Consider the following 67,526-nt stretch of genomic DNA (forward strand, 5'->3'; position numbering starts at 1 on the left):
CTGTTACTACTGGCATTTGCTGAAAGCCTTCATGCTTAACCCCATGTCTGACAAGCTTTAACTGCCTTCTGTTCTCCTTCCTTTCCTCAGTGCCAAACAAGAAGGTTCTTGTTCTGCACAAGGTATAGATATGAGAAGAGCCAGCAGTGCTTCATTAGATGCAAGTAGATACACAGGGATTGCATTTCCAGAAATCATCTTGTCTTGATGTCAAAGCAGGTCATCACAGAGAACAGAGAAACTATACCCTCAGGAGCAGATGACTTTGGTCTGGTTTTCACTGAGATGCACATCATGGGCAGCGGGAATTTTGCTGTCCATGACTGAAAGGAGAGAAAAGGAGATTGCAGTTCCCCAGAGACTTGCTTTTGGATAGTCAAATGGCATGCATGTATCAGCCTTTCAATAGTCCAAGCTGGGTCAGGAGGAGTTCATTCCCAAGAGAGATCGATCTGCACTCAGCTTCACGAACTGCAGTCTGGCAAAAAGATGGACAAACGCCACAGGAATCTGAAAGATGTATTATTAGGATGTGTGTAGCTCATATTTCATTCTTCCAAATGTCTAGATACATTAATGAAACCCATGTTTCATTGTTTCACAGAATTTTAAGACCAAAGGGACCATTAGATCATCTGGTTTGACCTGGGTAACACAGGCCAGAGAATTTCATCCACAGAGACAAATAATGTGTGTTTGATTAAGTTCAGTTAACACAACGTTTCACCAAAACAATAGAAATGGATGCACTTTCATAATCCATATTTTTAGGAAAGATCTTACAATTTACGTTTTCCCTTTGGGAATAGGAGCTCAGCTTTTATTGTTCTGTTAAATGGCAACGTTGCCCACAGCAGTGGCCTGGCCACGCTCCCACCGAGGGGGGGAATGGGGAGCGGAAGCCACAGCCACATCACAGAGGACCGAGCACCATCGTAAGCCATGCCAGTGAGGCTGGAGCCATCTGAGACCCCCCTCCCTGGTCTGTCAAGTGTGTGGGGCTGGCAGGGTCTGACTGCAACACAACTTGATCTGTGAAGCGAACCCAAGTAGAGAGATCCTCTATCCTTCCCCCCAAATCATCTCAAATGAGCGGTGCTAAGACTGAACACAAGCTGAGGATGCTTCTGCAAGCTGCCCTTTTTTTGTTATTATTGTTAGCAGAAACGTGGTGGAAGATACTCAGACATTCTGGCCAGGAGCAGAGAAAGCAGCTTTGAAATAAAATATCACTATTATGGCTGCATATTTCAACTGGCACCAGATGAAGACTGTTGCAATGAGCACTGCACAAGGAATTGCTGGAAGACACCGTGAACAAATGGCAGGAGAAGACTGACTAGTGGTGAGAAAACCAAAATATCTTTAGAACCACTGGAAATTATTAAAGTTCTGACAGCATTCCTCATGGCATCCCTCTCCTCTCTCAGAAAGAAATACTGTGGAAGTGATCAGCATTTTTTCTCACTGAAATTTTGGCCAAAAAAGAGCTGTCTTTTGCATCCCACAAAAGAATATCCCACATTCTTACTTCCTTTTCCCAAATTATTGAGTGACGAAACGGAAGCACAAAGAGACTTTCCCAAGGTCACAAAGGAAGCCTAAGGAAGAGACCAGGAACCAAAATCTAAATTTCTGAGTCTCAGTCCATCATTACAATCAGCAGAGAAAATTATGATAACCTCTTTTATTTGCTGTATGATATTCCATGAACATTCCTCAGCCTAAATGATGTATGTTTCAGACAGGGCTTAATGATGAAGTTAGGAGGAGCTGCAGCTATTTATGAAAGTATACCCACTGCTGCTGATGTTTGTTCAGTACCTTAAACTGTTTAAATGAGAGGAGAAATGAGTGTTCCCTGCCTCTTTGCATTCTTCTGATGAAGCATATGCAAACAGGTCATGAAAAGTGAGGTATCTGTGAACATTATTTCTTGTAGGGCTTTCAATTTCCTCACTAGTGCGGCTTGTATGAATGGAGCCTTTTGGTACTGGAGTTGATCAAGGTTTTCATAAGTGGAAAACACTGACTCTACTGTCTCCTTTTCTCCTTTCCTTTTTTCATCTTGTGGTCCACATTACTCACGGGCTGCAACCGATTCCCAAGAAAGCCACAATCAGTGGATTCTCCCTCTGTCTGTAAAAACAAGGCTGGATCAGACCTGCCATGAGGTCATCGTTAGCAGCCCGTTTTTGGCTGGAACCAAGCTGTGAAGCCAATTCACACACTCACAGACACCCCTCACAAGGTCTGCATGCCAGAGCACCAACAGTGCTCCCACGGTCACTGCCCACGAATTGGGTAGCCAGACCCAGTTGGCAAGGCAAGACTTCTTTGGCCACCCTGCTATCTGCCACACCAGTGGGACTCAGTGGGGATGATGCTTTTAAAACAACATGGGGAATAAAATAGCGAGAGCACAGCAGAGGACTAATTAGTGGCAGGCAGTGGAGTGGCACAGTGGTATCACGGGGGGTCAGCACCTCTCGTGGTGCTGAGCTGCTCAGATGTGGCAGAGACGGGGCTACGGGAAAGGCTCCTCAGACAACTGTGGGCAAAATGCCATCTCAGCCCAGGATTATCTGGTTTCCAGTCTGAAACGGCGTGACCTCAGCTCCGTTCCCTGCAGACTTAACCCAGCAATGCTAATTTAGCACCAGCATCCTGGCTGGCAAAGTCAGCAGGGAGGCCACAAACCAAAACTCCTCCTCCTCCTGTTGGTGCTCCTCAGTGGAGATCTGAGTCACCAGGAGGGCTGGGAAACGGGTGGAGAAAGCAGGGAAAGGTGTCACTGGAAACAATCATCGTTTGTGCTACCTGCCCCTGGATACAGTGAGGTTTTGTTCTTCCACCAGCTTGCACCAACATGGGAGTCTCTCCCTCACAAAGCACATGTCTCTCCTTTGCCAAACAGTAGACTGAAGAAATTTGTTCTTCCCGCCAGAAGCGCCTTGAAAGGTGGCAGGTTTTAGCTGTTCATAATCACATCAGAAGGGGAAATTAATTTTAAGCTATCACAAAAGGTGACAGAGTTGTCTTGCTTATGAACTGCTGCTGACTCTGTGTGTACTGATCTGTCGAGAAGAAAAGAGCCAGAAGCCTTTATTGGCTTCACTGTGCCTAGAGAAAGTGTCTGCCCTCTTCCAGAAGATAAGTTCAGCCTTGTTTATTTTCATTTTAGCTCTTCAGAAAGCTCCATTATATGCTGTACCAGACAATATCACTGTGCCTTTAAAAAGGAGAGGAAGCGTGGTCCTGGCAAACATAACCGGAGCAATAAAGTATAAATCTTTGTAATTGTTGTGGAGACAGAAAGCAAAACAAACTGTACTTAAGTACATTGTAAGAAAATGTCAGAGATTGGAGGGAATGGTCATTAGCATACGAAATCATTTATCTCCCATGAGTGAGGGAGTTGGATGGAGACCAACACATTTAATTTTCAGTATTTTTCCTTTTGGGATTTCTTGGAATGTCAAAACTACTATTTTTTTTCCTCAAGAAAAGAAGATTGACTTCAAGGCTGATGTTCAGGGACCACAGAAACAAGTTGAACGCAGTGTCAGCTCCTCGAGTCACTCCTTGCACACATGTGTAGCCAAGTGCCCTACTACGGATGCAGATGTCCACATGCCCAAAGCTCTTGTGCAGATGCCCCATCTGCAGCATTAGACTGCATGTAATGTTCATGGATGCTGCCTGGTATTGATATCCAGCTCCCGAAAGGGCTTGCAGACTGCCTCCTGTACCATCACCCCCCATGAGGGTGTCTCCAGGATGTTAAATTTGCTGAAATTAAGATTACATTTTCCTGTAGGTCTGCAATTCCCATGGTCACTGCATAAAACCATCCCAAGAGGAACAGGATCCTTTTAGCACTACCTCACAACACCCACTGTCTATCTGATCACATTGGCCCCTTCTCTTCTGGGAAGCTTGCCTGAAAATCACTTTCACAGACAGCCACTCCTTCGCCATGTCTCTGTGTCACCCCACCAACATCATATCAATTTACTTACTTAAAAGCTAAATTATGGAGGAATAATTTAGCTACTGGGAATAACATGATGTGAAGTATCTCCACCCAGCTGGCATCAGGTGATGAGCGAGGTGTTCTCCCTCTGTGGTCCCTCTCCCAGGAGAGTCAAGGGACAGGGATGGGTTGAAGCTGATGGAGAGCCCCACGCCGCTGAGCTTGGTTACACAGCTGCCGAGCTGAAATGCATGAAGTTATTTGAGACAGTTATGGAAACATTTGGGTACCCTGAACTTCTCCCTGCTGAATTCTTGTCCCAGATGGGAAGAAAATGAAGTTCAGATCTTCTGGGATTAATATAATCAGAGAATCTGAGAGGGAAACTTGTGAGTCCTTTTCCTCCTTTCTTTGATGAGGGAGGTGTCTCCAAGGTTAATGAACTGCATCCCTCACAGTAGGCAAAGTGATATCACATATGTTTCAGAGCACAGCAAGCTTGGAGGTACCACGGAAAAGGTTTATTCTTTTAATTATAGAACAGGAAAATCGTGTTTCAGCTCCCTAGTAAGACTGCTTCTAGCCAGAAAGCACTGAACAGTACTGAATGCAAATGTCTTGGCTGCTTTTTTTTCTTTAATAAGGTGGTCAAAAGGTCTAAGGGGAAGCAGGGATTTTGGAAGTATGCACAAAGTCAACAGTGCAGTTAGCAATGGGATAGTAAGATTTCACAGCTCTGCTTTGATCAGTATTTCAGAAAAGTGAAGCCATAGTACAGAACGTCCTCTGAACTGCAACCAAGGCACGCTTTGTCTTTTATCTCAAATATCAGCTAAGAAAATTAAAATGATATGAAAATGCTGAACTCATTACATTTTATTCGTGGTTTTACAAAACTGCATCAGTAAGGCATATGGTTTCTTAATGAAGGTAAAAATTTCTGGGACACTCTAAATGCTTTTAGGGTCTATATGTGAGCCAAAGAAGTCATCATCTCCCCAAAATGCTTTACATTTTAAAGCTGGAGTCACTTTTTAACTGTCCTTGAGTTTTTGGAGTGTACTGGTGGTTTCACTTTCTTTTCAGAAGACAATTTGAGAGCCCTAGCAATTAAAAAGCCATGTAGGGAGTGATTAATTTTGCCTTTCAACCTAATTAGCTCTTTTCTCCTCCCTCTCACTTTCTTTATTCCTTCTTCATTACTTTTCTTCAATGTAAAAGTCCTTAAGATGTTTGCTTGAACTAATATGCAAGCAAAAGAAAAATGCCCATCCGTAACTTGAAACAGATGCAGCTTCAATAACCAAAGCTTGGATTGTACCTGGAGGTTGTGATGTGGGCTTCTCTTCAGAAAATACTTACAGATGGATTTGGTGATGTCTGTGGCTTTGGCGATTTCAGTAGATTTTGATCAAGCCTGTAAGTGTATAATAGACATCCATTTTCTTCCAGAACACCAAAATGAAGTCCACAACCTGCATTTTCACAGCTAGGTGGAGAAAGCCCTTGGTGAAAGAGAACCTGAGCAGGAGAACCAAGCATGTTGTTAATAGCTTTTGCTAACAATTTTGTACCTATTATCTTCATTCTAAAGCACTCTCTTCCTCTAGAAAGAGTCAATACTAATAAATTAATAAACAGAGCTTTAAAATGTTCTTTGCTTTCCCTTTATTCTTCTTGATGTGTGATTTCAGACAACAAAAATCCCTGCCAAGCATCTTCTTGTCAAAATACCTACAGAACAAGCAGCACACAGTCAAGTGAGAAGCCCTATCCTCATCTTGCATGAGAGGACTTCAGCCTGCACCACGGCACTGATCCTGAGCCAAACCTTTCCAATATAACAGGAGATTGGACAGAGATGGAGGTCAAGGTCTATTTGTGTAATTATCCCATATCTGTTGTCCTTAGCAAAACCACAGGACCTTGCTGAAACAGCCTTAGCCAGGATGCTTCTAGCCTATGGGGGTAACACCACAGAGCAGAGTTGCATGAAATTTTGTTTTCTTTAAAGCAAGCAGTCTTCTAAATCTTTTCTGAATCTCAGTTTTCCCACTCAGCTGTACAAGAGCATTCAGTGCCTCTTACATGGCACAAAAGTGCTGACTTAGCAAAGCCATAATGATGCAAAAGTTTAACAATAAGCTGAAATCTTTTCAATTTCAGTGACATTCCCCTGGTTACAGTTAGGTATATGCTTAGAGTCTTTACTGTGACATAGCCTAAGTATAGAAAATAAAGTCAGTAATAAGAGTTTTTTTCCTTTGGCCTCTGTGATCTTTGTGTCTTCACAATGTGGTGACAGACAACTTTTTCCCCAGTAGCATCATGCTGGTAAGTATTTGTTCAAGTCTTGTCTCAGGAGGGATAGACCTTACTGCAAAAGCTGAAATGGTGACAAACAGATTATAGCAAATGGAGAACCTCTGTTATCAATTTCCTTGGAGACATGGAGAGGTGGTTGGCCAAGGGAAAAACAAGCTCATGAAAGTGCTCAACATGGGAAATACCATTTACGGTCATGTAGGAAATCAAACAGCACTGGGACTACACAGATCTCTCATGATCTCCCAACCTTTCAACCATTACTAGACATTACTATACATTGATATAGGTACATTTTTAACTGAGAACTGGAAAACATCATTTTTCCATAAACTTCCTGTGCTTTTTAACTCTGGTAGGTGCCGCACTCTCAGCAGATAAGCTATCAACAGGATCAGTGATCACTAGAGAACCATGTAATTTATCCAAATGCTAATAAAATTGTACATTGTTGTGCTCCTCCCTGGTGTAAATCCAGGTGTTGGTTTCCTGTTCAAAGTCTAGGTTTTTTCTCTACTCCAAAATAACTCTTGAAAATTTACTTCACTGTAGTCAGATTTGGTAGAGGAAAAATAAATAAAAGGAGAGAAAGAAAGGAAAAAGGAGAGGAGTAAAAATTCCCATACAACAAAAACTCCATGACAGCAGAATCCAGATAAACAAATCATTTAAAAAACACCCTTCTTCATTTTAGTTGGGTGCCATTGCTTTTCTGGCTTGGCTAAATTAGCTGAGAGCGAGAGTCTCCGTGCAGTCCCATCCCTGTTCCAGTCCATACAAACAGAGGAAGTGGTTTCCTGGGAACAAAACCCACATGAAAGTTTTGCTGATGGTGCTTTACTTCCTGTCATTTCCTCCTCTTTTCACATTTCACACGTAAACCCTCCAGCAGGACAGAGCACCTGGTGCCCGGGTCAGATTTATTATCTCATCTGAAAGAAGAAGTGCACAACCCATCATCCATGCTGAGCAAACCAAACCTCACCATGGCTCAGTCCAATGCCTCCTAAAATGGCAGAGAATCATCACAGATTTGTTTGGATGGGCTCCATCACAGCACTTACTGGTGGGACATGAAAAGCTAAAAGGACTTTCTCCCTTCCATTAGCTCTGGTAATATCTTGGTCATGATGCCATGTCCATGTGTTCCTCAGGTCACATAGATGCTGTGTCTAACCCTATTTAAAGTGATGCTATTGCCATGGTTACCTTCCTTTAAGAATTATAAGGTGACTATCTCAAGTTCAGAGTGGTTGGATTTAAGAACACTTTTAGAGCAATCAAATATCTACAGTATTCAGGTCATTTCTGTGGTCTCACGTGCCTGTGAGCAAGGATCATACAGGTCTGAAGGATGATGTTAAATTACCAATCTCCTGACCTACACAATTCTTGCTGTGTAATAAAGTATATTTAAGGCTGTGGAAGGATAAAAGCCTAGTTGCTTCCAGAAGCACATTTTCCAAGTCATGACAAAGGTTAAAAGACTTTAATGGGTTAAAGCATCCTCCTCTGGGGTCCAGAATATTGGCTGGATTGTGTCTTGATTGTGGCACAAAACACACAGAGCAGCCTGGTTTTTGAGGAATAGTGCTGAAGCACATGCTGTTTAAAGAGTCACAAGACATTTAATCAAACGATGAAGATACTGTGATAAGATTGGACAAAGTAGTTGGGGAGCTCACAGTCAAGAAGGTCAGGTTTCCAAATCAAAGCCATAATGCCCCTCATTATAAAAATGAGATATTTTATTGTTTTGTTAGTCACTTCCTATTAAAATGTTGAAAGTGTACATTTTGCAGAACCAAGAAGCATGACAGAAGGAAAAGTACTCTGATGAACACCTCAAATGTTAATAAACTACAGGTCTTACAGTGGTTTATGTCTTGAAAATTAAGCCTTTAACATGTGTTTGAAGATTCCAACTTCAGCTGTTTCAGTTAATTGGAAAGCTTAAAAAATGCAGCTTAATTAATTCAGTGCTTGTTTACGTTAAACTGTCAAGGAGTTAAGTAACAAAAAAGTGTGATTTGAGGAACATCTGATTGCGGTCCATGTGGAATTCCATATGTCAGAGAAGCTGGAAAGCATTTTATTGAAGCATTGTCTAGAACGTGAATTAATTTTGCCCTGCTTCATAAAAGACTTCTTAGTAGGGTTGACAAAGGATTTATCATCATTATTGCTCTGGCCTGGATCATGATTATAAATGATGCATGTGTGTGTTTTGTTTATAAAGTTCCCAGTTTGCAATTAAAACAACCTGTAATTGGCTCTTTCCCTGCTTTCTCGTCAGCGGCTGATCTGAAAATCCACCATTTGTTTTCAAAAGTAATACCTGTCAAACATCTCCTCTGCTTTACAGTGCCAGGAAAATTGAAAAACAAGAAATGTTTGAAAGATTTTAAGAGAAGGGGACTGGTACCAAGCTGGTAGAGAATAACGACGCTTCAGATTTGTTAGAACAAAAGCTGCAACCACTTTTCTGTGTGTAGCTGTTTCATTACTCGAGAGCCAATTCAAACACCCTTAATTGTGTCAAGCACTAGGAGTTTGTTTGATTTTAATGAAATCACTTCTGAGGTTCCTGAACTTGTTTTTACTCTAAATTATCACTGTAAGTGCTTGCATGATCCTCATCGCTGGTGTGGATGTCACATGCATCAAAGGGATGTGTTAAATTACCAGGATGTTATGTACTTCTCCAAGGGGGTGTTTGCAGTCAAGGAACAGAAGTAGCATCATGGGTTTTACCTGGCCAATATGTTTTGGTTGATGAATATTGAGTAATTAGGAAGCATCAGGTAAAAAAAATAACAGAAGCAGGTGATCATAATCTGCTGTCCTGGCATGGTGTCCTAAGGGAACTACAGAACACCAGCAGACAAAAAGGCAGCCTGGATGTTCATAAATCAGGTGGATTCTGGATGCAATGGGAGGAGTAAGATGAGTCCCAAATATGCCTTGGGTCTTACTGGGGTCACCAGCCCTAGCAGAAATTTGTCATTCATACAGCTGGAAATGAAATGTCTCGACTCAAGACCACACATGACCTCTGCAGCACTTGTTTTTGGATGTGCAGATGATCCTTCAAGCCATAATGATTTTTCTCTAATAATAAACATAGACTAAGGTAACTGAGTCTGGGAACCTCAAGCTCTTCATCTTTCCGCCTCTTCATCCCTATTGCCTGGAAGGTTTCCTTTACATGACTAACAGTTTAGGAAGAGCCTGAGTGAAGAACTGGCTGTTTTCAGACAGATCAGATCAATGCCTTTGGCTTTACAACATTGCTGCTGTTATAAAACAGCTCACCTTGTAAACAAGGCAAATACTGGTCAAAGAGGATATTCTGAGCCTATTGAAATACTGATGCCAAAAGAAGGGATCAGAGCAGAGATAAAAATCAAGTTTTATCATGTTTACCCTAAAGTAGCATTTTGAATATCAAATAGCCCATTTAAAGTCATCTTTTCATTTTCTTGACAGTGTATGATAGCTTTAAGTCTTTCAAATCTGTTTTTTCTTCTTTGATACCATCTCTAGGTTTGCTAGAAGCACAGCCATCCTGGACTCCATGACTGCTGCAAGAACAAATGATTCCACAAGCTGCCCAGGGAGGGTGTGGAGGCTCCTTCTCTGGAGGTCTTCAAAACCTACCTGGACACGTTCCTGTGTGACCTGAGCTAGGTGGGACCTGCTTTGGCAGGGGGGTTGGACTGGATGATATCTAAAGGTCCCTTCCAACCCCCACCATTCTGTGATTCTATGACTGTATGATTTTATGATTCTGAAGACATTGCCAGGCGTACCAGCTTACTTGTGTCACTTGTGGTTTGAACAAACCCATGGTCCAGTCTATTGGAAATGCTCCCTAAAACGCTGTTGCAAACGCCAGTGGTATTGGATACACCCAAAGTCAATAGATGGTCCATTAAACATAAACTGCCTATGCAAAAGCTTTTTCCCTTCCCAGTAAATCAAGCTCCCATTTTCCATTCACAAAATTTGTGTGCCTGAGTGTTGGTTTTGAAGTTGACTGTGTTGGATGGCGTTCAAACATCAGGACATTTTTATCACAGGTTTAGGGTTGGGGTTTTTTTTATTCATATGAAAGTTAAAAGCCTAATGGGATCACTGCACAGAGACACGATAGTTCCAGGAGAGGAAGTCATAGGCGATAAAAAGAAGGGTGTTCCATTTCAAAGCCTTCTCCTAGAAAGTCTCAGAAAGCCATGAATAGAAAACACTTAGGCTAATGCTGCCAGCCTGCATTATGGATATCAAATAAATGTCTTTAGAAAAGAAGTTTCTTTTTTTAGCTCTTGGGGGAAATTAAAATAACATACTTGCAGAGGAGAATATGCAATCTGAGGGAATGCTTTGTTGATGTTTAATACAACACAGGGAAGGTATTTTTGAATTCTCTGAAGCAAATCAAGCTGGATACATTTCAGTGCCCTCGACTGACCATTGCAATGAGCCTTGTTCTGGGCCGTATTCTGAGCTTGGTTTGGTTAATTCCACTGATTAGCATCACCAGGGCTTCAGGCAACATTCAGACATCAACTAAACCCCTTTAATAATCTGAAATGTGTCTCATTTCTTCTCAATCCTTCCCTTTCCTGTCCGATGTGACGTTTTCTCAACTATTTTTCCTTATAGCTGGGTTCCCAATTTTTCCCTGGGGACAACGTTGCATCGATCTCCCTGCAAACACTTTGTGTCAGTCCTCTGTCCCATTTCAGTACATAGCCTATTTTCAAGAGGACAAATTTTCTGTGTAAAGAAGAGATTTTTTTACATATTGTGAAAGTGATAAGTAATAGCTACTTATATGTGTAATGCAAGGTTTGTGGAAGCTTTAGCCAGCTGCTGGAACCCATGGAAACATAAAATGGATCTCTCAGTGTTGTTTTTGCTTGATGACCCAAGCAGAAATGCTTGGACCATCTGAACATGAAACAAGCCCTCCACTTTCACTGGAAGCATCCCACAAGGGAGATCCATTTCTGCATTCAGCTCAGCAGAAGTTTCGCAAACCTTGGCTGAAACTGTGATGCCAGCTGGCAGAGAAGCTTAGCAACTGCACCAATTTCTTTTACTTTTTTGCATTTCTCTCTCTTTTTCCTTTCTCAGACTTGTTTGTGAGCAAGTCTGGCTTAGCCAGCCCTGTGTTTGCACACAGGCAAAACCCTACCTGCAGATTTTCCTCTCTGAGCAGTGCAGACACACAGGGAGCTCCGTTGTGCTGGGTTATCGTTGTGCAGCATCAACCACTGTGGGCATCACAAGGCAAAAAGGAGGCAAAAGACAGACATGACTGTGTCCCAGAAAGCAGGATTTGTCCCTCATTACCACAGGGTGTGGCAGGACACTCATTTCAATGCATCCCATGTACATAGCAAAATCTATTCCCAAACTCTAACCTGCAGCTGAATTCAAGTGTGCACAATGGCTTTTCTTCAGCATTTTTTTCTGCTAACAATATTTGGCCAGTATTTATTGGAGTGTTTGAAGAGGGACTTTTATTCATGTGAATATAGGTATTCATCATGTAAATGAATGTATTTATTCTGTAAAGGCTCACCCTGTCTCTGCTACACTCATGCAGTTACTTGATAGGAATGTGACAAGAGGAAATTGAATATAAAGTCTACTGGACAGCCAATAAATCAGGCTTATATCTCTCTCTCTACCTCAGACAGGAAGGAACCCAGCTATTTTTAAATCTAGGGTCCATACAGCTAGCCAGAGCTGTTTCTTTTAAGAAAAAAAAAAAAAGAGAAAACCCAAAAAGAAGCAAAAAATATAACAGAAAAATTACGAAGAATTTAAATGCCCAGTAACTCCTTAGACTTGCTTACCCAGCCCTGTGCCCATCCCCAACAAGGGCATTGCCTCCCCTTCCCTGAGGCGCACAACAGGCTCACAATACAGCCAAATCCCAGTCATGGACCCAGTGTCAAATCCAACATAAGGCAAATTCATCAGCCCAAACCAAGTGATGGATAAAAAAATACAGCGATAAAAATAATTCTCAGACCATTGCCAACACTGTGAGCCCTGTGCACGATTCCAGAGCCATCCTGTCCAGATGTGACAAATCTTCTCTGCCAAGTAGGCTGTGGCACAGGTCTTTTAAAGTCAAATGTCTTCAGCTTGGAGTGTTTTGAGTCAGCAGAGCTGGTTACACACATATGACCTCGCCAGGGCTGCCGGGTAGGAGTGATTCGTTCCAAGCAATCCCCCAGTGTGAATCTTTGCTGATTAACATTTTCATTTGTCTTCCTTTAACAAGCAAGTTACTGCTGATGAGGAGAGGAGGGATTCTTAAGTTTCTTAGAACTAAATTAACTATTCCTACTCAATTTGCTCTGGCTGGACTTACATTATATTGCCCTCAAGGCTGTTAATTTGAAAAATGCTCTTGGATAAATTTTTTTCCCCAATTATTCTCTCTTTTTTTAGTGTTCCTGATAGAGATCCAAGTGTTAATAAGGAGTTAAGTTACATTTCTTGGTAAGGTTTCTTAATTGCCAGTGCTGGCTGAAACCTGAACAGTTCAGAGATTCTGATGATTATGTCAGCCTGAATATTATTACACCGAAATCCCTTCAGGATAACTGTAGCTTTTGTTGTATCCATTGCATCATTTTCCTAGTGTTGTTCAAACCCAGTACTATAATAATTTTGTGGATTGGAAGGAAATTCACTGTGTCCATAATGCTATGCCTCTGGAGTAGGCATACGAAAGGTTTTGTCTTACAAAAGCTTTTTGGTGGTGTTTGCTCCACCACCTGGATGAAGCTTTGCAATGTTTTGAAGGAAATGTTAACTCACACAGCTCAAATATTTTAGGATGGAATGGGAGAAGTTCTTGTATCTGTGAGCTCAGAGATAAGGGCTCCAGAAGGGTTAAAATCCCCATTTGGTCCAGGGACACATGATTTGTGAAGGCTGTTCTGGTCTGGTGGAGATGCTCACGTTAGTGTTGGCCCCTCTAGGAGGGAGATGGGCACCTGGAGTGAGTCCAGCCAAAAATAGATACTGAAATATCTCTGCACAGATACAGAAGATATGGGCCCTTGAAGGCCAAGTAGTGATTTAAAGTAGCAAGTCAATAAGCTGAGGGATACATGGTGTTACCCATTTCCCAACCTCTCCCAGGGTCCCTGTCCCCATATAGCTTTCAAAGCAAGCAGCTAGAGTGGGACACATCCCCAGAGACAGAGAAATGCTCATCCCAAGGCAAGGCATGGAAATCAGCCAGGACACTGGGTCAGCCTGTCTGCACAAGGTCTGTGGTGCCTCAGCAGTGTACCTGCCACTCCCATTAGTGCTCATTCAAAAAAACATGCCATTTCTACACATGCACCTAAAAAAATGCCTCGAGACACACCATCCATTACTCTGAGTCATGGAGCAGCTTTGGAGGCCATTTGTTCAGTTTGAAAAATCACATCTCTGAAGGTACAATATTAGCTTTAAGCTGCAGCTATCACTGTCTCATATATCAGCTCATTAAGAACACAGCTCGAATCATTGGGGCCGATGCAGATGATAAGAGACATCAAGTAGCAGCCCATGACAGGAGGAGCACGAGAGCCCTGACCAGGCTGATTGGACTCAGCTGTCCTTTCCTCCCCATCCCTGGCTCCATAAGGAATTCATAACCATGTCTTATTTTCATGGTTGCTTTTAGATGACTCTCACCCAAGTCACAGAGAGATCTCTTGTTTGCTTTTATTCTCTTTTCAGGAAATGCATCATTTTCTTCCTCACTGCCTGTTAAAATTGGTGTCCTCTGCAAATTTGAGTCCTTGCTCCACCAAGGAAATGTGTTTCTTGTTTTCCTGGTGTCAGTTTCTCAGAAGTAATTTCTGTATAAACTTTCCACCCTTCTTCTCCTGCTGTTTTCTGTCTTGTGTTCAAAAAGCCTTAAAACATAACCATTTTCTTTTTGCTTCTATGGCACAGCAATCTTTGTAGCAAACATAAGCAAGTCCAAGATGCAAAACTAATCTGCTGCTGTTGGCTGTGTATTTCCCTCATGTTGGATAGTCACTGGGAATAAGCAAAGGATTCCTTCAACTCACAAAGTCTGATTGGATGCCTGAGAGGAGTATACACACTAAAAAGAAAACAATGGATGTCATTAGAAATTCTCTTGTATTCTGTATTTACATGTACTTGGTTATTTGCACTGTTCCCTATACTTAGGAGGAATGGCACAAATCCTACACTCAGCAGAAGCCTTACAGGTGTCAAACATGGGCAGGGTGAATAAGATAGTTAAGGGTCTCTGGAACTTTACTTCTGTGATATTTACTGTTGTTTCTCATGACTCCTCTCTGAGAGTAAAAATACTTGCTGTTGTTTCAAAAGCACAAGAGCAGGGATGATTTTGTCATTCAGATTAATGAAATCGAGCTTTCAGCTTTGGTTCCTAAACTCCAGTACCGATCTCTCTCGTGGCTTTAGAGTCTTTCCATCTCCTTATCCTCCCTTTTCCACTCCAACAATAAACTTTCCCTGCAGGGAAAGAAGAGAATTGTTTGCTTTCTGGTTATTCAACACATTTACTGTTTCATCCCCCTGCACACGGGCTCTGAGACGTTCAGGTGATGCTGTCACGCCAACGTCACGTCTGTGAGATGCAGCTTTCTTTTGAGAGTGTGAACAGGTTCCTGCAAGGTGAAAAGTTCAGATCAGAAATATTTCCATGCTCAGCCTAACCTTCCTGCCATCCAAACTGATTGCCAGACTCCTATTGATGTAAGTGAAAGCAGAATCAGCACCCACATAATGGCAAGCTTTGTTTTTTTCGTGGTTTATTGTTATCATCTGTGACTTCTGTGTTACTGAGACTTTATTCACTCTGTCTCCTGGATATCTCTCTCTCTCTTTCCATATTCATTTTTCAATTCTTTGCACTGTTCCTGGTTGGGTGCATGAGATCATGGACCTGGCAGTGTTGTTTTTGGACAGACTCTTAACTTATCAGATGGGATCAGAATATTCCATCTACTTGACAAAGCTGCATGGCTGGTGAATTCTGCAGTTCCTAGGAGCTCAGTTACTAAGAAGTGTGTTTGTTTACTGATCTGAGCATCTGTTTGGTGAGAAAATGCTGTGACCAGCTCCATGTCCCCAGAGCTGGTCTGGGCAACAATGGGCTTGCCTGCACTGAGCACCCCAGGAAGCAACTCCAACACACTGGATTGGGAGCCCGGGAAGTGGGGAAGGAAAGCAGCCAACGCTGAGAGCTAATGTTTTGTGGTAGCAACTGCAGGGTGATGTTTTTCTGTCATCTGCTTTGCTGTTCCCAAATGCTGTGAACTACAGCTGGTCAGAAAAACAAGGGGAAAGGGTGGGTTTTTTTTTTCCCTTTCTTCCCCATTTGGTCAGAATTTGAAATGTTGAGAAATCTGCTGACTCTGAGAGTTGTGCTTTATCTGCTGCTGTTCACAAGGAATTGGGGAAAAAATGGGAAAATCTCATATAAACCTGGGACTTCTTAAAATAAGAATCTTCTAAAGAACAAGAACCAAATTATTTCCCCTTCCCTTTGTCTTAAAAAAGATCATGACCCTCCAATTTGGTCTGCATTTCAGCTTCCAGTGCAGCTCTTTGAAGGATAATAGAGCCTATAGCGAGTGATAATCTAATTTATTAGCACTGGGGCTGAGAAAACAGGGAAGAGATAAAGGGAAATGCAGGAGAAGATAGAAACCACCAAAAATATCATCTTGTGACTGAACTTCCCAAATCCTTTCACTGATGAGCACACTGTTCAGCACACTTCTGGCAGCAGGTCCCACCTCAATGGCTAAGCTTCCCCTGGGCTTGCAAGCCCACATTTAAATGCCGCAAGCTCTCTTGGGATCCTGACCTGTCATACGGGATCCACAGCTGGGAAGGATGCTCCAGGCAGATAGACAGCCTTTGATGCACAAATAGACCCCAAATTTCCACATCTTAACAGGTAAAAATGGCAAGAGCTGATGTCAGTGATTGAACCTACAAATTTTATTCCAGTTAGCAAGAGAAACCTTTATCAGGTGAGAAGGTTTTGCAGTATTTCTAAAGACATATAAGGTTTGAATTCAGCAGACATTCAGAAGCAAAGCTGATTTGCTGGGAACAATGTGCCTAGGGATGAGCACAGCAGTGTGCTTAAGCACATGCCTTCACCCAGCACCTCCAACTGGCATCACACCAAAAGGATTCAATATTCAAAGCATGCCTTTGTTTTTCTTTGGTTTTTTCTCTTTCAATTTCTGCCCTTCTAAGTCCCAACCAAGATGAGAAGAGCCCAGAGCACCGTCAGAGAAGACTGTTCACTCCTCATCAGGGAAAGGGAGAGAACAAAATCTGAGCATACTTTCAAACCAGATAAACCAGTTTCAAATATTTATCTTCTGTGATGCACCCATTTCATTTTTACTAAATGAATAGCTCATTCTTTCTTCCCAATCCACTTGCCAGAAAGAAGATTGATTAAATAAAAGAGAGCATCCCCAGAGCCAGTATCTAGCTAACAGATGAACTATCATCAATGGGAAGAAGGCAGAGGATGATTTCTAGCAGTCAGAGCCTTTCCACAGCGATGAAGAGGCAGAAAAAAACATGGAAAGGTTAAAATAGGGTTGCCTTATTTAGGAAAAGATCTCATGAAGTGGTGGATGAAGAGAATTTGACTTGATAATCCAAATTCTTCTTCTCTGTGAATTGTGTGAAATCCCTCCCTATAATTTTCAGCACAATTTCACCTTTTGTAGAAAAGCTTAACACTTTCTCCTAAAGCAAAGGTAGATGTCAGAGCTTGCAAAGATGTGAATCCTACCACATCTGGGTGCACAATCAGGGATCCCGTGATCTAAGTGTAAAAACCAAGGTGTGCCCTAATTAAGAGTTTATGACTGTATCAGTTGCTCTGCTGCTGAGGGAGCCTCTCTCTGCAGAGGAAAGTGAGACTACAAAACTACTGGGGCAGACATTATTGGTATTCCATGAGATAGCAGCATGGTGAATTCATGACCAATCTCTGACTTCTTCTTTAGGGAGAGGTTTCTCAAGTGGAAGCAAAGGATTTATAATCTTCAATAACTTCTTCTATTAAGGCAGGGAGGAGAAGAGGTGGTCACTGATCATTCAGCTGCTAGTGGGACCTGCAGAGTCCTCTGCCCAAGCTTCAATCACTCAAAAGAAGTATGGTAAACAGACTACAGAGATTTACTCTCTTAACTAACTCAGTGTGAGCAAGAGTGGCATTATCTCCAAGTGTGAGATCAGAGAGGCACAAAAGTACATTAATTCTACGACAGCAACCCTCTGTGGGGTGGTTGAAGGGGAAGGGAGATGCAAGAGACGTGGCTCTTATGCACTGAAACACCCAACGAGAGGAATTCCATCCCACAAGTGCAGAGCACTAGTGAGACCTGACTGCTGCAGGTTCAAGAAAACAGAGGCCAAATGCAAAGCTGATTTATTTGCAGTAGATCAGCCTGGATCCAGCCAGTTCCAGCCTGAGGACAGATGTGCAGGCTCTGTTTTACCCCCTGTCACCAAGAGAGGGATCCTTTCGCCTGTCCCTGGAGGCTCGCCTGACATTTCTTCTAAAAATTAAGAAAACAAAGCCGTGTGGGTTGAGTGAAAGTGCAATTACACAACACTTTGAAGTGCCTGGCTAATCCTCTTGCTCCCCCAGGACAAGAGGCACAGGTTTGCAGAGTGACAGCCACATCACTTCACCCAAATGTTGACACTGGCTCACAGCAAAGGTGGTGGAGGAACTGCTGCCTCACAACAATGCCATGCACGTGGACAGAAAATGGCCCAAAATCCCTGTCCAGATAGATAGCCCTTCATTTCTACCATGAGCACAGGAGGAGGAGATATCCCAGCAGAGATGATAACCTCAGTGAATGCAGAAGCAGCCACTGGGGTGATAATTATGGTGTTAATTATGAAACAAATCTAACCTCCTGGGGATGAAACCAAAAGCAACTATGGTAGGAGTGTGGTCTCTATTCTATATTAGGATACCTCAGTACAGTTCCAGGGATGCTCTGCAGAAGAAATAAGACCATGTGGACCCTGTCCCGCCTGTCTTCTTCCTGACCCTGACATAGCTCTGAAAGGAGATGTGTTTTGCCTCCTGCCTTCCCAGCACCTCCCTCTTGGAGCCAAGGGCTGCCCCAGCTGCAAAGAGAGCAGGAGGCCACAGGGCTCATAGAGGGACTCAGGATAGACATTTCCATCCTGCCTCCAGCAGGTTGGCAGAGCTGTTTGCCTCGATATATTTACACAGAATTTAATGCTCTTGATGTCAGTGTGGAGATGTGTTAATAACTCAATTAAACTGTTCATTCAGCTATGTCAAATCCAATGGCTTAAGGAGGGCTTGTGTGGCTTGCTTTATAATTCTCCTACAGCACGCAAAAGTGATGTCCCTGTGGCTGGCACCTGGCCCCAGCTTATCTCCAGCGCCAGCTCGTGTAATAGTAGGCAGTGAAGTGTTAATATCTGAAGTTGTCTTGTATGAACACCACCTGCACTAGCTGGCTGCTTCCTCCCCATCGTGAGGATGGAGGCAAAGGCACAAAAATGCGTGAGGCCACGCTTGAAACTTGGCAGAAGGTGCTCAGGAGCAGGTTGTAGCCTTCTGAGGTGTGAAGAGTCAATGTAAGACCTTGGCACGTGGACTGCAAAGGGGAGTGATGAAATGCCTACAGTGAAAAGGCTGCATTGAGGGCAGGACAAGTCAGCAGCTGCCCACTGGAAGGGTGCAGTGCAGAGTGCATGTGGCACCTACCACACCAGTCTTGTCTACGTGCAGGCAGCAGGATGAGGCTCAGGTCTGCCTGAACATGCCCATACAGGGCTGACACAATTGAGTCTCTACTTTCCCACCCAGCAAAGGAAGGCAGGACTGTTTTCCTGCCCCACTCAGTTGCTCAAGAGGCTTCAGGCACTCCTGGCTGTGAAGGGATCACAAGTCTATGGTACTGCTTTTCAGAGGTGTTTACCAGAAAATACCAGCTGTTAATGCCCATCTATCATTACCCTTGGCTGTCATCCTCTGCATGTGAAGTGGATGTGGAAGTGAGGAGCCCGTGAAGCACGGCACGTATGCAGGTATGTATGTGTCCATATATATCCATATAAGCAATAGATCTAAGCCTGCATATCAGTGTATGAATCACACTGATGATGGGGTTTGCATTTCCTTCAGACTGAGATGATTCCTTTCCCTATCAAACAAAATCTGAGCATCCTCACCGCTGTTCCCTCAACTATGAATTTAATACAAACTCTTCCTGAAGGAAAGAAATTGAAAACTCTTGTTATATGGTCCCACTAGAAGAAAACATCTCCCTTGCAGTCAGTTCTCAATGTGTGCTTAACTGTGGGTATGTTTAATGCCAGCTGATGTCCACAAAGCTGAAAAACACATCAATAAAGCTGAAGTTAGCCTCAACAATTCACTTCAGGGCTGTTCTGAACAGGGACCGACTGCTTATTTAAGCACATGCTTAGATACTTCCTTGCATCTAAGCCTATATTAGTGGAAAAGTCATCGTTCCCTACTAGATTTTTATATGTCTGTGACTTTAGGGTAGTTTTAGTATTCTCAGTAGATTGCTCCTTTGGATGGATTCCTCCACTCATCATTAATATTTGGCGTCAACTGTCTTTCTTTCTCATCCATTCCCAGAGACAAAGAAAAATTTTCCCTTCTTTCCACGGATGTATTTATGCTCCCCATGGAAATTCTTCTCTGTGATATATGAACTATTTTCAGAGAAGTTTAGCAAAGCCTAAATCACAAAGGGGAAGCAAACCTCCCCGGCTTGAGTTCGTGAGGGGAAAAGTTGGGATTGCAGTGACCTGTAGTGTGAATTTTTTTCCCCGAGTTTAATTGTTATTTCCATTCAAATCCCTTATATCCTTTAGCTATAAATAAGACTCCTGAATAATCCTTAATTTTTGTCCCCACATCTTCCTCCCATAAAACTAGGAGGGAATATTTAGGATCTGTCAAGATGACAAAATGCCCTTTATGGTGGCCGAATGAAAGAAAGAATATAACTTTGGGAGAAAGCAACATGCTTTTCTTCAGCGTAGGATTTCCTCCACAGAGACATCATCACAGACTGTCAGAAGCTGGGCAACTCTCCAAAGGTTAGAGACGGGGCCAAAACTTATAATTTCTGCTTTACAGAGGGGCCATTTCTTTCTCTGTGATTTTAAATCCCGTCTCACCGCAGCTGTGAAATCCAGAGCTTGCAGATTGCAGCTAGCACAAGATGTTAGCTCGCCAGCCTGGGATGTTTCACATCTAGAGTTGTACAGGCTATTTCTAGTAACTAGAAATGAGTTTTTAAACATGAATGCCAGGACAGACATAGCCTGATCATTCCAGATGACTTACAACCTCTGCAACCGCCATGGGAAAGCTCAGCTCCACCACCCTTCACCTCCCTCCCTCTGCTGTGAGACACAGGGACCTCTCCACAGAGTGTCCACACCAAACCCTCTTCCCTGAATAACCTCCCCTCACCCTCTCCTCACAGGGCTGAGTGTGGTCTGCTCGATCGGGTACATACCTCCACGCCAAGGGAGCTGAGTCACTTAATTGTTGCTGGTGTTGTGTGCAACCCAAGACACAGGACCCTTTGTGTGAGAGCTGTGTGGAGACACAGGAAGACGTGTGGTCTCAAATATTTCATATGTGAAGCTTCCGTGGTCCATAAGGTCACCCTCTGGATTGGACACCCACTTGGGGCTCAACTCCTACGCCTGCCACCATGTCTAAGCCAGAGAGAGCTGATGGAGAGCAGCCAGGCTCTTCTCAGGCCACCCAGGAGAGATGCACCACTTGCAGGACCCAAACACTTCTCTTGCTAGCTAAGGATGGGGCTAGAATTCAGCTGCCCTTGACAAAGGTGGGGTGACTTCACCTTCAATACCAGGGCAAGACACTCCCTTGAGAGCAGACACAATCCTTGCTGTTTAAAACACCACATCCATATGTCTGTGTCACATACCCAGGGCTGCAGAGATCTGTATGGGACTCTGTGCAGCTGTGACCTCGGTTTTGCATCCAAGCACTCGTCTATCAATGCAATGCAATCCAGTGACAGTTGAGCCTGGAAAAGGTCTGTGCAGCCCAGCCTGGCTCTCCAGCACTTTCTCTTTGGGCCAAAACAGAGCTGCTGATCTTATCCTCACTGGGGCAAAGTGAGTCAGGATTTATGGATTCACAGATGCTGCTCTAAGCATGACATGCACACATAAAAGAACACACAGGAACCCCTAGTTCACCAGCTCACAGATCCTTCCCAGCCTAAGATCAGAGGAGATGGATTTTCCCTTAGACACCATTACTGTGATAGAGTTTGGGAAGCAAATGCACACCCCTGGCACTGATCCAACCGAGTAAGTGTGGGATAGGTTTTCCTTCAAGAATTTCAACTCATTCATGTACTTTCTTAATGATCCAAAGTCTTCAAGGAGTTGACTTTAAGCTTTAGCTCCTTTTCAGTATTTGTCATGTATGTCAAAGTCTATTCTCCTTGTTTCCTCTGTAGCTTAACACTCTCAAGGATCTGAAAGATATTTTTTACCCTGTTACTTTAATACTGGAAGAAAATATCAGTTTTAAAGTAAGCAGCAAGAATATACAAGGGTAAGAGCAGAGGAAGCATATCTTGTTTGGATACTTGTTAATGTCTTAGAATGAAGAAATCTTAAGGAGTGACTGGAAAAGTCAATTATTCCTCATTATGACTGGATAGACAAGCACGTTTTGGTGCAGAACTGATTCCTTAAAGACACTTCAATAGCCAGAAAAGAGTTATTTTTTTTCTTTCTGGACTAGGGCAGGTTGGTTATCTCATGCACATCATCCACATGCACCAGTGCATCCAGTTATATCATGTATGGAAGGTGGAGGTTAAATGGGCCACTTCTGGGATGGAAGCAAAGCAGAGTCCAGGGGAACCAGAAGTCACATCTCAGACAGCATGTGCAGCATTCACATCAGTCTGATGTACCAAGAAACTTGGACTCACTGCAACACGACTGATTTGCAACTACTCGTGGGCACTGACCACTTGTCCAGGCTGCTGAGCTCTTGGAAAACCTGAACAATTGTCCTGCATCAGGTGGGACAGAAAGGGAATGGAAGCCTCCCACCATCCAGGAACCTCTCTCACAACCTGTATACACCTTTGAAAACTCAAGAAAATGGCAACAGGTCTTCAGTATTTGCTGAGACACTAGAGTGGAGGATGACTAGTCCTGTCTTGATTAAAGACTTGACAAAAGCCTTTGATAGAGCAAGGCTGATAGACCAAACCAACAAAGTCCTGTTAGATACCTGCCCAGGCAAAGCCCGTGTATTGCAAATTAAGCACCCAGTGAAGCTTGCCTGAGCACTGAGACAGGGAGAGACGGAGTCTCACTCCTCTTGGCCCTTGACCCCAAGGAAGTCAGCTCAGCAAGAGCTGCTGTGGCCAGGAGACCAGTCCTGCATCTGCAATGGCAGGAGAGCACCTCCAACACCAGGTCTTGGTCTTTTCCTGTCAATTAGTCTGAGTAGTTGCTTGCTTTGCATTAAGTCTGGGATTCTGCAGTTTGCATACACCCTGCAAATACCTGATCTCTGAATTCTACAAGACACCTCCAATTAAAATGCATGGGTTTCTCTCTGCCAGAGGCTCTAGTTTGGGGCTGGTTTTTTTTTTCCCAGCAACATAAATCATATGTGGATATGAAAAGAATTACTTCATGACTTGAAAGGGCTGAATCACATCTCAGTCTGGTCTTGGGCTGTCTCTGTTTAGCCACAAGCTTTATCAACCAAAGTTATTTTCACATGCTTTGCTATGTGATTGCATTTCACACTCTAAACACAATTATTTTCTTAATTTTATGTAAACTACAGTTACAGGGTTTTTTCCACTTCATTTTGCTGACAGCTGACCTGCTGCTTCCTATTGATGTTCAAGCCATAAGTAAAATATCTCTGAAATAAGCTATGACAATAATCAAAGGTCAATCAAAGGTTTCAGGAGACTCATCATGCTGCAAAGGAGTTCAAAGCAGCTAGGTGCTGGTTTAAACTTTAACTTATTCTGTTACAATTTACTCTCATTAAATCCAGAGTCATCTGGCTTAATTTGGTTTGCCAGGAACTTACTTTAGGATAATTTGGAGTAGGATCACAATCAGCAGGCTTCCCCCCCTCCTCACCTTCCACCCTGTTGTAGGACAGAGGATAATAATAAAGGACTTATTTTTCTCCATGAAAGTGTATTCAATTTCCACTATGCCCATCCAAAACAAATAATCAGGAGATTTCCCCATGTTTATAGTGGGGCTTTCTACTGACTTTCCCTGCAAAGCACTTTAGGAGAAATCAATGAAAAGTACTGCATAAGAAGTGGATCTCTTTACTGTTATTGTTACTTGGAATTTATGTAGTACCTAATCTGAAACCAGACACAAAAATCAAGGGTTTCTCTTTCACAACAAAGCAATTGTATTTAACAGTAGGTATAGTTAAATTTGAATAAACCCAGTTTTTATACAGAGACATTTCCTGTTTGTTAATATTCATTGTGGCCACAGTGCTTAGACCAATTCCAAATATAAACTATAGCAATGTATAAAAACTATTCCCCTTGGCATAACTGTGTCAACATGACTGATTTGGCTCCCATGCTTTTTCGAACAGCTGTAGCCATGTCAGTGCAAAACTGGAGAGATGATCCTCAATTTGGAGCAGAGTGAAGATGGGCAAAAGTGAAGGTAATGTTTTCATATCCCATGGGGAAAGACATTTCTTTGGCCCATTATTTGATGAGACTTTGCAAATTTCTTGCTCTAGCACATCTGCTTGGGGAAGGAATTGCTGGGCTGGAAGGAGGTACTGTGAAGTCACATCACTAGTGGTCCATTTGGGAGCCCTTGCTCTAAAATCTCAGTAAAAGAAAAATAGCAATACCTTACCTTCACTGCAGCAGAACTCCAAAACAAACAGCTTGTAAAGAAAATAAAAGCAGCCTTTTGGACAAATGTAGAGAGGCTGCTGTTTAGCAAAGGTTGCATTTGCCAAAGAAGGTAACAGCTGGTCTAGAAGGGGGCAACATGCTGCAGGTGGATTTGACCTGCCTTTAGCTTTTAAAGCACAGACCTCATCCAGCTCCTCCCTATATAATCAAAGGGTGATTTCACCCCTGAAGCTTGTGCCTCAGGTGATTAAAGTTCAGCCATCTGAAGATGCTTTGTGTCCCTGCAGATTCTAGGGATAATTCTGTTGACCCATTCAGACCAAGTGTTGAACTGTTAAATGATTGGGACTGATTCTCATGAATCCCACGCCAAGTGTCCTGCTCTGATTTGCACCAGCAACAATGGAGATGTAAAATGATCTTTGGGAAATGGTATCCTAAGCTCTGTGCTTCAGTGTTTGAGCATGCAATGATTTTTATGTGATGCATAACAGGAGCTTGATGTCCATATTGCCTTTAGGAGTCAGATCCTTGTGATGGAAAGGAATGACTCTGCTGAGCTCAAAAGAAAACCAGTTTGATGATGCTGTTATCATGGAACAGATGATCACAGTCCCTGCTCCTGCAAAGACTTCCAGGAAGACCTCACTCATGTGAAGCTCTTAGTGAGACAGGAGCAAAACATAAAAGAGAGCTTGTTTTTCAGACTATGGTTAATTGCTATGATATAAACGAAATGTCTTGAGATCTGATGTAGCTCCAAACAGTCTTACTAGAAGAGGCCTGATTTGTTCTGTGAGGAGCAATGCTGGCACAGGCAGTGGGTGCTGGTACAGGAAAGCCCAGCACTACACACCTCATATATTTAGGTTTCTGCAGGGCTGTGACCATCAAAGGTAATTCTGTGCAGCTCAAGTGTAGAGAGGAAGGTACAACAAGAAATGCCTACTCAGCATCTCGCTCTGTTGGTTTCTGTTGTGCTGATGGATGGAGGTACGAGCAGCCGAGACAAGTGGAAGGACAACGCCAGCTCTTGCAAGAGATGAAGAGCTCCTTATGCGCTGTGAGATCACAAATCCATCACATGAAGCCTAATGAGGGGGCTGAGCCAGTACAAATACAACTGTTTAACAGTTTACTTTAACCATCCAATGAGAATGAAACAACTTAAAAGGATTCACGTTGCCAACAGTCTTTTTTTCCCCCCTTCTTCCCCTTCTTGCTTGGTATTTGTTAGAAATCAGGATTTTCCTTAACTAAATGTCTTGTGGTCTCCTTAGCTTTGTTTCTTAACAGGGTTGTCTTTATGTTAGTTTTCTTTGGCTTCCCAATAGAAGAGTAACAGATTTCTTTTGAAGTTTTTATTGATGAATGAGCTCCTATAAATAACTCTCTGTGGCAGCAGCTTGATCTCAGAGTTTACTCTGGAATAATAGTAGCAATGGGAATGGAGGAAATTTATGGCAGCATGACATGAAATAGTTTAATGGGCTTCATACTGTTTAACTTAATCTTTACAGATGTAAAAACAGAAATACAATTATTTTAACAACTATTATTACATATTGCTTTTCTAATGAAAACAGCGACTTAGTAGGCAATTGAAGATAGGTAGTGAAGGATTAAGGAGTCTATCTCACTGCAGATTCAGGAATAGATGTGCTGGGCCAGTGTATTTGCAAACCTTCATCAGAAGAGCCAAGGGAGGTGCCTGGGAAGGATGAGTCTGCAGGTGGGACTTGGCACTTGCATGTAACATGAAGTTGTGGCCCTTTAGATCAGGATGTAGATGCTTGAAGCTGCCTCAAAACAATGGAAGCAGTGGAGATCTGTCTCTGGAAAAGAGGGGAAAAAAAAGCCCCTCAGTGTTTTCTTCCATGCCCTCTTATTTGACCTGTCTGCTTGGTGAGCAGCTGATCCCAATCCCCCCAAAATCCATTAGTATCTTTGGTGACACTGGATGATACTCACACTCCTTTGGTCTTGTAGCTCCATGAGTGGTACAGCTGTAACCTTCTCACTTTAGGAGTAGAAACAGGTTCTAAGACTCATACCAACCAAAGCCCAGAAATGACAGAGGGAGATGATGAAAGCTGAGTGTAAATTCCAGGCTCCAATCCTCTGATACCGAGCCAATAAAACAGAATTCAACTGCTTATGATGGCAAGTCTGCTCATCTTCACTTGTTCCTCTAAGACAACATCACTTAAGATACAGGTGGCCCAGATGTGCCACTTTTACTTGCATAAACTCGGGAAGGTGATGCTGGAAAAAAGGGAAGAGCTTAGAATTATGTCTTGTGTCTAAATTCTCAGGCAGCAGGCAGGCTGGCGTTTAACACAGCTGAGGGTCCAGCCACAGAACTTGAGCAACCAATGTACAAGGAATGGGTGCAACATCCAGCACTGTAATTACTAGGAAGAGGTACAGGGCCTAATTCAAACATAAGATTTCCTTTGCAGGGGTCTGAAGGTGGATTGTAGCTAACCTCAGCTCCATTGCACTTCGCAAGGAGCTTGAGTAAATATTGCAGCGTGTGGATGCTCTGCGTAATCTCCACAACAATAGCTGACAGCTATTGTTTCCTCCTTGAGGGAGGTTATTTGAAATGAAATCACAATGAAAACGATCAGCTTTGTGTGTTTTCAGCTGTCTGTTTCATGGGAAACGTGCATGATTCACAATCCTTCCCAATCCACCCCAAATCGTCCGTGCAAGGAAAAACAACAACAGACTCGCAAATTCTTCCTCCGTTTCCAAAAATGTGGGAAAGTCTCTTTAATTCCTGCATGCATTCCTGATTCGCAATGTGCTCTCTAAAAATGTCTCTCAGATTTAGGCTAACCAAGCTCATGCTAAATTTAGCAACTAGATTTTAAATAAACATTCTTTACGCTTTACTGCGCTGGCTTTGAAGCTGCCTTAAAACAAATCGCGTCCGCAGGAACACGAGCCGTGCTTTGCTTTGGACTAAGTGAACATCTGAGTAAGTAAGAATGTATTATTCAGTAGAAAGCAAAAAAGGAGATTTAAGAGATCTAATCCAGACAATTTAGGAAAGATTCCTATGAGGAATACTGAATCAGACCCGTGTTTACTTCAGGAAAAGCCCGTTCTGTTCTTCTTGACCACATGAAACTTTCTACTGGTGTCTTATTAGACACTGCATGCTACAAGCCCCCAGTGAAATCAGCTGTGACTTAGCATGCATTGTGTTTGAGGAATCTCTCCCATTTTAAAGCACTTAATGATTTGTCTGGATAAAGCACTAAAAATATACTGTGGGGAGCAATTATGCAGTGTCCAGACTGATGGATTGCATAACCTCATAGACCTTTTCCATCTGTAACTTCTCTGATTCTGTGATCTTGTCTTCTCGTTCTTTCACTTAAAATCAAATATGTGATCTGTTTAATATCCAAAATGCTGTCTCCTGGGAGAGCTCATTTCTGGATGTGCAGGGCTATGAATCAAGTTATGCAGGAGATGCTTCTGTCCCTCTCATTTGGGAATTGGCTGCTCTTCACAACAGGCTTAGGAGCAGTTAGCAGGGGTTTGGTGTGAAAAGGGATGCTGTCTCCACTATGTGTCTTGCTTGTAAAGGATGTAAAGAGAATTAACTATTAAAGGGAGATGGGGGGGAAAAAATAGAAGTGGTCACAAAGTCCCTCAGGGTTGTGTCACCTTGAAATCAGACATGGACAGCCAAGCACTTGGAGTGATGAGTCCTGAAAGTGGCTTCTGCTCACATGTAAGTACTGGATTATCTTTTATATATACTATGGGACCAACTTTAAGAGAACACAAACTGAGCATATTTAAAGACTGGAAGCTCCATTTATGAGAAATTAAATTCCTGCATTATTTTAATATGTCAGATTTTCAGTTCCGCCTCATAAGAACCTGCATTTGGAGCAAAGCTGCTCCAGGAACAGAACAACTTCATTGTGAGCTCCTTCCACTGTGGGCTCTTCCCTGCTCCTATGAGTTAAAATTGGCTGCAGACCTCAGAGACATAGAACCTTGCTCAGTTGGGAGAGGTCATTCCTCTCCAGTGGAATGGAAAGGCACATATATATGGCCCACACAAGAAGTGTGCTGTTTGTACTGCATCCTGGGCTATTTTCTACACTTCTTCACAGTATTTCAGTCTTGTGTTTATAGCCAACCCCAAGAGGTTGGGAAAGCCAGGAGGGGGAAGATTCCAGGGATGAGTTAAATAGTGGCTGGCAGTTTTGTGTTTGGCAGCTGCTTCTTTGGGTTGTGAAACAGGTGTGAAACCCTTGACATTATTTGCAGCCTGTCAAGTCCTTGATATTAGTGTGACACAGTCTTACACTGCGCAGCACCAAAATTCACACGATGTAGAGAGGATTAAAGGACGCTCAGCTCCATCCAAATGGCAGGTACTGGTGTATTGAGATCTACACTCACTTCTCTGCAACGAAGCACTGTTGTTTTTATTGCACCATTACTTCTTCTCCTCTCTATATAAACAGATGACGTGCATAAGCCATGTGTGGTTAGTCATTCTGCATGTTGGCAATAAGATCCTTTTTCTCAGCGTTCATCCCCTACAAGTTACACCAATGGCCTGATCCCAATTAATTCCAAATTGCCACTCATGACTATTCACTCAGTTCTGAGTTCATCTGAGTTAGTGTCATTTTTGTGCAGAACATATTCAGTTTACTAATTTTACTCTCTCGAGTGAAATCAAAATCAAGCCCAGCTTTTAAATACCACAGCTGTACTTGGGCTGTACTTGGTCTCACTCCACTACAGCAAAACAGAAATAAAATCAAATGTCACCATGAGCAAAGCTTCACAGAAAGTAAATTCCCATTGCACAGAAAAAAAGAACATGAATCTCCAAAAAACGTGCCTGTGATAAAAATAGACATTGTGTAAAGACCAAACTGCAACTCCAATGTAAAACTTACTCCTTCAGATCATTTTTTTTACCATGGCTTGCTGCTAAAATCTGTCCTTGCAGAAAGGCTCCTGAGGTGGAGGGTGTACATCTATATAAGTAGGAAAGGAATGAAAGTCCTGTCTGCAGGGTCCAAAAAGATACTTTGGGAGGTGCAACAAGAGGTGAGAGGTGCTAAAATTGGGGGGGGGGGGGGGGGGGGGGCACAGCTGGAGTACCAAGTTAGGAGAAAGAGAAGCAGAGAAGCCTGAAGACAAGTTAAAACTGCTTTGGGAGGTGAGGATTGAGTGGATTTTCTGTGTGAGGCTGTCCTCACATTCCATGCATTCAGAAGGAAGCACATGCCCTCGCTGACAGCATCTGCTTGCCAGCACCTGCAGGACACATGCAGACCCCAGCGGACAGGGAAGCTGCTCAGCACTGGCCCTTGCCCCACACATCTCACCTGAGCCTGATGGGAACATCCACAGCTCCTTCAGCAGAGAGGTTTTAAAGCAGCAAAAAGGGGGATTTTTTTTCCCAGGAATAACCCTCCCTGTGACTGGGAGCATCAATAACCACTTTCCAGGAGTAAAAAGCCTTTTGTGGACCAGGCTGGAGGGAGACCAAGGCTGTAGGATCCTCACCTGTGGGAAGCAGCTGTAGAGCTTGCTGTAGACCCAGATTTGCTCAGAGACAGTCTTAACCTCCTATTTCACACATGTGCCCATGTCCCAGCACATGCAAGCAGCTGGCAGGGGAGAGATGATTTAAGTTCTCTGCTGGGCAAGAACTAAACTGGATATTCTCCCTACCCCTGCAGCTTCCTGTGGGTGATGTTACCACATAGACTCTGAGAAGTCCATGAATGTCAGTACCAAGCCTCAAACAGAAACCTCCTGGCAAGGTGGCTGCTTATTTAACTAGCTGTAATACCTGTCTCTGACTGCAAGGGATGTAGGATTTCACACAGAGAACCCACTCAGCACTTGCCTAGCCTTGTAAATGGTGGTGGGAACACATTGGGCTTTGACTGGGCAGTGACACCTTCACTTTTACAAGTGGGAGGTTTCTTTATTCATTGCCATAGCTTTAAAGAGTGGGCTCAGTAGGTGTTCAAACAGCAATTGTCAGAAATAGGAAGCATAGAAGGGATTTGATTTAAATAGAGTCTACCTTTAAAATCTATATAAAAAGCCCCATCTCCTTCTTATTTCCCTTTTTTCACAGTGAGAAGCTGTAGCTCTGCCTACCCAGCATCTTTCTTTTAGGAAGTTCAATGTCAGTTCCCATCTTTTGGAGGATTTTCGTACTTTCCCACCTGAGAGCTCTTTGCTTTGGGTTGCAGTGAGCTTCCCCAGCTCCTGCCCCAAATGTCAAGGCAGTTTGATGTCATTCATCCTCTGCAAAAGCTGAATCACAACTCACCTGAGAAAGCCAGATTTCCAACAATCAGGTGCTACTTTAAAGACAGGCTTTGCTAGTGAGATGGGGTGGGATGAGGGGAGAAAAGAGGAAACAATCATTTGCAGACCCATTATCTCAGTCACGAGGAAGAGCTAATTTTTCATGCCCCTGTTTTTAGCCTTTCCCACCTTTCTGCTCCTCCTGGCAGCAGAGTTCATCTTGCCATCACCCCTCAGCAGGCCCAGCTCCTTGGCTCTCTGGCTGCTCCAGCCAAGGGATGTTTTACAACACACCAGCCAGAGTCCTGGACAAAATACTTTTATTGGATATGAGTTTGGTTTCATAATGAAAATTGAGAATATAGAATCTTTTCCAAAAGGGCATTGATCCACTAATATACAAAAAGCCTCTATGGCAAAAAAAAAAAAAACAGATTAAGAAATATTCCTGATGGCTTAGAGTATGTCTGAGTTCTTTCTTCTTTAATTAGATTAAGAAACATAACTGATGTCTCTTCTTTTTCCAGGTTGTTGTCTGAGTTGTTAACACAGCTACTTCAAAAATGCCAAGACCAGCTCCACAATCCTGTTTCAGTCTCTTTGTTTTTCGGTCAGAAGCAACTGGTCACAGCAAAACATGGAAACTGGCTGCATCTTCATCTTCATCACCTGTTTGCTTGTACATCCCCCTCTTTCTGATCACGTCAGTGAGACAGGAATGCTATGATAATACTTAAGAAGCATGAGTGCTAGGCAGGAAACCAGCTTGTGTTATATATGGTGCTGAGTCAAAGCAAGCAGGACTGTGCAGAATGAGCCTGGATTGCTTGATCTGCCCTTATTTCAGCTCCAGTTACTGTCTTTTACCCTGGGCTGGTAAGGCAATAGCAGGAATTACCATGTGCAAGCACCCGTAGGTATTAATAGCAAGACAAAACTCAGCCTCCTCCCCTAGAGGTGGAAGGGGTGGAGTTGGTTTCAAAAGGGGAAAAGGCAAAAAAGAAGAAAACCGGAGACCCGACGGGCTTGGCAGAAAGCAGGTCTGCAAAACCTGAGGGATGCAAAGACTAAAGGTGCAGAGCAAATCATTGGAGGTCTGGAGGCCGGCGTGGGCGCCCCCCTTCCCCCCTCTGCCAGCCTCAGGACCTTCAGCACCCACGGGATAAGAAAACCATGTTACCTTTAAAAGTCGATCTGGCGGGGGAGGCAATGGCTAAAGAGAGCTCCGCAGCAAAACCATGCCTTGAAAATGCCCTGAAATCCTGAGTTACCTTTAACATCACTTTGGGGTTCTTTTGGTCTCACCCGCTTGGTGAGGTCTGAGTCCGGTCTCTCCCTCCCAGCGCGCTCCCGGGGGGCGGGGGCTGGGGCTATAATTATGGGGCAACTACTGGAAATTAAACACCGCCTCAGAGAAGTGGAGAGGAAAACAGGAGAGGAAGGGGATGCCGATGTGGTAGAGCCTCCCGTGCACCTGGGAGTCGAGCATGAGGGAGGCGTTGAGGGCCGTTCCGAAGCCGCCGCTGGCGACCAGGGAGCCGCCGAGGCAACCGACGGGACTTTCCCGGGCCGCCTTAGGGGCTGCCCCGGGGGGCGGCTGTCTCAGCCCTTGGGCGAGGATGCTGTCGATGCTGAAGCTGCGGCCCCTCGGGCCGCTCTTGTGCGGCGGGGCGGCGGCGGCGGGGGGCGGCCGGGGCGCGGCAGAGGTCGAGGCACGGACGCAGCGGGACGGACCTCCGGGGGCAGCCGCTTCTCCCCCGGCCGGCCTGCAGACCCCGTCGTCGCCTGAGTCCGCTACCCAGCTCCCCTTGGCCCTCTTGGGCTCGTCGGGGCAAGCGACCGGCCCCGGCTGCTCCCCGTCTGTCGGGGCGGCGCTGCCCTTCGCCTCCGATGGCCCCGGGGCTTTGGGCTTCCTCTTTCTCCGGCGGTAGTTGCCGTTCTCGAACATGTCCAGGCAGCGGGGATCCAGGGTCCAGTAGCTGCCCTTGCCAGGTCGTCCCTTCTCCCGCGGCACCTTGACGAAACAGTCGTTGAGGGAGAGGTTGTGTCGAATGCTGTTCTGCCAGCCCTGCTTGTTGTCGTGATAGAAAGGGAAGCGGTCCATGATGAACTGGTAGATGCCGCTGAGGGTCACCTTCTGCTCCGGAGCTTCTTTGATGGCCATGGCGATGAGAGCGATGTAGCTGTAGGGGGGCTTCTGCGGGGGGTCCTGCCTGGAGATGGCAGCGCTGGGGGCGAAGCTCAGGGCAGCCGGGAGGTACACCATGGAGGGGCTGCCCATGGCGGAGAGGTGGCTGCTGTAGAGGTGGCTCATCGCCGACGACCTCCTAGCTCCGGGTCTTCACCCTAGAAGCCCAGGGAAGGAACGGGGAAGGGCAGGAACCCGGGACGAGTCCACCGGGTTGCTATTTGTGCGAGCTCAGCTCCCAAGCCCTGCCTGAAGGAGCTCGTTCTGCCTCTGTCCCTGCTTCATAGCTCTTAAAAAAAAAGGGGGGGGAAGGAAAAAAAAGTTAAATAATTGTTGTAAGTTTGCTATTATATGTTGACTTAGCACTGGAAAATAAATTGTCTCTGATAAACAGTCGTTTGTGTTCTCAGCCCACCCACATTAATTAAAATTTCATTGCTACAAAACTCCAAGCTCTCTCCACGTGTCTTGCTGGTACCAGCCAATGGTCTCCGGGTTATTCCTTCATTTGTTTATAGAATTAGTCTGTTGATAAGTCTGCCCACCCAAGACGAATCAAGCTGTGTTTATTTGGAAAAATTTCCGGGCACCCAATATATAAACGCACTGATCTGATGTTTGAAATATCACGTCCACCCTTTGACGCTGTAAGCACACACAGCAGAGCAGGATGTACACTGCTGGAGCTCGGGGAGGAGCGGGCAAGGGTCCCCGCAGCAAAACCGGGGCATTAAACCACCCAAAAAGGGTTTAAAGAAAAAATAAGGAACGGAAGAAAACGGGATGGAGGAGAGAAGGCAGCGCTGCGACGGGACGGACGGAGAAAGGGCTGTCTGGAGTCCCGAGGAAGAGGGGGGGCTCAGGTGTGACTGGGGTCCCCGGACGGAGCCTGCACCTCCCGTACGAAGACCCGGCTCTGAGCAGCGGCCGAGAGCAGCCCCGGTGTCCCCCCCCATCACCGGCCCATCCCACATCGCGTCGGGCCACCCGGGAGCAGGCGGAGGGGAGCCCCGGGCTCGGCCCCGGGCAGGCAGGGCTGCGCCGGGGGGGAACGCCGGGGGCTGCAGCGAGCTTCATAAAAGGGGAATTTGGCAGGCACGGGGAGGAGGGTCAGTATTTGTGAATGCGGGCCTGTTGCTTTATATTATGTACTTTCCTGTTTATAACAAGGAGGGGGATTATAACAACTTTACAAGTGCACACAGCTGGCCGGTGCTTACATTAGGAATTTGTGATGCTTTTTTTCTGTATAAACGTCCAGGTTCGGGGCTGCGTTTTCTGTTGTTAGGGGTTTTTTTTTTCCTTAAGTTTACTGATGTAGCAGCTTTAATCCGAGTCCCCGAGGGATTCCGATGCGGTTGGAGGTGTCAGCTCTTTCCCCAGCCCCCTCAGCTCAGACCTGCGTTAGACCCCGGGGACACCCCTGTTCGATGGAGCATCAGTTCTCCGGGTGAGGGAAGAGGAGGCCTGAGGGGGATCCCTTCCTCCTTCACAGACAAATATCCTATCAGTGCCGCTCCCACGACCGTGGTGGGACTTTTATTTGGCAGGACAAGAGCTAAAAGACGAGCTCTGGGTGTCCTCCAGCGTCTCATGGCCCTGCTGATGCCCTTACCCCCAGACCTCCCTGCAAGCTCTCCTTCACCCGTGGGGGTTTCTCACCCTCCTTTACTTTCGTCCTAACGTTTCTCCAGCAAACCATAGGGAGAAGAAGGTTCACTCCCAGGGGAAAAAACAGCTCGATGAGTCTTAAGGGCTGCAAGTCGCCATGCGAGCCTGGGAAACAGCCGGGGTGCAGAGGGAGGTGGCTTCTTGGGCGGGGATTGGAGGGTTCTCACCGCTCACTGGCTGGCCCCACGCGTGGGAGGGAAACCCACCCCTCTAACACCGCCCTTGCAGATAACGCTGCATCCTTCCTCCGCCGTGCACATGCTCGCCGGCCCCCGGGAGCTGCAGGACACAACCGGCGTGTCATTAATGCAGTAAACTTCAACGTAAATTTTAAAAGGGGGAGGCAGAAGGTAGGGGGGAGAAGGGGCTCCCCTTTGTCTCGATAGTGAAGACCAGCACTCCCTGGAAGCTTCCCCTCCCCCAGGTATCATCCCTGCAGAGCCCGGCTGCACTAACCCTCTCGTTGCATCCTCACATCAGCCTTCGAGGCCGAGGATTCCCCTCCAGTCCCCCAACTCCTCCTCTCCCCAGCTCGGGGAATCCCCTGCTCCTTGGGCCACTCCAAGCACATATTATTAAAACAATAAATACTCGCGTGTATGGCAGGAGACGGGCACACGGGCTCCCGCTCGCTCCCTGACCTCCCTCCCCCACTATATTTCTTCCTTCCTCCTCGTCTTCCCCTCTCGGCGGTAGGAAAGCCTTGGAGGCGGGGATGTGGCTTTTTCCTCTGCTCCTTCTTCCCATCTCGTCTCTTGCCCACCGTCTCTCTCTTGCCGGCGGCATCGCTGGAGCTCGCTGTGTTACCCGTCCGGGAGCAGCCCTCCGAGAGACTTCGACGGCTGCGGGGAGGCGGGGAAGCCAGCGGACCGGAGGGGAGGGGGGTGGTTGTTGTTGTTGTTATCGTCGCTCTGCCCCTGAAGAGAAAGAAAAAAAACCACCACGGAGCAGGCGATGGACGCGCTCTTGGACGTGTTTCCCCTCCTCTCCAGCTGGCGAGTCCCTTTCAAAGCAGCAGCGAGGAGCGCTCCCGTCCGGGACCCAGAGGGGAGCGGGGGTGTAAATCAGTGCTCCCCACTCCCCACTGTATCCCGGGCAGGAGGGGAACAGTGTGTAAATCCCTTCAGCTCACCCTGGGCTCTCTTGGACACGACTTCCCGGAGGGGGCTGCCCGTCCCTCACCTTCCCGCTGTGCTCAGCGCTGTACACTTGCGAGGTCTCTCAATACTGACCCTGACGTTTTCTCCCAGGCCTTCAGCGCCTGGTCGGGATTTTGTGCAAAGTCCTCTCCAAAGTGACAGAAGAGCTAGCGGCCTTCTGCAAAAAAACCCAAACCCTCCTGGCCAGCGCCTTCCCACACCGTGTTACCGAGCTTTAGGGGAGGCGAAGTGGCTTGGAGGGGACCAGACAGCACTGTGCCTGGGCTGTGCAGAGGTCTGAGGGGCTTGCTAAAGGCACTGTGTTGTACTCGGGTCCTGCAGTACCCAGGAAAGGCTCCCTTGGCTTCAGACACCCCGCGCAGGAACCGTCAGAAATCCGTCGGCTCTTCCCCTCCCAAAACCCTGAGCTGCCTGGGCTTTCGGACAGGTTTGCAATCCCCCAGGTTAATGACAACGCAGGCTTTCCAGAATTTCGGATAGGTTTGCAAACCCCCAGGTTAATGGCAACGCAGTAAGGAGGAAAAAAAGAGAAATCCATTCACCATCCTCATCCTCTGCCCGGAACCGCGCTGGGCCCCGGCCCGGGGCAACCGGTCGCGCAGCAGCTTCAGGCAGCCGCCCCTAGGGCCAAGCTTGGCCCTCCTGATCTGCTCCGGGGAGGGGTTATGGGTTATGGTGGTCCTTTAACTGAGAGAGCCGGCGGGGCTCGATCCGGCCGCGGCTGTCTGCGGCAGCTGCCCTGGGCCTTGCTCCTGCCTTCCTTCTTCCCCTTCTGAAGTCACCTGTCGCGACAGAGTCCTATCTTGTTATCGATCTCCTTAACTCAGCTTTTAAATGCAGCCCTGAAAAGGTCCTGGCACCTTCGCTTTGCTCTCACCCCGCCTGGGAAATCAGCCCACCGTAAAAACGTTCCACTCGGAATGGTGGGGGTGACGAGGCCTCGACGGGGAGGGACAGATGGGGTCTGACCCCTAGTCCAGGACAGCTCAGGGCACAGCAAAGGGACGGTGATCTCAGCCCCTGTCCCCGGGATTGGGAGGAGGATGCTCACCCTGTCCCGGAGGTGGCGGTGGGAAGGCCCGATCCTGCAAACTCCAGGGTCCGCGCTGCTCTTAGCAATTAACAGAAGAAGTTTCTCTTCTTTTTCTGCCAAGCTCCTGAAATCCTAAAGTTTTGACATCTCTGAAACCAGAGTGCAGGACGGCAGGGAGTGGGAGAGGGGCTGGGAGCAGCTCAGACCCCCCGGGTTTCCCGACCAGGATAGACCAAGGATGAAACTACCAACAAGGGACTGTTGGTAGGAGAAAGGACCCCTAAATCCATCTCCAGCTGCCCCCTAGGAACTGTCCATCAGCAGCGGGGGAAAGTTTACAGGCACCTAGAGGGTACCCCGACACCCATCACCTCACCTCTCGGTACCCCTGCCCGCCACCGAGGGGAAGGGTGCCCATGTGCCCACCGCCTGTACCCAGCGTGGGAAGATGTGAGAGCATCAGTGGCTCCGAGATTTCTCGACGGGTGTGAGAAAATCCCACAGCAGCCACCTTGCTGCAGCCACCCCGGGAGAGCGGGCAGGTACTCACCCGACGCTCTCCTGCTGCCGGGTAGGGAGAAAATCCTCCGGGAAAGGAGACTGAACTGGGGCAAGAATTCTTCCCCGCTTTGGTGTGGATTTTACCCTTTTAATTTTCTTTTAACCTCTTATTCTATATATGTTTTTCTTTTCCTCATTTACCCCGTTACATTTTTTACCCTTTACCCTATTTTTTTTCCCTTTAAAACAGCAGTTTGGATTTTGTTGTATTTAAATAAATAAATAAATATCCACCCTCTGAGAGCCAGGAAAAATGGCAAGAGTTTTACAAGAATGTTCCTTAAAACACAGATCAAGGGAGGTCCCGACATTTTTTTCTCATTTAAGTCGAGAGTTTCAGAGCTTTTTGCCAGCTTTCTAACGCATGTGAAAATTCCCCTATCAAAAGCAGTTTCTATTATCGATTTTAACAGCCCTAACACGGCTACAAGCGTTCACTAACCCAGACGGCACTACGGAGGGTATTGGAACGTTGTGGGAGGGGAAACGGGGGCACTGCTGGGAAATGTCCCTGGAAAAAGTTGGAAGGAGCCGGTCTGCGGCGAGCTGGGCTGAAGGAAACACCGAGAACCCCCTCGAAAGTCCGTCTCGGGCTTCACCGACATCCCCACGCTGATTTAGCGCTTGAGGAAAGCTGCTTTGACAGGTTAGGGTTGATCTGGGGAGAAGGCACATCTGCCAGTCCCCGGCGTTGCGAATAGGAGCTTAAATCGATAAAGAGAAGGTTAAAAACCTTCCTACGGGAGAAGATTTGGAAGCTTCAAATGATTCTGAAGTCACCTTTGCTGTTGGGTTTTAGATGCCAGTTTAAGCGATCGCTCTTGTCACCCGCAGCCACTTCGAGCCTTTCGGGTTGCCGTTTTTGGGTTTTTTTAAGGATAAAAATTTAAAGTTGGTGGGGACTGAATTTGGGCTGTTTTCTGCCATAGGAAGAGGCGGCTCCGGGGCCGCGAAGCACAGCGCAAGGCCCGCGGTGACAGAGCAGAAACTCCCTCCTTCGGCTCCGGTTTAGCCCCTTCTCCACAGGGGAGGCCCGGGAGATTTCCCTAAATTCCGAGCTGGCCGAGGGTTTGAGATTGCGGGATGGAGCCGGTACTCGGAACCGGCCGCCCCTGTTGTGCCCGCTTCGTTTTCCCCCGATAGTTGCACCATTTCCAACTCTCCCCGTGAAATAAACCTTTTAACAAAAAACTAAACCTGTTCTCAAAGAAATATTCATCAGAAGAAACCTTCAGGTTTCAGGAAAACGTCTTTGTTTTTAAACGATTAGTTTTCCACGTTAAGGAAAGGGAAAATAAACCCCAACACAAACTGCAAAACCCCCGTTATAACACACAAGACAAGGGCCAGACTTGGAGCAGAAAAAAAACAGCATGGATTTATTTTAAGGTAAGTACAACAACTAGGACCACATAAGACAAACGAACTTTGAAGCAGGTTAAAGCAAATAGTCCTTAGGAATGGGCGAGGTGAAATCTATTATACAAAAAAAACCAAACATCACACGTCGTAAATAATAAAAAAGTATCAGATACTTTGTCTTGGGTTTCTTTTTTCTTTCAAGAAAAAAAACCAACAACCCACCAGCAAGAAAAATAAATTATTTCCTCGTCTTGCGAAAAGAACAGCTCTAAACCGAAAGAAACTCTATTGCATAATTGTACACAGAAGAGGAAGAAATCACTTGTCACGAATTTGGAAGTTAGGAATCGTTGGGCGAGACAAAAAAAAAAATAATAATCCAGTGAACTCAACTTTAAATATTATATTAATGGCTCTGAAAAAAAAAATCAGCCTGATTAGAAATCCACACATTTTTTACAGCACAACAGAGAACTTCAAAAATACCCAGGACATATATTTATATATATATATTTATATACTTTTTTTTTCCTTTTAAAACGTCTAAATGGTCGGTGTGATATTGGTCCATAACTTATTTTTCCGAGACTCCCCTATACTTTAGCATATAAAATTTGCCACTTTTAGATAAAACATATATATATATAATTTTTCTTTTTTTAACCTTTTTTTCCTTTTCTTTCCTTTTTTTTTTTTAGGAGAGATCCCCTTTTCAAGTTACTCGCCTGGAATTTAAGGAGGTCTGAAACGGGGCTGGGGATTTACAAACTATGGCTCTCAGGGAAGCTGTCAGATTTTTCTTTGGTTTATTTTTTTGCCCCCTCCCTGCGTCTGAAGCCTTTGGTGTGGTTTTATTTCTCCTGATCTTTTTTTAGTAATAATAATTATTATTAATTCTTTTTTTCTGGCAATTTTTTGTGTGGTTGGCAGAGGGAGCGGGGGCTCCTCAGTACTTAGTGCAGTCGTAGGAGTAGGGGGCGGCGTGGCGGTAGAGGGAGGGCGCGGATCTGTAGGGGATCTGACAGGCGGAGTTGCCGCTCACCTGGTGGTCGCCGAGCGAGGGACTCTCCATCCCCAGCCGGTGCGAGGTGAACATATCCCGCACGTTGGGAAAAGTCTGCTGCTGAGAGCCAAAAGTGTGCCCGGGCAGGTGGCTCAGCTCAGCCCCGTGGTTGAGGTACCAAGAGGCGGCGGTGGGCTGCCCGCCTCCCCCCGCCGCCGCGCCGCTGCCGTGGGGATGCCCGGCCCCCAGAGCCCCTTCCTGCCCCGAGGGCAAGCTGAGGGTACCGAGGGGCGACGGGGCGCCGGTGGGATGCTCGGGCAGACCCTCCTCCAGCGAGGCGGGGGGCACGCACATGTGGGCCGGCCTCTCGCCGCTGTACAGGCTCATGGCCCGCATGCTGCAGTGGTAGCTCCCACTAGTGTCCAGGGCCTGGCTGCACGCCGCGCTGTAGCCCGACGGTTGCCCCGCTGGGTAGCCCAGCGGCATACCGGCGCCCGTCCTGCCCGAGGCGGCACTCACCGGGCTGAGATCCCCCGCGGGGGAAGTCCGGAGGGTCATGATGCTCTCCACGCTGAAGCCCGGTAGCCCGTTGCCGGCGGGGGTGATGCTCGGGCAGGGAGGCGGCGGGGGAGGCGGCGGCGGCGGGGGGCGAGCCGGCGCTGCGGGGACTGTCCCGCAGTGCCCCGCCGCTGGCCGGGCTCAGCGTCTCCACCTTAGTGATCACCGGCAGCTCGGGAGATGCCGTCTCGCTTTTGATCACCACCTTCTTCTCGGAGGCCGGCGCCGAGGTGGAGGAAGAGGAAGACGAGGAAGAGGCTTCCTTCGGGAGATCGGCGCCGGACAGCCCGGGGGGCTTGGACTGCTCCTTCAGCAGCCGTTCCCGGGCCTCCTCCTTCTCCTTGGAGACGTCCTTCTTCTTGAACCGTCTCCGGCGGCGGAGGAAGCTGCCGTTCTCGAACATGTTGTACGAGTCGGGGTCTAGGGTCCAGTAGCTGCCCTTGCCCGGTTTCTTGTCGTCGCGGGGCACCTTGACGAAGCACTCGTTGAGGGAGAGGTTGTGTCGGATGCTGTTCTGCCAGCCCTGCTTGTTCTCTCGGTAGAAAGGGAAGCGGTCCATGATGAACTGGTAAATCCCATTGAGCGTGATCTTCTTGTCGGGGGCGTTCTGGATGGCCATGGTGATGAGAGCGATGTAGCTGTAAGGTGGCTTCACCAGGTCCTTGGGGGCGGCGGGCTGGTGGGGGTGGTAGGGGCCGTAGGAGCGCCCCATGCCCGCCGCGTACTGCTCGGCGTGGCCTGAGTAGACGCTCATGGGGTTGCCCATGCTGCCGTACGTCCCCGCCGTCCGGTAGTAGTTCTGCTCGCTTAAATACGGCACCACTCCCAAAGCGTTTGGGTCCGAAACCGAGTAGCGAGCCTGCATCATGGAGAGTGACTTCCCGCGGCCGGGGACGAGAGGAGGAGGAGGGTGGAAGGGCCTCACCCCCCGTCCGGGACCCCTCTGCGGAGGAGGAAGAGGGGAGAGAGGGAGGGAGTGGGAGAGACAGTCTTAGAGGCAAGCTATATCCCAACGTGTCCTCTAGCAGCGGCACCGCAGCAGCATCCTCCGGAGCGCTGGGGGGGCTCTGGCCGCCACTCTCTCTCTGTATTACTGTGAATACACACCTATGGCCCGCGGCGGGGACTGCTGCGGAGCGGGGGGGAGGGAGGGGGGGGGGAGGCTGTTCCCGCAGGAAAAGGGAATTATATATAAAAAAAAGAAAAGTAAGAAAAAAACGGGGAAGGAAAAAAAAGCAGCAGCAGCAGCCTTGCGGAAACCCAGCTCTTGTCACAAACAACCGGCTGAAATCTTCCGGAGCCCTCGGGGCCCCGCCGGGCTCCTGGCGAGGGGTGCGCGGGGGGCGCGGAGCCGCCGAGCTCCTCGGCCGCGCTGCCGAGCTTCAAAACTCGCCCCGCGCCGCCCGCCCGCTTTTACTCCCCGCTGGCTCCGCCCCCCGCCGGCTCCTCCCGCCAATGGCGGGGCGCGCACCCGCCGCTCGGGCCAATGGGAGGGCGCGGCGGCGGCGGGGGCCGGGCGGCGGCGGCGTTTGGCGCGGCGTCGCGCGCAGGCACACGCATCCCCCGGCACACGCGCGAGCGCGCGCGCGCCCCCGCCCTTGCCCGGCTCCGGGATGGTACCGACGGGCGTCACCAAAATCATGTACAGCCTTACCCCCCACATCCCCTTCTGCTAGAATTGTAACGGTTTGGCCCCAAAAGGAGAGCCCGCGCCCAACGGCTGTGCCCGGCCGCCGCACCGGCCCTCGCGCTTCACCCAAAAGTGACGTTTTTAAGCACTTTTTGGTTTTTTCTCTCGAGCCGCGACAGCGCTCTCACCCCCGCATATACCCACATAACGGTGACCCCATACCCAGCGTGTCTTTCGCCCTCTTTTCCTAAAAATCGTTATTTTTGGGGACACTGCCCGGAGGTCCCTCGCCCCGCATCGCGAGCGGCCCAGCGGGTCCCTCTCCGGGTTACTCGCCCGGTGGCGAATGACATCGAGCCCCGCTTTGCCCCTCGCACCCGGCGGCCCCTGGCCCCGCCGTCGTGGGGGGCTGAGATTCCTCTGCTGCTTCGAGGGAATTTGAGAATATTTTATTATTAACAATAATAGTTTTTAACAGAAACCAGCGATCGTGCTTCTGTGGCTCGCTGTTTTTTTTTTTCGTTCTGGCCATTGAGGTGGATTTTCTTGAGCCTGTGAAATCCGCCCCTCTGTCTTTTGTCTAACGATGTCATTAGAGGCAATCAGAGCTGGACAATTAGGGACGCAAGGGTGACCGAAGGTATCAGGAAACGCTCGACGAGCTGCCCTGTCCCACCCGGGAGAAGCGTGGATCTGCCCAGCCAAGAAATGAAGGTGGGAAACAGCCTTTCCCCCCACTCCTCGCTCAGCCAAAAACAAACAAAAAAGAAACCCTAAAAAAATCAGTTAGTCGCTGCAAAATCGATTGGAGCCCGAAAAGACCGAGATAAGGCTGAAATTAATTAGCTGTCACTTCGGCAGGGCTCCTGCCCGCCGCTCCGCTTGGATTTCTGAGCGGTAATCTTTGGGTTTCTTACCCTGTAATTCTGCCTTTCCCTCCTTGCAATTTGTGTGGCTTCGAAAGGTTTTAAACAAAGATTTTTTTTTTTAATATGGGGTTTTTTTTCTTCTTCCACCCGCAAAGTCAGACGGTGATTTTTGCTGGCTGCTGGGACGAGGGGTCCTTTCCTCGCTGCCAGAACGGGACCACGGCCGGCCCCGGCCCCAGGGAACTCGGCGGTGCGGTTAATTACCGAGGATTTGCTTAATAAGAATGGAAATTATTTTATGCGATAGCCAGGGGAAAAAAAATAGAATAAAAAAAAATAGAATAAAAAAAATGAGACACCTCCCTCTGCAAGAATACACGGTTAAAAATTATCTGCCATGGAAAAATTGTTTGGAAACTTTCGCTAAACGCTTCGAAATTGTTGTTTAATTTTGGTAGAAATAAATAGAAATGTTCTGGGAGGGTTTCTTCAACCGACCAAACGTCCTGGGGATTTTAAAATGAAAACCAATAATAAACCCTGCGAGCTCTGCTGATATTTTTCATGTAAATGTACGACCATCGAGAAAACTTTTTTTTGGTTGTGTTTTTTTCCCCCCCCCTCTGGAATAATTTGAGAACGACTTCACTTTTTTTCTTTAATCTTCATTTTGCAAAGAAATCATATTTCTTACTAAAACTACGGCGTTTTCTTAGAGGACACAAGCGCACGGGATTTCTTACACAATGTAACTTTTTCAAAGGCAGGATTTTTTCACAGCCAAAGCCTGACCAAAGCCCGCCCTATGGAGACACGGGGCTGCCCCTTCCTAGCCGCTCTTGAGAAATAACCTCGATCGAATCTTACCTCTCCTCGGCTGAAAACTTTAGTCAGATGGATTTTTACAGAAACTCAAGAAGCAGCAACAGGTCTTTTTGCGAGCTGCAGCTGGGAACTTGACAGAGTCTGGAGCAACGGGCTCGGGAAAGCCCGAGCTTCGAATTGCAGGGAAGGGGGGAAAAGTCATCATAATGAAAAATAGCCAGTTTCCAAACGGGGGAGCGCAGAGAGGAGTCCTTTCAAGCAAAAGAGCCCGAGGCTCGGGAGAAATCTCTCCCTTCGCTCGCACGGCGGGTTTTTCCCTCCGTCCGCGGAACTCCGGGAGCGGCGTTTGCCCCCGCAGCCGCGGGCGGACAGACGCGGGTTTCCCTCCGCAGGTTTTATTTAGCTTCGGTGAGCACCCTGAGCCCTTTCCAACCGCGAGGGCTCTCGCCGGGCCGGTTTCCCAGGCCCCGGTGCTCGGTGCTGCCGGTGCCGGAGCTGCCGGCGCTCGGTGCTGCCGGCGCCCGGCGGCGGGAGCCGCGTTCACCTGCCCGCCCTGCGGCTTGCGCGGCGTGTGCTGCCCCCTAGGGGAAAGCGCGGGGCTTGCACCGCACCGGCACGAGTAGGGGGAGGAAAGAGAGGGAAACGGAGAAAGGGAGATGGGGAGAAAGTAGGCCAGGGGTAAAATGAGAGAGGAGGAAAAGGAAACAGAGAATAGAACTAAAATAGGGCGAGCGAGTGAGCAGGGAAATAAGGAAGGAATGTGTGAGGGAAAGAGAAGGGAGAATAGGAACAAGAGAGAATGGAAGTGTGAGTGGCGGAGAGAGGAAGAGAGGAAGAGAGGAAGAGAGGGAGAGAGAAAGTGAGAGAGACGAGAACAGAAGTAAGAAAAGAAGGAAAGAGATGGAGAGAGAAGGAAAGAAGGAGAAATGAATGAAGAAAGAGAAAGTAAAAAGGCAAGATACCAGGAGAGAGGAAGGCAGAAGGAAAGACAGAAAGAAGGAAAGAGTAAAAGAGTGAAAGAGAGAAAAAGCAAAAGAGAGAAAGAGCAAAAGAAAGAGTGAAAGAAAGTGAAGGAAAGAGCAAAAGAGAAAGAGAGGGAAAGGAAAGGAAAGGAAAGGAAAGGAAAGGAAAGGAAAGGAAAGGAAAGGAAAGGAAAGGAAAGGAAAGGAAAGGAAAGGAAAGGAAAGGAAAGGAAAGGAAAGGAAAGGAAAGGAAAGGAAAGGAAAGGAAAGGAAAGGAAAGGAAAGGAAAGGAAAGGAAAGGAAAGGAAAGGAAAGGAAAGGAAAGGAAAGGAAAGGAAAGGAAAGGAAAGGAAAGCCTGCACCACAGAGAAATAATTCCTGTAGCACAAGGACTTTCTGCATTGTTCAGAGGGTTTGCATTCATCTGGCACTCCCTGTTTCTAGGTGTTTTCCCCATTTGTGGGTATTCTGAGCAAGAGCTGTACTTTGTATTTTGCATGAAACCCTGAGATCCTTTTAAATCTTTTTCACTGTAGTATACTATTCAAGCTGGTCAAATGGATATCAGAAGTGATTCAGACACCTTCAGTTGACTAATTCCAGGTATGAGTATGTCAGTGGCCCTGCCTGCTTCCCACTGAAAAGAGAAGCTTTCCAGTGGCATCCACCCCTGCCACATCAGGCTGCTAGAGCTGATGCTAAAGGCTGCAGAGTGCAGGACAGAAGCGACCTTGGAAAAATAATTTAGAGTAAATTTCAGACCCGTGGAACCAAAGCAGAGAGTGGAACCAGCAGAAGAAACATCATTTATTTGCAAATTCCTCATTCATCTAAGGCAAAGAACTCTGATTTCTAGCAAGCCAGCTCGGGCCCTCTTTTTTTGGAAGCCAAACCCACGTAAGGAACAGCTTTACTGTTACTGAGCATCTTGCATGGAGGTTGGAGAGAGATGTAGGTGGTCTAGTAAGGTCTCAGCCCCCCTTGATTGTGAATGTATTCATTAACAGCACTGTTGCTACCTCACTTGGCATTCCCTTCCTCAAAGGAGAAAAGGAAGAGAGTGTGTCAGAGGGGAAATGAGTCCCATGAGCTGCAGGTTAGCAATGTTGGGTGACAGCAGCCAGCCAGCCAGCATCAGCACTCACAGCCCAGGAGTGCAAATTGTGATGCTGAGTTACAGAGAGGTTGTAAATTGCTCACCAAAGGCCCGATCCTGAACTCCCCGCTGAGATATCAAAGTCGCTGGGAGTTTTCCATGAGTAGGAAGTGGAAGAATGAGCTTCAAACATTTTAGGCCCAGCTCCACATGGGTGGTCTATTATGCCTGGATGGATTCCCACTGGCTCCAGCAGCACTCTGAGGTAGTGAAAAGACTCTTCCTAAATGCACCCCATTGCAGAATCAGGGCTCTAAGTGCTTTCTTTGAATGCTTACGAGGGACTTGGGTGGAAAGGTGAAGCCTCGGGCTCACCACAGCTGCTCAGCAGCGTTGATATTAAACTGAGTTTGAAAAACACACATAGTTGGAGGGGGAAAGACTCCTGAACCCAGCAGAGTCCTGGCCTTTGATTTGCACTGCAACAAAAACCCCAGTTCAGCAATCAACAGCAGCCACAGCGAGGAAAGGCGTTTGCATCTGCCCTGCTACATCTGTAACTGCTCAGGGAAGAGTATCCGAATTCGTTCCACTTTTTGGTTGGCAGAGCAACAGTCAGCTCTGACAGTGGATGTGTATTGGTAGCATCCAAGGCAAGCAGATCAGAAACAAAACTCAAAAGCCTTTCCCCCCCGCCATTCCCCGCCACACTTTAAAATAAACCTCCATTTCATTGTTCCCATGACCCTTCCATCCCACTCTGCTCAGGAATGCCGGGATTCTCAACATCCTCCCTCTTCTTGGGGTAATTGTCGAGCACATTAATTCTATAAACAATTAATCATGCAAACAAACCATTTATTATCCTATTAAAGAAGCCAAGGGGGGACTTTCTGAAAGCTGTCAGACTTGAACGCCCATGTAATGGCTGGATATTGTTTTATTCAAGACCAGACCATTTAAAATGAGGAAATAATGGTGTGGTTTTCTAATGAAAAGCGGTTTCTCCCTCCCCAGAAAATGTGGATTGACAAACCAGGGCATTTCCATAACCAGGGGAGGGACGTTCTCACAGCGTCGATGAGATGGCACGGCCCTTTCTGTGTTAAACTGGTGAAAGATTTGGGATGCGGGTGCAGGTTTGCGGGTGTGTGGCGTCTCATGTAGCTCTCCAGAGCTCTCCCGCAGCCTTTCTGCTGCACGGCAGCATCCTACAGCCTGGAAGCTGCCCATCAACTGAGCGGCTCGCAGAGCACAGCAGAGCGCTTGGTGTGAAGCGGCCTATGCTAAACCCAACACACCAGGCCCAACCCCTGAGGAAAGGACCCCCCGTTCAGGCGCAGGTTCTGCAAAAGGAGACTTTGCGGGCAGCGCGGTTTCCCCACGTCCCTGGGCTCAGCAGCCCCACGGCCCTGCCCCGCGCTTGGTTTGACCCTTCTGCGCCGCCGTAGCTGGGGCGGGGCTTGGAGCGGAGACGCTTCCTGTCCCGGCAGTCGGTCAGCGGCGCCATGGACGCCCCCGGGGGCAGCGCCGGTGAGCGGCGGGTGCTTGGCCTGGCGCTGCACGGCCCGGCCCGGCACGGCCCGGCACGGCACGGCACGGCACTGCCCGGCACTGCCCGGCCGTTACGGGGCGGCCGTTGGTCTGAGGGAGGGGGGTGATGGAGGGGCCGGCGGCGGTCGCTGCGCTTCCCCGTGAGGCGCCGGCCTGTGCCCGTGCCCGTGCCCTGAGCTCTGCCCTCCTCCAGGTGCCTCCAAGTGGGACGTGAGGCAGAAGGTGTGGGACTACCTGGAGGCCAGCGGCCTGGCTGAATTCCCGCGGCCGGTGCACGGCCGCATCCCCAACTTCAAGGTACGGCGGCCCGGCTGCGGGTCTGAGCCGCTTCCTTCTTCTTCACCCCCAGCCTCGGGCACCGCCGGGCTCTGGAGCGAGGGACAGAGTCCCCTCCAGCCCTGTTCTGTGCCTTCATCCAGGCAGCTCTGAACTGTAGAACCACAGAGTCATTACTGGTGGAAATGACCTATAAGATCATCGAGTCCAAACACTAACCCCACACTGCCAAGCCCATCACTAAATTAAACCGTATCCCTTACTGCTTCGTCTGTGTGTCTTTGGAATATCTCTAGGGATGGAGGCTCCACCACTTCTCTGGGCAGCCTGTTCTAGTGCTTAATAACACTCTCTGTGAAATAACCCTCACGTTCCTGCAGGCTGGGGGTTGGAAACTGACCACAGAGGGTGACAGAGCTCTGAAAAACACCACGATGCAAACAGCACACATATATCAGTTATAGGCAGTAAAGAAATGCATATAGAATGTATAAGCAGTAAAGAAATGCAGGTATCTGTAGCTGAAAAGATGTGACAGCTATGTGCTGTGTTGTCATCAGTGGATACAAAAACACCTTGTGAATGAGACCAGTATTTTTATGGAAGGGGAAACTGGAGCATTCAGAATAGGATTTCACTTCCCAGATCCACTGGGGTGGAAAGCTGAGGTCACCCATCTTGTAGGGGACATAGCCTAGGAACGTGAACTGGGCTTTTGAAATGTGCATGGTGGCCAAGTTATTGCTAGCAAAGTGTTGCTGAGCTGTGATGGGAGAACCCTTTCTTCCAGTCTGCCCTCCTGGTGTCTCTAGTTTGATGGGTGAGAGGAAGAAATTAAGAGGCTTCGAAGTATTCAGTTACTCAGGCCACTGCCTGTTTTAATCCAAGCTCAAGGTGAGCAGGCACATAGCTGCCAAACATTGAAGAAACAACGACCAAACCAGCACTGTGGACATGTGCATTGGGTATTTTAGCCCATGAACAGCGGTAGGAGGTGGGCTCTGGTTTTGCTCAAGGGCCTAGCAGAAGCAGTCCACCTTAATTCAGCACTGAAATAGAATAGGTGCTGGAGCAGGCAGAGGGAGCCTGAGGCTTTATCCTGCCCTAAAGCAAGGGGAAATCAGCTCAGATTACAAGAGGAATGTGTGTTCTGCTAAACTCAAGCATTTTACTGAGCTGAGAAGTGAATCTTCCCAGTTCAATATAGTCTCTTCACAGAGAGCCTTGTCCAGAAAGAGTCTCAAAGAGTCTCTGACTACAGCTTGCATTTAAAGGAGTCTGTATTCATTGACTAAAAAGGGAAACTGGTCTCCAGCTTTCAGTTAGGTGTGAATGGGAGTGAAGCCAGGCAAAGTGAGTGTACTTGGCCTCTTTTTCAGAGCCCTGCAAGATATGAAGCACTCAGCATCTGAGAAAACATCACAAAATCAACATCTGTCCCTCGTTTTTAAAATCCAGGGAACTCAGCCTCTCTGTAGGGATGAAAGAGTGTAAATTGCCCTTTTTGTGCCCTTTTGTGAGCTCCTTTGTGATGCACTGCTGTCTTATGGAAACAGGGTGCCTCCCATGCTGCCACGAGGCTTCTGGCTTTGCAGGAGTTCAGAGCTGCCAATACCGTAAAAGTCAATCCCGATGCTCCCCAGAGGAACGCTCGCTTCCTAACCCTGGAAGTAAGTGGCAATATTCTTTTATCTCCTGCTTCCTTTCTTCACTCAGGGCTCTCACCAGGCTTGCTGCTCTATTAAGGAGCTGGATGTGTTCAGCAGAGCACGTGAGATTAAAGTGGATCCCGACAAACCTCTAGAAGGCGTTCGGCTCGCTGCGCTGCAGGTAACAGCACCTCTGAACCCCGAGGAGGAGGGTGGGGCAGCAGCGCAGCCTCATTGGGAGCTTCACCAGTCCACAGCCTCGTGAGGTTCACAGAATGGTAGAGGTTGGAAGGGACCTTTAGAGATCATCTAGTCCAACCCCTCCTGCCAACGCAGGTCCCACCTAGCTCAGGTCAAACAGGAACATGTCCAGCCGGGTTTTGAAGACCTCCAGAGAAGAAGGCTCCACAACTTCCCTGGGCAGCCCTTGCCAGTGCTTTGTCACCCTCCCAGTAAAATAGTTGCTTATGTAAGGATATCTTTGCACTTGGCAAAGGTGCAGTTAGGGTTTGAGGGTATTAATGTGTTCCTGCAGGGCAATAGCTGTTTTGCTCTCGTTTGTTGCTACACATGAGGTAGCCTTGCCTCAGGTTGCCTTATGTTTATCACAAGGTGAATGTGTGACAGGCTTACCTCAGCCCTGTGCATGTTCTCTAGCTTGTGTGTGTAGCTCATTTGTAGACATGCACTTTAAGTCAGTAGATGTGTCTTGCCATCTGTTTCTTAAAACCTTGTCTGGAATTTAGCTGCACTGGAGGAAGTTCACCTACAAGCCCTACACAATCAACAGTGTGTAACAAAGATGTTTGACCACCTGGAGACCTATGGGACAGTAAGAACATTTCTTTAGTGGCCTGCCTCCTTTTAATGGGATAACTCCTTTTTGTTCCACAGGCAAGGAAGACTTTGTTGGTTCCCACACCTCGTCTGCGAACTGGGCTGTTCAATAAGATCATCCCACCTCCAGGTGCAGCTAAGGAGATCCTGCGAATATGTGCCACTTCTCAGGTAGGAAGGAAGAATGGGGTAGAGCTGCATGAACTTGTAGAAGAGTGTTGTGTTATGGTAGTCCAACTAGAAGTTGGAAAACTAAATGCTACCTGAAATATTGTCGTAGAAGTTCCTGGGTTTGTGTATGCAACAGTTCTTGGTGCTTAAATAATGAGCAAATTTAGTCTTTTCACTATATTTTATCAACAGAGTGGTATGGGTATTTTGTGAATACTTTTTGGAATATTATGAGCAGCTTTTATAGGTGACTTAGGTCTTTTCTAATAAATAATACTCCCCTGTCCTGCAGCCTTGAGCTGGAGAACCCTATGAGAAATATATTTGCATTGATGGTATTTTCATAACCAGGTCTATAGACTGATAGTTGTTACTAAATAGGAAAGAGCAGCTCTTTTAGAACCCTGAGGCTAATGAAACATGAATGCTGTCATTTGCATCAGCCGAGGTGTTTTCTTTGAAGTGTGGTACGTTGCTGCCCTCTGCTGTTAAAATGTCTGCGGTACCGCTGGAGTCATTTGTCAAAGAATGCTACCTTCTTCTGAACGCGGCTTTATTTGACGTGACAATGGAACTTGTTCCAAATCGGCAGGCCAGCTATGAAGCTTTTATTTCGTTCTTCATCTCCTGCTATAGCAATAAAGTTCTACGGTAATCCCGTATACAGCTGAGGGTTGTAAATAGGTTGTCATTAGTAGTGACTTTCTTTGTTGGAAGTTCTATTCAAGTCATTAACTAATTAAGCTTTTCAGGGTTTAAGAGCACTTTTGAAAGAGACCTTTCTCCTGACCTGCTTTAGGCCTCCTATCTAATCTGTGATCTTATCACCATGTGTCTGGTTTTCCCCTCAACCGGGGGTCCTAATGAATAAGTGCTATTAGCAGTTGATATTTGCAAAGCATTGTGCAAACAATTCTTCCCACACTGCTGTGAAGTGGATAACGAGCATTATTACTGATAGTCAGCCACAAATTACTGCTCTTTTTGGTTTTGTGCTCTACACAGTTTGACTTTTTATCTTGGTGATGATGATGAGCTCAGCACAAAGTGGAACTGGTGTGAGGAGGATTTACATTATGCTGTGCACGTATGTGAATGTATCACAAGATATTTTCAAGAGTTCTCTTTGATGTTTGGAAGCCTAATTAAGCACCATTTTTAATCTTTGCAGCTCTGGACAGAATTTCATTAGAGTGCTTCTTTAGAGAGGAGCCTGAAAAGGGGATGAGCAGGGAAGAGATGGGCCGTGTAAGGTTTTTCTTGCCACTCATCAGGAAGGGTGTGCTTTGCTGTTCATTAGTGTCTTAGAAGGTTTTTAGTAACAATTAGTTAGATTAGCACTGGCACATCCTGAAGGATGATCAGAATGATGATCATGGAGCAAAGTGCTGAGGAATGTAGTCTTAGGGAACACAACAGGCAGCTTTGGAAAGTGCTTTTAAAGCGTGGAGAAACTGACAGTGTGGTGGCTGCAGTGTGAAAGGGAGAGTCATCCAGCTTATGTACTAGGGTTGTGCTTAGGTGAAACATTCTGTGTGACTTCAGGCAGGCACCTTAACATTTCTGTGCTGGAGCTGTCTGTTGTCTAAATGAACTTTGTCATTTTTCTGTGAGAATTAAGAATTTGTAGTGCTCTGGTATTCCTCATGGGCATGAATTTACATATCACAACCTTAAGTTAGTAGTAGTAGGGTAGGAAGTGTCACTTTCCCTAATTTTTAGGGAAAAAAATGTCCAATAAAAGGTTTCAAAAGATGAGGTTTTGGTCCTATGTAAGTAACTTTGCTTGAAGTGCCCACCTCTCTTAGCTCTCCTTGATTTGTGCCAAAATTCTTGTCACTGCAGTAGGGAATGTGTTCTAGGATTCCCTAGGGGATAACTTTCCAGACATGTACAGCTTGGCTATACATGGAAGAAATACTTAGAAACATGGGGGGAGTTACTGGGATTTATCAAAACATTCTGGATCCCTGCGTCGCTGGTTGGAAGACAACACTCTGCAAACCTAGAATGATGCTTTTCTTGCAGGGTATAAAAGAATACAGTGTGCCTGTAGGTCTTGATGGGAAGGCACGAGTGGACTTGGTGATTGTAGGATCAGTGGCTGTCTCTGAAAAAGGTAAGATAAAGCCTTGTAAGCTTTTCAGGAGGAGGGTCCTCAGTCAGAGTTCACCATGTCAGGAGGCTACACTACCTGATCCTTTTGGCAGATCCAGACACACATTTGGAGCTGAGTTACGATCCTGAGTTTGGTCTCCTCTATGTGACAAGTCACTGATCCCAGTCCAACCAGGAAGAATGTGTGTCTGCTTTACAGCATGCTGCCAGAACTTAGTGTGCAGCCAGCAGTGGAGTTTAGAGCGTGCAGCCCAGTGGCTTTCAGTAGAACTATTCAGGGAAGCCTTTTTTTGTTTTTTTCCAAGAATCAGATTGGATCTGCTCTGCTCTTACAGGGTATGTGAAAGGACATGTGTTACAGCTGCTGATCAGCTATATTGGACCTATTTTGGGGTCAGGTTTTTGCATTTTCTAATATTCTGAAGATCTACTGTTGGTGAAAACATTTTCCACTGACTTTATCCACTGCCTACAAATAACTTGCTGCTTCTGTGCCCCAGCCTTGTCTTTACCCACATGAAGTTAACCTATGTTTGACATGAATTCCAGTTGCAATGGGAAAATAGATGTCCATGTTAACTGAAGTGGACTAAATTTAGTTTGTTCTGAATGGGAGGCTCCTGGGATCCTTTAGGAGTTCAATGAAATGAATGTTCTGTTTTGATTCAGCACTGATACAAGGAAAGTTGCATTCTGTGAGATGCTGGTCCGAGTTTTTCCCTGGTTACAACTTTGTGCTTGGTTGCAGACTGCTTAGTTTAATTGCCTGCTTTCAGCAGTTACCAACCTTTCCACTCATCTGTTTCTGCTTTTTACAACCTCTGTTTACTTTTATGTATCTTAGGCTGGAGAATTGGAAAAGGGGAAGGATATGCAGACATGGAATATGCAATGATGGTATCAATGGGTGCAGTGCAGGAAGATACACCTGTAATTACTATTGTGCATGACTGTCAGGTAAGTGAATGTATCTACTCTCAGACAAGTCAGAACTGTGTGATACTGAATGGTGTGTCTGAAGAAGAGACTTGGGATGATGTTGGTGTGGCAGCTTTACTTTGTTCCTTTGGTCACTGACAGGTTTTGACACATCATGAGGAATGGCAGACAATTTTAGTGAATTTGTTTTTAACTGCTCACCAAATCTCTTGTTCCCTGCAGGTGGTTGACATAGCAGAAGAGCTTCTTGATGATCATGATTTAACTGTGGATTATATACTCACTCCAACAAGAATCATCAAGACTGACTGCAAACGGCCGAAACCTCGGGGAATAATGTGGCATAAGGCAAGTTACCTCTGCTAACAGCCACTTGCTGGTCCTGACATTCTGTTAGATAAGTCCCTCATTTTTACATATAAACACATTTGTTGAATTAGAAATACTTGGAACAGGAGCAAATATGTTTGTCAGATGGAACAAAACAACAGCATCTGTGTTCAGTGGTTTAAATGTGGGGAGGAGAAATATATTACTGAGGCTGTGGTGCCACATCAAATTGATTATGGGATGGGAGTCACCAGAAGCATCATTTGTGGGTTTTTAAGAGAGTAGTCGTTTTAAGGTTGTAGTTGTTTGTGGTATAATAGTCTATGTAAGCTGAGGGGCTTCTTCACTTTCTGTGTTTTAGTCTTCAGTGCTCATTGAAATGATCTCTGTTCATTTTCTGGAGACAGTACCACTGAGAGAACTTGATGGCATTAGGCCTTGTGGAATGAGTGGAATATGCTGTTCAGGTTGTGGAATCACAGAATCTTAAGGGTTGGAAGGGACCTGGAAAGCTCATCCAGTGCAATCCCCCTGCCAGAGCAGGAGCACCTAGAGTAGGGCACACAGGAACTGGTCCACATGGGTTTGGAATGTCTCCAGAGAAGGAGACTCCACAGCCCATCTGGGCAGCCCCTTCCAGTGCTCCCTCACCTCACACCAAAGAAATTCTTCCTTGTGTTTCTTTGGAACCTCTTCTATTCCACCTTGTACCTGTTGCCCCTTGTCCTATCTCTGGCCATCACCGAGAACAGCCTGGAGCCATCCTCCTGTCACCCAGCCTTTATGTATTTGTAAACACGAATGAGGTCACCCCTCAGTCTCCTGTTCTCCAGGCTAAACAGCCCCAGCTCCCTCGAAAGGAAGGTGTGACCTGGTGGCTGGCACTTTGCTGCTCATGCAGTGGATGTGTGGCATTAACTTTCAAAGGATAGATGAATTTGTGGCTGCAACACATTTTCAGGTGGAAGAACAGTGACTTTATATCATTACTTTATCATTACTTATTGACAATTTTTGTTTTATGAGTTTGGCCTCCCAGCCAGCCCAAGATTGTCAGAAACTTTAGCAGCTTCCCAAATGGTTTCAGAAAAGCATTTAGTGAATTGTTTTACTGGAAGTTCACGCTGGGAAAACTTTGTCCTTAGATTTTCATTCCTAAACTCACGCAGTTAGGGAGCAGACACAATCCCATATGATGGAGTGACAGCAGGAACAGTGCAATGAGAAATAGTATACCCAAGTCATGCAGAAAACCACTGAGGAGCTATGAGTGAATGCTTCTAGGGAAATCAAGAGTTGTTTGTTAAACACTTGCCAACCAGCAAAAAGAGTTACATTTGTTAAGGTAATGTATCTACAACAAACAGTTCTCGCCAGTACTATTTTTATTCCTATGGTGGGAGAGTATTTTACCCTGCCTGTGGTTGAGGATTTGAGGTTATAAATAAATAAATAAAGAGCTCTGTCTGTACTAGTGCATTTTTTCCATTGAATTATTTTTGAATCATCATTTTTTTTAGGATATTATTGAATGTAATTGTTTTAAAGCCTTACCCCTTGTGCTCCATCCATCTTGCCAACATACTTCTGATCACAGTCTGTCTGCCTTAGTGTTAGACTTTAGTGTCAGTCTCAGTAAGTGGCCTTGCTAACACTTTTTTTTTCCTTTATTTCTGTCTGATTTTCTTGAGCAGCAGCATTTTTCCAAGGTCTGGGGAATGAAGTCTCTTGCAGGGACTGTTAAATTTTTGTGGAGCTTTTGCCATTCATCAGAAATCAATCGATCCCAAGTGAGGTACCAGAGCTGATGGTACCTTTGCATTTCTTTGCTTTTCAAAGAAAGAGAAAGAAATCAGGATCTCTATTATAATATAAACACTAAATATCTGACACAACTCCTTTGTGCTTGTTTCTCAAGCTTGAGAAAAGGTGCTTAGAGTTGTATGTGAAGTTTGTGTCTCAAGGACTGTAGCCAGTTCTCATGAGACAGGAAAGCTTTTTGCTCTAGTAATCTCCACATTAGTGGTGGTGTCTGAAGAATACATCTCTTGCTGAATTTTCTACAGCTTCCACTGAGGATGGAGCATGTTTTGTGATTGACTCTTTATTTGATGTTTGAATGTTGATTTAACACCTAAAGCTGCTTTTAACTGTTCTTCAGAGCATGTGTTGCTAAGAATATTGGAGACTACTAGCCAGAGCAGGGATTATCATTACATCTCCGTCTCTTTGGGACAAGAACAAAGTGTCCTATCTACATGAAGAAGAAAGATGTTAGCATTTTTCTTTTGCAGGGAGTTGAATGACTTATATATGTTTTTTTGGTTGTGCTTGTGGTGATAGCTCTATGTTCAGCTCTTGCACAGGGGATCTTGGAGGTGGGAGGTCTAGTTAATCGACAGGGTGTTAAAAATGCAGGATTTGATACGGGTTATTTAAGTGTTTGACTTTTCCTGGCTGCTTCTGCATCCTTTTCTCCTTCAAATCCTGGCTTTGCTAGTGCATTCCTGTTCCTCAGAGCGAAACTAAATGAACCAAGAAGTAGTGAGTAAATAAATAAACCACTTCTAAACATGATGTTTTGTCAACAGAAAGTAGCTTGACATTATTGTTAAGGTGTGTGATGTGTGAAATAGGTTGCAAAACAGTTCATCCTTCAGTTACATGGCTGGATCAAGCCAAAACAATGATTTAAGATCTTAAATTAAGGGTGTTTGCAAACATGGGATTACAGCTAAGCATTTGGTGTGAAGGGTGTGCTTTCCTGAAGCTGTTAGGATAAATACATAAGCTCTGTTTTCAGCTCAAGACTGTACTTAGGCAGCAAACAAAGTGCATGTCTCCAGGCAAGACTTCTGTGCTCAAAGAGGTCCTGCATTTCCTGGAGTGTTTTTGGTTTTGGGCTATGTAGGAAGGAAGTAGCTGTCAGATATGGGATACAGGGGTAAATAAGTGTTACTCTGTGAGTAAATGATTGATATCTTGGAGTAATTGGCATGACTTGCCCTCAGTTGCCGCCTTTCAGTTCTTCTCAGCACAGAATTCCCAGCCTAGTAGTTTCTTGCTGTTGAGATAATGTGTTTCTCCAAACAGGAAGATGTGAATTACTTGCTGTGATTTTTTTTTTTTGTGATAGAAATGCTGATTTAATGAAGTGTAAGAGCTACAATCTTATTAATACCAGAGAAAGATCTTCAGTTGCAGGCACTCTGCAAACACTTCTAAATGCAGAAGCAGTATTGGAGTGACCATGTAGGTACATTTTCTGCACTGGAGTTGAGGGTTTTGAGAAATCAGTATCTACTCACAGAGCTGAGCTGCTAAGAGCTGAGCCCTCTGGAAAACTTTATTTGGATGCCAGTGGAGAATTATTTGGCTTCATCTGTCCTGCAAATCCAACCCATTGTTTCTGGGAACACTGAAATCATGAACGACTCGCTCTCTCATTTAGTATTTTGTATGGGTAGCTGTGATCTTTATCTGTGACACCCTCTATGATATTTGTCACAGTTATGAAGTTATTTTGTGTTGTGCTTATTTTAAATTGAAACTATACAGACCAATTAAAATATTTGGGGTCATGAAGAGGGAAATGAGAGTAGTTGGTAGAAAAAAGCACCATATTCTAGCAAGCATTTCCTTCTGGTTTTTAAATCATTCTTTTGCTGAACATTTGATAGAAGTAGGGAAGGATGGATGTTTCTCTGGAGGGGGAGGGAATCCCTGGGTCTAATGTTGAAAGAGTTTAGTCTGCAGTGGCAGAGATGGCAACTCTCTGACACCAAACAGCTTTTGATAGAATATTTGGAAGGGAGAATGTCATTTTAAAGCTCAAAAAATTCACACACTCAAGCTGCCAAAAGCCTCTAACAGGGACACAGTGCTGCCACCAGAATAATATTGCTGTTAGTTCAGCTAAGGTTTTGTTTTGTGTTGTTGTTTTGGAAGGATAGCATGAGCAGGGCATGCTTCCACACATGGTTAAACATCTCAACACCTTTGCAAATCTGACCCTTGCTGCATGGAATCACTTTTTGCTGATGGCTTCCAAATGTGGGTTGCATAAGTTTCTCCTGAGGGACGCTAGCAGACTCCATGGGCTGCCAGCTCCCAGAAATATGCCCTCGGATTGCGTGCACATATTTGGACATTTTGTGCAAATGAATGATAAAATGTTGGGCTGTGCTGGCCTGCCTTAGCTGTCTTGGCTTTGTCTGTGCTTTAAACCCCTGTCAGCTCAGTGCTTCTTGAATCAAGCAGCTGATTAAGGAGACAGCACAAGAAGTGCAGCTCGAGGGCTGTGTTCAGTGCTGGGCCCCTCACTCACTGCCAGAGGGACACTGAGAGGCTGGAGCTTGGCCAGAGCCAGGCAGTGGAGCTGTGGAAGGGGCTGGAGAACAAGGGTGCTGGGGAGGGGCTGAGGGAATGGGGGTGTTCAGCCTGGAGGAGGCTGAGGAGAGACATGAGCACTCCCTGCAACTCCCTGACAGGAGGCTGCAGTGAGCTGGGGATTGGTCTTTGCTCGCAAGCTACAAGTGACAGGATAAGAGGCAGCAGGCTCAAGTTGCCCCAGGAGAGGTTTAGATTTGAGATTAAGGAAAAAAAAATGTCACCAAAAGGATTATCAGTCACTGGCACAGGCTGTCCAGGGAAGTGGCTGAGTCACCATCCCTGGAGATGTTCAAAAGATATGTAGAAAAGCACACTGAGGGTGTGGTTTAGTGAGGAACCTGGCAGCGCTGGGTTAGAGGCTGGACTTGGTGATCTTCTTTGTCTTTTCCACCCTGAGTGATTCTGCAAAGTGGGCTCTGTTCTGGAGACCTTTATGAACAGTCTTGGGTCAGAGATCCTTCAGGGCAGGCAAAGATGAATCTCTCAAACACCTTCTGCCTATCAGCCTCAACAGTTGGAAGGGCAGGTGGATCTGCCATACTAAAGATTGTTTGGGCTTGTCCACAGCCTTCTAGGGCAGAGCAGCAGCATCTTCACCACCTTCAGCCACGTGGTCTTGTATCAGTTGGTGTGTGCAGATGGGCAGCTGTGTGAAGCAGAATTAAATAGCATACCTAACATGCTCTGCAACCTAGAGCTGGCCTTCCCTCCTCTGCCATACATCCGAACTGCACCGCCTCTGCTGCCAGGGAAATCAAAGTGGTGTTTGGCTTGGCCTGCCCTGTATCAGGGCATTACTCATCCTGTCAGAGCACAAACCCATCTTTCATTTCCCCAGCAAAATATTGAAAGTGGCTACATTCACTGTTCTGGAATAACAGAGGCTGAAGAGAGCCCTGATGTTCCAGCAGAGACGTTGCAGAAGTCCATTTGCCACTATGTTGTTTTGGGACCAAACCAGGTGTTCTAAGAGTGGATGCTCAGGGTTAAGTGCTGGCAGATTTGTGTTGGCACTCAGCATCCAAGACTCTGTTTTCTTCAGGTTTCTGTCAGAAAGGGGCCACATTTCCCCTTCTCAGCTTCTTTCCCATAGCCCACTAATTGTATGCCAGAAGAATTCATCTACCCTGCTGTCCTCTTTCCCCAAGGCTCTCTCAGCTATGGCAGGGAGTAGGCAGGATTGTGACATGATTAATTGCCTTTGGTGAGGTTATTTTTAACCTGAGTCACTTCAGTTACTGAGTTTGTAGCACAAACCCACAAGCACTTGTGTTGGCCAACCCCAGAGGGCTGAAGTATGGAACTGGCCTGGGAACTGGTGGTCAAGGGATAATAGGAAACTTCTTCAGCTGGCTTTGCTGCCAAAGCCAATCATTCAGCTAAATCCCAGCACTCAATACAAAGTTTACAAACAGCAATAAATGGTTTGGCCTTGACTTTATAGGGATGGAGGGAAGCAAAGGAAGAAGCTTCCACTGCTGGATTTGCCCAGGTCCACATAACTGGATCAACCAGATTTAGGGTAGCACCCAGGTCCCTTCCATCCTGGCTTAGCCTAGAGCAGTAGACGAGACCAGGGAGGAGGGACCAGCCAGCACAGGACCAAGAAACGTGCAGCTTGTTTGAAAGAGAGGAGGAATATCTTTGGCCTCTCTCTGCATGGAAATAAATCACTGCAATCCTTCACAGCTCACAAGACAAAAGAAACTTTTTGCATGATCATAATTAGCAACACATTGTACTACCACAGAGTTCTTTTGTGTGCTATTTTGCAACAGAGCAGAGCAAGCTTTTTCCTCTCCTCTGCCACCCCCTGCCCCCTTTTGTCTCAAAAAAGGTAGGGAATTGGTTTGTGAACCTGAAACTCTGAAACCCCAAACTGAGTTTCTGCCTTTCCTTCCCATGAAAGTGAGGAAAAATAGGGAAGGATTTAGAAGGTCTATACCAGCTGAATGATTCTTGTAGACCCCAGGGAAAGCAGCCCTGAAGGTGAATCCTCTCTTCTGTGACAGAAGGATGTCAGTTGTCAGTGTTAGAACTTGTCTAATGTAGATTTTTTTACAGCATGTTTTCTATTACAAAAGCAAAGAACCTACAAGAGCCACATCATCTGCCTTTGTTGCTTTGCTACTGTAAAAGCTACTGTTACACCTGCACAGGGATGAATTGAAGGCAGTCACATCTTCACTTCATGGTGGTGTTTGATCAGAGGGTTGGCTTTTGTAGGAAATATCAGTTCATGTCCCTTACAAAGGCTTATGTGCTGTTGTAAATACATCTTTCTGAGTTTGCAGGCAGCCTGAAACAGTAGCTCCAAAACCTTCAGTCAGATACCAAAAACTACTGGTCACTAATGAGAGGAGAGGCCGCATCCAAGTCTCTGAGAGCACGCTGGCCCCTGGATTATCCATCTCCTCTTCCTGGTGTTTGTCCTTCAAAGACTGGTTGTTCCAGAGATCATCCTCTCAGTGCCCATCTCTTTGACTCCCATAACTTAAGACATGGTGAGAGTTTGTGTTTGGTAGCATTGATCTTTCTAACTAAACACCCAGTCTATGCATTGGGCACAGAGTTGAATTTTGGGATGAAAGGAACTGGATGTACCCTTGGTAAGAGGCTGAGGTTGTGCTTTGGGCCCAGGAGTGATTAGTTGCATGAGAATAGAAAAATGTTTTTCCTGTTTAGTTTAATTAGCATAGAGCTTACATTTCACATAGAAATTTGACAGAGGACAACAAATGTTCCTAATTGTTGGCCAGTAAAAACAACGTAAGATGGCTTCAGCCATTGGTTTGATGTTGTATTGCCCAGGGAAGGGGAGTTTGCTGTCTGAGTTCTTGGCTGAGGAAGAAGAAATCAGTCCAAGGATCCACAGGCAAATAACCCTTCAAAATGTGAAAATGGCATGTACCTTTCAGGGTGTGGAGACTCCCAGAGCCCCAGAGGAAGTCCTTGCCTCTGTGTGCTGGATGCCAGATTGTCCTGGTTTAACTCTACTAGGTTACAAGTTTTAACTAGGTTATTAGGTTTAACTCTTCCTAGTTACTAGGAGGCAAACATCATCCCACCTGAACCAGAACATGAATCAAGCCAGGCTTGTTTTGTTCAGAAATGGTTCTCAGCTGTAAAATTTAGTCACTTAAAGGGCCTGATGCCACCCCTCTTAGCTCTGGCTCTGCAGTGTGGCAGCAGGGAGGTGGCCTCTGCCCGTACCCGTTAGTCCTGTTCTGCTGTTTCATATGGTGTTAACATGACAGAGCCAGGACAGGCTTCATGGAAGTTACATTTTTATTTAGTTTCAGCATGAAGTAAAACTTGCTTGTTTGCTTCTCAGAAGAGGAGCCCTGGGAATGTTTAAGAGATCCATCTTGATTGGCTTTCCAGTTACCCAAACCTGGCACTGCCCCCACTCTGTCCTCGATTTCCCTGGAGTCACTTTGGAGCTGGGCTCCCCTCTCTAGAGAATGGTACATTTTAGACTGTATGTGGTGCAGCCAGATCCAAACTCACTCTGTAAATGCAGAACCAGGACTTCAGGGGCTCTGAGAAGAGATCTGAGCTGGGAGATGAGCAGCCATACTCCAGTCAGGGTATGCTGGTGCTAGTCCAGCACAACCTGCTGAAGGAGTAGTGGCTGATGAGCTTGAGTGCTCATCACTGCTAGAGTGGCTCACTCACACTGTGTGGGCTACTAGCTTGAGTCTCTGCTAGCTCAGGCATCGCTTCCCTGGGCTCTGTTTTGCTCCCTAAATTTAAGAATTGGATCTTGTGTTGATGAATGTTCTGCCTGTCTGGCAGCCAAGTACGAATTATTCCTCCTTCCAAGTGCAGTCTGCAAGCCAAGAGCTAAACCACATGAGCCAGGGAACCACTGCATTTCCTGCCAGTCACTGAGTGCAGCCTGGGGCATCTCATGCCTGAGATGGATAGGGTTCAGCTGTTGAGAGGAAGAACCCTTCCAGAAAAGCTGCTTGTGAACTGGGGATGGGTGGAAGGGATGAGAGAGGCTTCACGGTTTTGAAGTGTAGCATCCAGGCGTTCCTCTGTTGTGTGATCCAACCCAGCAGACTCATGAGGCATCTGATGAGTAGCTGCGGGTGGCGGCTGAGGTCAGATGACAAGAAGGAAGCTGTGGTGATGTGCCACAACCAGAGAACGTGCCTCCAGCTGGGCCCACACTCACAGGGGCCCTGCTACAAGGCACGCTCCCCAGCTGCAGCCTTCACGCCCTCGTCCCTCCCCATTGTGTGACCCAGCCTACGGGTTATCCTGTTTGGGGGAGGGGGGAAAGACCACGAGGAGGTCTGCAGAATGAAAGTGCCTGATGGTCTGACGAGCCATAGGCATGTGAGATTCTGCCAGAGCAGGAGCACAGGCCCTCAGTCAAAGCAAATACCAAGGGATAACAATGAGAATGGGAATCTGAAAGCACTCTGATAAATAAATGTCACAATCGGATAGTCCTGAGTTTGGTTTGGATTTTCCTGCTGGATCTACATTGTGCTGCTTGCTTAAAGAGTAACTGATGTTTATTTTTGTCCTGCAGCGTGTATTTAGGGAGCAGCTTCAGAATCCAGCCAGCCATTAGTAACATTTTGAATGCTCTGGTACTCGGAATGGTCGTAATGTAATGAGGTTTCTCTCTTTTTATGGCACAAATGGGTCCTGATGGTCATCATCTTTTTCTGGAAGGTGACAAACCTCATCATGATATCCATCTCCCTCCTTTTTAGGTCAGCTATGAGATGCTGGGAAAAATCCCCATTCTAAAGAGTCTTCGATCCAGGGAGAAGCAGATTGGCAAGGACGTTACCCTCCGAGATGAACATTCAGCCTTGGCAAATGCCACCACCCCAGCAGCGTTAACTGAGAAGGCTGAAAATCCAAGACCAAAGGCTGCAGTGGGCTCAGCTCAAATGGGACAACCTTGTGTTGAAAGTGATGCTTTAACTCCCAGATTAGAGGGATCTGGCACGATTACTACTGTGTATGTGGGGAACATACCTCCCGGCGTAAGAGTGAGCGAGCTGAAATGGGCTTTGAGGGAATTGCACGCAAGCCCTCTACGACTCAGTTGGCAAGGAGCACAGCACAGGGCTTTTCTCGATTACAAGGATAAAGCAACCGCAGAGAGTGCTGTATCCTCTTTGAAAGGCTTCAGCCTCGGGGGGAATACTTTGCGAGTTGAGCTGGCCAAGAATCAGAGAAACAAAGGGCAAGTAGAAATCAATAGTCAGAAATGAATATGAATGGAGGGGGGGGGGTTTCCCCTCCCCCCCCCCCAGGTGTGTTTTCATTGTTTTGTGAGAAGCCAACCTAAAAGGATAATGATAATACTGAAGGACATTCGTGTGTCTTTGTTTTCTGCAGGCTAAAAACCAAACTTTTCAAACAAATGAGGCACACACCTCACAGCTGACTGTTCTGCCTCAGTCCTGCAGCTGTACGTGCAAAATGTGTTTGTCAGGAGAGATGACAGAGGGACCATGTCTCTAAACAGTTACCCACAAAGGACCCACACTGTGTGTTTGTTTTTCATTGGCCATGGGTCGATTTGCTGTTCACTCTGTACAGTTTGTTAAGCCTGAATCAAAAACCTGCCTCTTGGTAGCTGGGTGCAGCCACATGGAGTGAGGTGGTTACGTTCTGTCATCTCATCTGCAACTTTGTGCTCTTGAGCTTAAAAGCCAGCTGCAGAAAATCTGTTTGAAGGGTTACAATTCTGTTTACTAAAAGAAAAAAACCATAGGGTTTGTTTGCCTGCTGGGGAGTTTTCAGCATATTTCTCATGAAAATGGCTGGGGGGAGAGATTGCCCTTTTTGTGCTCTGGAAACACTGGCACAGCCACTGAGTTTTAATCATGGCTGTTAACATTAGGTGGAAGAGATGGTAGCGCCTTTCTCAGCTTCATTTTGGTAATTCAGCCCTTTGTAAACCTTTTCTTTCAGTCTGTCAGAGGAAACTGAAGACCAGTTACCAGTTTTCTTCTCTGCTTTTCACCTTCAGCTGCCTTTTCATGGATGCAGACAGTTACCAAATAGATGTTTTTCCTGATTGCCATCTCTTACAATTTGCTGTGATTCCATCACCTCTGTGAAATTATACTGACACGAGTCATTGTAGTGGAAATGAAAAGCAGACAGACCACAGTCAAAACTTGAGGGTCATTAGTCCTGTACAGAGTTGTTGGAGATAGCAGCAAAACCTGTTCCTGCTGTGCTGTTGTCACCACCACTGGGAAGCTCAGGCAGCAATGAGGGTTGCACAGCAGCACTGGGGAAGTGCTATCAAGTCCCAGGTTTGCACACACGTGGCCATTTGCTTACGATGTGTAAAGGAGAGTGATGGTTTATTTGGAATGGTTTTTATTACCTTCTCTTTCCCCCCCCTCCACCTTTGGTTTCCTATTCCTGAAAAACAAGTTGGATTTTGGCTGAACCACCCTTTCTACACAGAAGCACTTTTGCCATTGATGCTGGGCACAGACTCAAAGTAAGCATCTAAATGGATATTTTTTTAAGTATGAGTTGGAAACTTTTTTTAGCCAGAGGGTACTGTAAAGTATATTTTAAGCACGTTATTATGCCTCAAGGGTCAGACATTTTGTACAGTATTAACTGAAAAGTTCTCATCCTTATCATGTACTCGAGGCTCAAGGAAAGTGTTGCTTCAGCTTCTTGTAAGGTCAAACAGAGGAAAGGGTCCTCAAAGATAATAGTCCTGTGCTCTGAAACTCCGGCCTGTTTTTTCTCCAGCTCAGAATCATTTTCAATAACAATTCATTTCAAACACAAGCACTGCAGAGTCCTCTGCATCTTGTTGCAGTGGTTGTGCACCTCAAGGGTAAGAGTCAGGGGTTATGTTACTACTTAAACATACTCATTACATCATGAGCTTAGAAAGCAAAGGAAAGAAAAGCAAGAGAATAATTCCCCATCACTGCCTTCCCCTTCCAAATGATGGCAAATTAAGTAGCACGATCATTTGATGTTCTTTTTGACTCTTGTGATACTGCTGCTGCAGGGAAGATGCTCGAGTGACCTGATCTGTTCAAAAGCAGTCATGATGCCAATGAAAACTTGCAGCATCTCACACTTCCCTTGTTGCATTATGGATCAAGCCAGCCTTTTCTGGTCACGTTTGTGGGAATTTCATCCTCTGCCTGATGTCATTGCTTAACATCTGGAGTTTCAGTGCAGCTACGTTTCCATGTTCCATGTGCTTGCTTTGCCCTCAACGCTGCATGCAGGCAGTGGCTGGGTTTGTTTGGACAAACATGGCTGGATGATTTTCTCTTTGCAGTTGTGGTTCTTACCACAGGGTGAGCTCAGGGAGGTCTGTACCCAGTTCTCTTCCAGCCTGGCACTTTTCCTGTCCTCTATTGGGAGGCCATATTTCACAGTAGTACCTAATATCTGCTTGCTTTCCCAGTAGGCAGTTAACCATCCAAACCACACTATGGTGAAGACATTAAGTAGGCAGAGGTATGTAACTGTAATTAGGCTCAGAGAAGAAAAACAATTACCATAGCTTAAGCTAAGGTGCCATCATTAGCATTTTGAATGGACTGGATAATGATGTTGCTATTGTGATAGTTGTATTTCCAATTTAACTAGTTATTTCGGATCCAGGTTATTAATAAACAACAAGGTCTTTTGGGCCTTGCCATCTTGATTCATTGAAAGAGTGTTTTCAATTGAAAGTGGCAGCTGCTGCAGGTCAGAACTCAGCAATCTGTTGTAAACCCATCCACACCAGCAGCTTCAGCAAAGCAGGAGCAGTTGCAACACAGCTCCCAAGTTCATTTCTGTCACCTCTGCTTTGAGAGCAGCAGCCTGCAGGGCAGGAGTTAACACAGGCAGCTCTTGGAAATAGAGCCTGGAGCTGCTGAGGAGCTTCTGCAGGCATTTAGGGCTGAGGGCTTACATGGAGGCAGATCAGTAGTCCTCAGAAGCCACCTGTGGGTTGCTACAGGATTCCCACAAGAACTGGGGTGTTTGCATTCTGCAAAAAAAAAAAAAGCAGCATGACTTGCAGCAAAGCTGCTCCACACACACCTGTGAGCAGGAAAATGGAGCTTGGGTTTCTGAAAACATACCCCATGCCACCACAGCAGGAATTTGAGCCTGAGTGCTCAGGACTCACTGTGGTTTCTGCCTTGGAGAGCAAGGGAGGCAGTGACAAGGATGAGACCCGGTAGTGCTGCTTGGGAAGCTGCTCATCTCTAGCTAAAAGACATTTCAATGCAAGATGCTAAATTGCTATTTAATTAAATAACACAGCGGTGCCCAAGGCACACGTCTCCACGGCCTTCTGGTGGCTTCAGCTGTATGATGTGGATTTTTTCTTGTGGGCTGACCAAGTTTGTACTTGAGGACACAGCAGATTTCGAAGAAAAAGTGAATGGGACAGCCTGCATCTCTCAGATCTATTGTTTCAGGCTCTCTGCATGCTCAGGAAGACATCAGTTACACAAGTCACTTCTGACTTTTCTCTAAATCCCCCAAACTCTGAAGTGCAATACATTGGAGTGAACCCCTGGGCTCTGATCTCATCATGAGACTCAGGGAACTGAAGCCTGGTTAGGTTTTACTTTGGCCCAAACAGAGCCCACGCAAGATATTTTACCAACAACCAAACCACCAACTCCATGCCCTGAAGTATTTACAGTCTCAATTAACCTTTACTCAATAATTCCTCATTTGGTACCTGTTGCAGTTGTGGCCCTGCTGTTAGCACAAAGGTTGAACTTGGCTATGTAGACACAATTTGTGCCTGGTCTCAGGTGGATACTGACCTCTCTGTCCCCTCTTTCTTGCTGGGACTGCAGAGGCCTCAGTGCTTTAAACCAGTTCTCTGTGATGGCCCTTCTGGGACCACTCATACCTGGAGCAATGGGGAGGAAAGTCAAAGCTCTCAACCCTAGTCCCTTTCTGTAAGGACAGTGGGACATCCTCTCTTCTAAGACACTCATGATAAAATCATCATCCACAGTGACAATGAAGTGCCTGGATGGTGCAGAAAGCTCCGAGACGCTGCTGAGAGATGGGTAGTCTGCTTTCAATAGGGAATGAAGTGATCCCTGAGACAGACTCGATTTTTCACTTGCAGCAGCAGAGGAGCCTATGCTTCACTGCTGTGTGATGAGAAGAAAAGTTCAGCAGTACAATGGGAAATGCTTTACTGAGCCAACTTTGTTCAGAAGCAATTAAAAATGAGGTCTTTCTATTCTCTGCGCAGCCCGATGTCCCTGCGTGTCATGTGGTTCAGGGCATTCTTTCCAGCTCCTTTCATGGCACAAACAAGTTAGGATGTTAACTGCACACTCCTCCTCTTGAGGGTTTGCTGGAGAAGAGATGCTGAGCAGCTCTGGGGGGGTGTGAGCAAACCCAGCACCCTGCTCCTGGCAGCTGGGAGGGGGTGTGAGATCCAGCAGTGACCACCCGACGCGTTCCATGAGGGACAGGAGCTTCCCGAGGCGACTCTCCCCCTCTTCCTCCCCTCGCCTGGGGGAGAAGCACAGAGAGAAAACAGTGTTGGGTGAACGGAGCCTCCACCAAGCTGCATTGGGCTGGAGAACAGGGTCACTTTTGGAGGAGATTTCCTTTTGTTGAATGATACTAGTCACAGCGTGGTGTGTGGCAGGGAGCAGGGAGGCAAGGGGGTAATCTGCTAACAATAAAAGCGAGGTGGCTG

The 67,526-nt window shown here is 46.4% G+C and overlaps 3 protein-coding genes across 3 annotated transcripts; 1 reads left to right on the plus strand and 2 right to left on the minus strand.

Annotated features, from left to right (window-relative positions):
* Positions 1 to 31,888: 31,888 nt before the first annotated feature.
* On the minus strand, positions 31,889 to 33,039 carry FOXL1 (forkhead box L1). Its single transcript, XM_062007330.1, has one exon. It carries the CDS (start codon positions 32,957 to 32,959, stop codon positions 32,033 to 32,035), a length of 927 nt encoding a protein of 308 aa, XP_061863314.1. The 5' UTR covers positions 32,960 to 33,039; the 3' UTR covers positions 31,889 to 32,032.
* Positions 33,040 to 39,323: 6,284 nt separating this feature from the next.
* FOXC2 (forkhead box C2) lies at positions 39,324 to 43,613 on the minus strand. Its single transcript, XM_062007329.1, is given in 3 exon segments — positions 39,324 to 40,223; positions 40,225 to 41,124; positions 43,548 to 43,613. Coding segments are annotated over 2 exon segments (1,482 nt in total). The 5' UTR covers positions 41,050 to 41,124; positions 43,548 to 43,613; the 3' UTR covers positions 39,324 to 39,566.
* A 3,442-nt stretch (positions 43,614 to 47,055) lies between these two features.
* On the plus strand, positions 47,056 to 53,473 carry MTHFSD (methenyltetrahydrofolate synthetase domain containing). Its single transcript, XM_062007244.1, has 7 exons — positions 47,056 to 47,096; positions 47,311 to 47,414; positions 49,110 to 49,223; positions 49,937 to 50,050; positions 52,079 to 52,169; positions 53,013 to 53,125; positions 53,330 to 53,473. The coding sequence occupies exons 1-7, from the start codon at positions 47,072 to 47,074 to the stop codon at positions 53,471 to 53,473; spliced, it is 705 nt and encodes a 234-aa protein (XP_061863228.1). The 5' UTR covers positions 47,056 to 47,071.
* Positions 53,474 to 67,526: the final 14,053 nt, after the last annotated feature.

Source organism: Colius striatus, chromosome 14 (genome assembly GCF_028858725.1).
Source record: "Colius striatus isolate bColStr4 chromosome 14, bColStr4.1.hap1, whole genome shotgun sequence".
Taxonomy (NCBI): Eukaryota; Metazoa; Chordata; class Aves; order Coliiformes; family Coliidae; genus Colius; species Colius striatus.

Bases quoted from the DNA above. Each gene is read 5' to 3' on its own strand.
- FOXL1 (XM_062007330.1), bottom strand. From the start codon at position 32,959: ATGAGCCACCTCTACAGCAGCCACCTCTCCGCCATGGGCAGCCCCTCC.
- MTHFSD (XM_062007244.1), top strand. From the start codon at position 47,072: ATGGACGCCCCCGGGGGCAGCGCCG. The intron at 47,097-47,310 runs GTGAGCGGCGGG...GCCCTCCTCCAG, and splicing joins CGCCCCCGGGGGCAGCGCCG to GTGCCTCCAAGTGGGACGTG. The intron at 50,051-52,078 runs GTAGGAAGGAAG...CTTTTCTTGCAG, and splicing joins GAATATGTGCCACTTCTCAG to GGTATAAAAGAATACAGTGT.